The sequence below is a fragment of the Nicotiana tabacum genome, chromosome 4 (genome assembly GCF_000715075.1).
Source record: "Nicotiana tabacum cultivar K326 chromosome 4, ASM71507v2, whole genome shotgun sequence".
Lineage (NCBI taxonomy): Eukaryota > Viridiplantae > Streptophyta > Magnoliopsida > Solanales > Solanaceae > Nicotiana > Nicotiana tabacum.
Genome location: NC_134083.1, coordinates 91,276,766 through 91,348,854, shown reverse-complemented (window position 1 = coordinate 91,348,854; position 72,089 = coordinate 91,276,766). Strand labels below are relative to the sequence as shown.

Below are 72,089 nucleotides of genomic sequence, written 5' to 3'. Positions count from 1 at the left end.
GAAAATTAGTATTTTCATATGGAATTAATTCTAATAATTTGTAATGACTTAATCGAAATTATTATGACTAGATACGAGGCTTTCGGAGGCCAATTCACGAAGCAAAGGCATAGTGGAGTAAAGAATTTCACGGTTCAAGGTAAGTGACTTGTCTAACCTTGTGTGGGGAAAATTCTCCTTAAGATTGGTATTGATATGATAATGTGATGTGTTGAAAATCGTGTACGCAAGGTGACAAGTGTGTACACGGGCTAAATGTGGAAAACTCTATTTTTAAATTGTGTAGATCTCTGTTACACATTAATTAAATTATTTTATCCGGTTATATTCATCATCATTGATCTATTTTTATATTTTAAATTTGCCTGACATTTTTCCTACTAATTGCTTTACCTATTTAGTTGAAACTTTATTTCTTTTATTCGGTGTTCATTATTTGAAAATTGAATTTCTTAATTGAATTATTATTAAAATGAAGTATTTGACATTAAAAATTTGGTATTGAGGGAGGGTGTTAAATTTGTGACATATTATTTTTGTTGATTTATTCACTTTCGAATATTTTGTGAGATTTTGTATTCATTGTGATTGAGACGTGAACTATTTATTGTGGAAATAATGTTATTGTTGATTTATTTTGGCAAGTTGAAATATTTGGGCACTTGAGATACAAATTGTGATATATTGTGATATTGATACGCATGCGGTGGTATAAGGTCTGGTGTTGAAACGCATGCGGTGAGATAAGAGTGGCTTGATACGCGTGGCTAGTAGGGAAACTACTAGAAATCATGCAGTGTGATAAGGGTGGCTAAAACACAGGATGCTATTTCGGGAAAATATTCTCTTTAAAATTAAATGTGAAGGCTCCCGCGGTAATATAAGAAAATGAGATATTGTAAATTTATTTATGATTTGGAACTACGAAGCGGTACCTCGGGAGTGCCCTTGTTGATATTTCTTTATGGCTGCATTTGCCTTTGGTTAATTTATATTTTTCTTAAAGTTATAAATTTCTGTTTTCCTTCTATGAGGTATTATTTGCCCTTATTCTGTGTAGTTAAATTGTGACATACTACTTACTTGATTCAATCCTATTATCATTTTATTATTATTATATCGTTAAACTTTTTACCCTGTCTTTTATTATTTCCAGTAGGGCCTGGCTTGACCTCGTCACTACTCTACCGAGGTTAAGCTTGGCACTTACTGGATACGGTTGTGGTGTACTCATACTACGCTTCTACACATCGTTTTGTGCAGATCTAGGTACTTTATATCAGATCAGGTATCAGTGAACTAGTCGTACACGGAGACTTCAAGGTACATCTGCTAGCGTCCGCAGACCTCTAAGTCACCTTCTATCCTTATTATGTTGCTTTCCTTATTCTCTTTAGACTCTAATGTATAGAGAATAAATTCTAAGAAGATTGTGACTTATTTCTACACGGTTTTGGGAATTGAAATTATTTGAATTGCAGTATCATTTATTTTATATTTCTATTATGTTATTCCGCATTGGAAGAGTTCAGGTTGAAATCGGAATGCTTAGTTCCTTAGTTGGCCTATAAAAGGCTAAGTTTGACTTTGGTCAAAATTTAGAGTAAATGACCTCGGAACTGGGATTTGACAGTTCCAATAGGTTCATATGATAATTTTGGACTTGGGCATATGTTCGGATCGGGGTTTGGATGAACCGGGAGCATTTCGACGCTGAATATTTAAGACTTGCATGCAAAATTTGATGTTATTCCGAGTAGTGTAAATATGATTCGGCGCGTTCAAAGCAAATTGGAAATTTAAAGTTCATAAATTGATTCAATTTAGTTTGGGGTGCGATACTTAGTTTCGTTATTATTTTACGCGCTTCGAGATTTCGAGCATGTCCGTATTATATTTATGTACTTGTTGGTGTATTTGGACGGGGTTCCGAGTGGCTCGGGTGTGTTTTGGACCACCCGGAGCTAAGTTGAAAAAACCAGATTTTTCAGTTCTGGTTTCCTTCTTCGCGAACGCGGAAGAACACTAGCGTTTGCGGTGAAGGAATTGGGCTGGGGGGATTTTTGTGCTTCTCGTTTGCGTGATGGGGTCCACGCTCGTGAAAAGTATGGCGACCTGGGTGGGAGTGGCACCGTTGGTCTTCGCGTTCGCGTAGGGCAGGGCAGGGCAGGTAAGCCTCCGCGTTCGCGAGGCCCTGGCCGCGTTCGCGATGGCCAATTTTTCTAGGCCTGGGCCATTTGCTTTCGCTAATGCGGGCCCTTTCCGTGTTCACGTAGAAGGGGCAGCTGGGCAGAACATCTTTTAAAAACGAGAGTTAGGCTATTTTAAGTTCATTTATTATACACTTGGGCGATTTTGGAGCTTTAAAGAGGGGGATTTCAACCTAGCTATTGAAGGTAAATAATTCCTATCCAATGTAAGTTTAATACATAGATTATGGGTAGATTTTAACATGAAAAAATTATGAGTTTAGTTGAAAAAACTAGGTTTTGGTAAAATTGGAATTTAACCACGAAAATAGTTATGGAATTGAGTAAAAATTATATATTTTAGTTCGTGAGTTTATGGCTCACAACGTTTTTCGAAAATTTTCGGAATCCGGGCATGTGGGGCCAGAGGTAAATTTTAGGAATCTTCCAACTGGGATTGGGTAATCACTCTAATAGTTAGAATATGAACTTTTGAACATGTATTGATTAATTTATATAAAATTTGACTAGTTTTTATTGTTCGGCACCGAGTTGAGGCTTTAGAGCGAAATTGTGATCGGAAAGTGAGCCTTGAGACGAGGTAAGTCTCTTGTCTAACCTTGTAAGAGGGAATTTGCCCCATATGTGATTTAAGTTAATAATTGCTTCTAATTGTGGGGGCTACGTACGTACGAGGTGACGAGAGTCCGTGCGTAGTTACTATTTATGCTTATGTCCGGGTAGTTTAGGACTCAAATCATGAATTACTTATAATATTTGCACCATACTTGTCAATTTAAGTGCCTATATTATATTAGAACTAATTAGAAAAATTGTAAAAGACCGAATTTCACCTACTTGAATTTTTAGCGGATTACTTGACCGTTAATGAAAATTTTATTACATTGTGTATTAGCCTTGTTATAACGTTTAAATCAAATGCTTATAAAGTATCATCTCTTCTTGTGGTGGGACGAACGCCTCGGCAGTAGATAAATACATCTATAGATCGTGCCGCACGTCCCTCGGCAGTGTACACGTTACTCTGGATCGGGCCGTACGACCTCGGCATAAATCGTGCTTAATAATACTCGGAGCCTATTCATACTTTATATTATTTTGTGGCTTAGGAGGTTACATTTATTAAATGGCGGGAATTTATTTGGGATTTATTTAAAATGTGAATGAATTATTTGCTCCTGCTTGTTAATGAATTAGTATAATTATTTACATAACTCATGCTTATTTAGAATTTCGGTATTCATATTGTTAGCCCTTAGTAATTGTCGAAGTCAACCCCTCGTCACTACTTCTTCGAGGTTAATTTAGATACTTACTGGGTACATGTTGTTTATGTACTCATGCTACACTTCTGCACTAATCGTGCAGGATCTGAGGCAGGTACAACTTGCAGTCCTGCCGGCGCGCATCCCAGATATCCCGAGGCCTAGTGTTGAGTTGCTTCCTGAGCCATTCCGCAACACCTAGAGCCTCTCCTTTGCATTTATTTCCTTTCTATTTTCATTTCAGACAGTAGCTAGAGTTTTTTATAATCTATTAGTGCTCATACACTGGTGATACCAGGTCTTGGCACACACACTAACAGTCATCTGATTTTGGATTACCTATTGTTATGACTGCACTCAGCCATTTTTGTCTATTTATTTAAACTTGTTGTTTCTTAACCTTTTAATTAATGAAATTTAATTACTGAAAACTTATTAAAAGAGGCATAACATGGCTTAATTCACTATTGGCTTGCCTAGTGGTTATGTTGGGTGCCATCACGGCCTATAGGAGAATTGGGTCGTGACATTCCTCATATGTTTCTATGACCAGATGATATGGTCCAAGTTAGTAGGTCTCCTTAGACACTGAAAGTGTTATTCCTGATCGCCTGTGGTGCATTCTAAAGTCTTAAGTCATTAGAAAATTTTACGGGGTCTTACATACAGTAACTATAGTATACCAAAAAGTAGTATACTAAGAATAATGAGGATATCATGATTGTCGAATCATGGTATACTAATGTGTAACCAAGAATATTGGAAATATCATTTCAAAAACTCAAATAGTATATTATGATTCAACAATAATCATAGTATACCAAAAGTAGTATATCATAATTCAATAGTAATCATTAATCATAATTGTAAATACCATCTAACATACCACTAATCATAGTATACAATATTTGTTGCTAACTCAGGACAAGAAATATAGTAGCTCCATTATAGAAAAGTATGATGACAGTTGTTCAATTGCAGATTTAATACAATATCAATTATTAGGTATTATGAGTATTAACTTTCTATGCACAGAAGCAGTGACAAAAGATCTTCATTCAATATTTGGTTAAAGTGAACATAGCCACGAAATCCTTCTTAACGTGACAGGCTATTTTTAATTGTGCTCTATTCTGCTCCTTATGTAGTCATTGTGTTTAGGATCCTTTCTGATAATTGAAATTTTGGCAAGATATTCGAAGCATCTTACTTTTGCAGTTCTAATAATTCGAAGCATCTAATATTGCATGTTGGAATCCAACTCCAGAATAACTTTGATCCCTTAAGGAGTTGTATGTATGTGGCACGAGAACTCCTTCCACTGAACAGATTCAGCATATCACTGTTCAACTTAGACGTTGTGGGAAGATTGAAGGTAAGAATGTGTTTTACTGGTTTCAAAATCTCTGCTTTTCCTTCCCTAGTAAATCGAGCAAGAAAAAAGAATGTATATGATACAAATATACAACTTAGTTACAAGTTTCATACAAAATAGATACAATTTAATACATTTACAACAACATACGTCTTAAAAATAAATTTCATACAACTAATTATATAGCATACAACTTATTTATAATTTTTATACAATATTCGTGCAAATTCAATACAACTACAATAATATATAACTTAAATATAACTTTCATACTACTCAGCATATAACTATAATGCAACTTTAATATAATTTTGATACATCTTCAAACGTGTGGTCAATATGTCTTTTATGTATTTGTATGTGATTTATATATATTTTGCATGTGGTGTATTCTTCTTTCTCTTCAATTTTTATTCTGTAATTCAAACCAGAACCTACACTAATTTTCATCAAATGTAATGTCGAAGTAATACTGAATTAGAAAGAATCGATTAGCAAAACTGAGAAAATTTATAGATTGGAAACTTCAATTCGAACAACAATCGTGTAATAGAAAACAAATTGCTAAGCTGAATTTCCATAGCCAAAAGATCGAAATCTATTGTTGAATTCCGTGAAGAAGAAAAGAGAAAGAAGATGAGAAAAGAGAAGAAAAGCAAAGAAGATTGAAAGAAGAAGAATAGAGCCGATAAGAGAGAGAATAATGAATGTATTCATTATTACCTATTTAAGTGCCTATGATTACTGAGATACTCGTTTATCATTTATTTGTATATATAATTACCATTTGATCATAGATTTTACTAAAATAAATTTGAATTTTATTTGGCAAATACATGTTTGGCCATAGATTTTACCTATATTTTGACAAAATCCCAAATTCCAAATCTCAAATCTCAAACCCAGCTTAATAGCTGGTTTTGGGCCAAAATATCACTATTATATTTTTTAAAAATTGCCCCAAACTTTTATATTTTATAAAATAGCCCACAATTTATTATTTTGTAACAATGTTGCTTCGTCTTCTCAGTCACCTGATAGTGTATCATGTAGTTCATTATAAAAATAATAATTTTGTATCAAATTTATTTATGTTCAGAACTATGGTTTGCGATAATATAATGAATGTTATTGATAATGGTACTGTTGGGTATTTGTGATAGTTTTTATAACTTGTGGGTATAAGTCATGTTTCATGTTTTTCTAAAATAAATTTAGAAAATATATTTTGAAAACTGATGTTCAAACACATTTTCATCTTCAAACCAAACCTCACCCAAATTAGTTTTTTCAGAACAAATTTGGGAATATATGGCTAAACGCTAACTTAGTAATTTGTATATGAGAATGTAATTAGGTATCACCTTTCTACTAGGGATAAATAAGTTTGTAATTTAAGGGCCTATTTGGCCATAAGATATTTTTCATTTTTTTTCAAAAAAAAATACTTTTTTTTCGGACCAGTGTTTGTCCATGAAAATTTTAAATTTCACTTGAAATAGAATTTCGAAATTTTTCGAAAATTTAAAAAACTTCAAAAAAAATTACTTTTCAAAATTCACTTCAAATCACTCATAAAAATTTAAAACATGTCAAAATTATATTCATGTCCAGACACAACTCTAATTTTCAAATATCATTTTTACTTTTTTTTTAAAAGTTCACTTTTTTAAAAAAAAATTATAATTCTTATGATCAAACGCCCACTTATAGGATGTTTGAAAGAATAAAGTACTTTTCAATTTTATTTTTATATTTTACTTAAATAAAATAAAATAAAAACTTAATTATTATATTTAATAATAAATATTTGTAATAATTTATCTACTTATATAATATTAACTATTAAGTAAATTTGTTCAAGTCCTTATTTGTAATTTGACACATGAAAATATTTTTTGAAAAGTTTGGTCAAAGATAAATTAATATTCAAAAGTATTTTTTAAATTGATTAGCTAAACACAAATTGTTTTCTCCAAAAATACTTTCCAAAATAAGCTGATTTTTTCAGCTCGACCAAACAGGCTATTAGTATGGTAAAAGTTCCAATGGAAAATCAACAGCCCATAATTGTCACTCCACGTAAATTTGTTGTCATTAAATACCCATCAAATAATTCAAACTAGAAAGAAAATGTATCACTACAATCATAGGTCGAACCCCAAATCTCTTTTAATAGATCCGCAATTACCTTAAAAGAGGGTAATGATCATCGTTACACTTAAATATCGGATTAAAATTGGCCTACACTTCAAAGACATTAAGTGGGCGTTTGGACATAAGAATTGTAAAATTCCAAATAAAAAATAAAAAATAAAAAAAATAAGTAAAAATTGTATTTGAAAATTAGAATTGTGTTTGGACATGAATATAATTTAGATTGTTTTTGAAGTTTTGTGAGTGATATGAGTGAAAAACTTTTAAAAAATAACTTTTTGAAATTTCAAAATTCATATTCAAGCAAAAATTGAAAATTTTATGGCCAAACACTGATTTCGAAAAAAAATAAAAAAAAATTCGAAAAAAGATTGAAAAAATTCCTATGTCCAAACGCGCTCTAAACTACATCAACGCCAATGAAGATTTAATCCTCTAGAAATTTTGCATTCTAGTGACGCATACATGAAAATCTCATTATATTTCCAAAAGAATGCCTTGGCAAAATTCTAAAAAATGATTTGATACAATAAATACCATCTGTATAATGTATACTATACTGTTAACGAAGGTGAACATAAAATAAAATAAAATAAAATCTGTATTCCACCCAAGTTTGATTTTGTAATACTTCATTATCGTAGTAAATCCCCAGTGACTAATCAACTTTAGGCCTTGTTACTTCTCTCTGGACTATACTTCCCATGCTCATGACTCCATTGTTCTCCCAGAAAAGTTTTTGCAGCATCCAGACTCGGAAAATATGTTGGCTCAAGGAAGATCTGAGCCAATGCATCGCTTGTATCAACGGCCATAAATGTTGTGTTGCCTTTAGCTTCTAAACTCCCCATAACAATTACCAACAACTGCTTATACGAATAGTAGAACCTCTTCACTGCCATTTCAATTGCTTGTAAAGCTTGAAGTAAGTGAATCTTCTCGAAGCTTTCCTTTTTCCTGAACAACTCCATGGCTGCCTCTTGAATTCTCGGCCCACCCTGGGGATCTACCTCTACGTCTAGAATGTTCGGCACTTTGTGCTTTAGATCCTTGGATTGTTTGGTAATTTCTACGAGTCCTTTGGATCGGAAGCAAAATAGCTCCGATTCGGTAGTTGCTTTAATGGATAATTGGTTTTTTAGGCGCAGAAAATCGTCCGGATCCATTAGCAAGTGAAGGTCTTCGATTTCTGTTAGAAGTTTCCACGTTTTCTCCAGTAACCAGCAGTCGTTAACGGCTTTTTCCAAGTCCTTGCGATCGATTCTCTCGGCGATTCTCTTTAGAAGCATTTTTGACGCGTAGATCCATGTCTCGAGGATCTGGTGCGTCGTGTACAGCGTTCGGTTTTCGAAATTTTCCAAATTCATGCGATCGGAAGGGCTTTTCTTCAGAGCGTGAAGCTCCGATGGCTTGACTACTGCGTCATATTCAAGGCTTGGCTTGCCGCTCAGATTCGGCTCGCCTAATCCGAGTGTGTATGGACATCTCCTCATTTCGCATTCAATGGAATTCAAAATCTTCTGCGCTATGTCTTCGGACTTCTGCCAAGCCGCGAGACGAGGCAACAAGCTGGCTTCACTCGTTTGGCTAACCACCGTCGTCTCATCGGAAAGCTTCCACACTTCCGCCGAACTATTCTGACGAGCCAATACACTAGTTGACGACGTGAGGTCACCGACGGGAGCCGTGCCACGTGTCTCCGAATCCTCTTCTTCATCTTCGCACAACATAGCTATGATTTCAATCTGATCCATTGCCAATGATTCAAGCCTCCGCTTCCATTCTCTCCGGTTCATATACGGTCTAGGATCAGACAACACAATAGAAATGAACCGGAAAGTCGTTTCCAAACCTTGCAAAGCCGGTTTGAGCAACGATTCATTCTTCCAACTCGGAAATTCTACACAACTCCATATCTTCTTCAGCTCCGGTAGCCTTAGGTAGTGCTCGTAAGCTGAACAAGCTGAATCAGACGCCGCCGACAGCTCCGTCAACCGAATAGGTGCCGCAGCTGGTATTGAAATTTGAAGCTTATTTGAAATCTTCGGCGATTTGCTAGGCATATCAGAGGATATCATCTTTGTTGTCTTTCTATCGTAATCAACCATTTTTTAATAAAAGGGAAGAAATTGTAAATTTGCTGAGAAAAATGTTGTAAGATTTGCTTGGTTTTGGAAGGAAGAAGAGAGGGAGCTATTTATAGAAAGGTGTAATTGAAAACAGAAGAAAAGGCGTGTGGAAAGGAAGGAGTTTCAAAGACGCGGCTGTGTTGAATATTGTATAGTAATTATTTTGAAAGCCATAAACTAAAATATAAAAAAATAAAAAAAAACATGATGATTATCCATATACGGATATATTGATATTCCCATAAAACAGTGAGCGCAACTTCGTTTACTTGACCAAATGGCAAGCACCTACCGCTAGGAAATTGAAAGGTGTTAGTGATGGGACGCTTTTTCTTTCAATTAAGGCAGCCAGGGTGTCAATCAGCTACGACGTGGTTCACGAAACGTGCCAGTGAGGCCAATGGGCTTTGAAATTGAAGATAAGGCAACAGTGACTTTGACTTTGGTTGCACTTAAAGAATATATTAAACCTAGGACATTTGGTAACCGTTCGTCGCTAAGTCCAATTCGTTCAAAGGGCTGGAAACAGCATATATGCCCGTGATCTATGGGAAAGAGTTTTTGCGGCCAACAATTGAAAATTTTACCTTTGTGATTTTGGAGATCTTGAGATTGAAAATTTATTCCAATATTGCGGCTAACGTTTTAATCTATTCTGTTTAACGTAAAAGTAATGAATGATAAGTATGTTTTGGAAAACTACTGGAAATCCAAAAAATATTGTTTCCTGAAAAGAAGATTTTTTCTTTTATGTTGTCGTTAAGGCTGGCAAAAGGATAAGATCCACTTCATGCTGCTAACAACGCCCCCACTCCTCCCAAAAACTTTTTTTAAGTTGTAGTAAAAGGTAATTAGAATTCCTCATTTTCTTCTTCATAAACTTACCATGGGGACACAGTCATACCACCTACTAGAGCTTGATTTAAATTTTTGGAATATCAATTTCTAGACTGAGTCTAATTGTGCAATTTCTACAACCATCTGGAATATAAGATATAAACATTTATGGTAGGTAAATACTGCCCTAACAAACAAATATATGGCTCAAATGTTGGGTCAATATGGTCGTTCGAATCATTTTATAAATGGTAGCTTCTTGGAAGTCATTTAATTCTTATTATTAGTTGACTGAAACATTGTTCTAAAGCTGATGTTTCAAAGCCTTATCCGAATTCCACTATCATTAAATGAAACGGAAAATGGCCAAATATATCACTTTATTTTTGAAAATGGTCTAAGAATACCCCTCGTTATACTATTAGATTATCTATACTCATGCAGTCATACTTTGGATTTAAATATACTTCTCATTTAAACGGAGAGATACGTGTCATCGTCCTGTTGGTCAATTCTAAATATCTCCTAATTAATTAAAAAGACTCATTACCCATACCCGAAAAATAATTTTTTTTGTTTGTAAAAACTGAAAAAAATTGATATTATTTTTATTAAAAACTGAAAAAACGAAAATATTTTTTTTTCCAGTTATTATAAAAAAAACTGCTTTAGAAAAAACTGAAAAATATTTTCTAAAACGATATTTTTGTAAAAACTGGAAAAAAAAAAGAAGTTGAAAATCAATTTTCTAAAGAAATTTTTTTTGTAAAAACTGGAAAAAACTAAATTTTTTTTACTAAAAAATGAAAAAATATTTTTTTTCCAGTTTTTACAAAAAAAACTGCTTTAAAAAAGCTGAAAAATATTTTCTAAAACAAATATTTTATTTTTTTACAGTTTTTAGTTAAAAATATTTCAGTTTTTTTCAGATTTTAGTTGCTTTAGAAAATTATTTTTCAGTTTTTTTTTCAGTTTTTATAAAAATATTGTTTTACAAAATATATTTCAATTTTTTTAAAGCAGTTTTTTTGTAAAAACTGGAAAAAAAAATTCGTTGTTTTTCAGTTTTTAGTAAAAAAAAGAATTTATAGTTTTTTTCAGTTTTTACAAATAAAAAAATTTATTTTTTGAGTATGGGTAATGAGTCTTTTTAATTTATTAGGAGATATTTAGAATTGACTAACAGGACAATGATACGTGTCACTCCGTTTAGATTAGGGGTATATTTGAACTCAAAGTATGACTCCAGGGTTATAGATAACCCAATAGTATAACGAGTGGTATTTTTAGATCATTTTCGAAAGTAGATGGGTAAAAGTAAAATTATAATTGAACAATGGGTCAATTTCAGAATTCAAATAAAAGAGAAACATAGTTCCGTTGGTTATGGATAAGGCATAAGACTCCTAGAAAGCATTTTTCAAACATAAGCGGGCAAGGACGAGGAAAGCAGAAACAATTGGCCCATTTCACTCGCAAAGCTCCGTGTTTACCGCTTCAATCTTCAAAGGTTGATGAGTTTACTTTTCCCATTTCCCACCGCTGTTATTGCTATCCGACGTGGCCTAATTCCCATTGTCCAACTAAGCAAATTGGAGATTTCACTAACCAGCTAGATGTGACTTTGCTGTTGAGGAAAGGCTCAAATGGATGAGACGACAGGTGGAATAAGGGTCACATGTACCAAATACCCATTCTTATTCAAACCCAATTAAGGGTACGATCGAACTACTCTTTCGCCTACTCCACAACTGTATGTGGACACATACTGTTGGTTGGGCGGTTCCCATTATATTATAAGTATAACGTTAGTTAAAATGGCTTGCACGTTAGGATTAACAGGACATGTGTCGGATTACCCTTGGCCAGAATACAAGTGATCCAAACGCCAAGAAAGCGGCCCTAGTGTTATTCCAATTTACAGTTGTAATGACTAATGGTAGATGGTATTGTAGTTTAGGTTAATTAGCAAGGTTTCCTTATCCTTTTGAAATTAATTTGACCAACTTCACATCCAGAACCTGTCAGTAACGGGGACTAAGGGTGTGTTTGGCATCAAGAAAAATATTTTCCTTGGAAAATAAGTAGTTTTCTTACATATTTTTCGGTGTTTCGTTAGGTATAAAAAAATATTTTTAGAAAATATATAATTTAGGCAAACACTATATGAGACGAAACGGGTAAGTGCGAGGAAAGGTGGTAGGTCGGGGTCTAGGGGCCGGAGTTACGGTGGCAATGTTAGGGGAGGGGTGGCGGGATGGGGGAGTGTGCGCTGTGGTGGGAGGGAGGTGAGGCGCAGGGGTAGGGGTGGGGTGGGTTGAGGCATGGGGAGTAAGGGTGGGAGTAGTATGAGGCACGGGAGGGGGAAGGGGTGGGGGTTGAGGCGCGGGGTGGAGGTGGGAGGTAGGTGGGGTGGGGATGAGGGTGGGGTGGGGGAATAGGGTGGAAAATATTGAAAAAAGAGTTTCGAAAAATATTTTTGTTTACCCGTAAAACGGTACAGTTGAATTTGTTGCGTGGTTTATAGACAAGCGAACTGATTTGATCAAAAAATGATAAATAAATTAGATTAAAAATAAGAATTAGCGGTTAAAATCAAAGAAAATGACAAGTTTGGCTCCGAGAGCAGTGCCTCCGGGGACGGAAATAAGAATAATATAAAGAGCAAGTAAAGTTATTTTGTTTAGCTTGAGAATAGAATGTAGCATAAGTTTTGCCAAGAATTCATGTCTTACAATGGCTGTTGAGTCTACTATTTATATCTATACTTAGGGAAACAAGATCTTAGGATGAACCCCCTCTTAAATAACAATAAAGGGGCAATTGATGAATATGTAACGGCAGGCCATGAATGTAAATATTCTCTACAACGGCTGCCCATTTAATGTCAGGGAATATTTTTTATTGAATGCTATCTGATGGCAAGCATTTGATCTGCTCACGTTGATCATGTTCCCTCTGGGATCTATCCGATGTCAATTGCAGCTTGTGCTCCCGGTACTAGTTATTACACGATTTGCTTTCTACCTGACTTCGGTTCCACGTGTCACGCTACCATTCGATCATTTAATGTAAACTAATTTTACCTTATACATATAGTCCCCCTGCTTTCCAGTGGCATATCTTTGTGTCACCGGAAAGTTGGTGAAGATCCCTTTCTTGGAGGAAAATCTTCAGAAATCCTTCTGAACAGTCTCTGACGCTTGAAAGGACGCACCTCTTCTCGCATTTAATACCCCGAACACGTGTTGCCCCACGATTCAGCAATATTTTCGATGGTTCTCGAGGTAATCATGACCACAATTTTTGTCGTCTATATCTATACTTATACTCATCATTTTACCTCTTTCACTTACAAAACTTTCATAAGTTCATTATCTTCTTTGCACTTAATCTTCTTCTTTCATCCCTTTCCGATTTTCTTCAAAAAACTACATTATCTTTTTGCTATCATGGCTTCTTTTACTGAGTATTTCAAGAACTCTGGCCTTCTCTTCATTAGAGGCCCGAAGAGAATCAAAGATAAAGAGGTGGATGTTGATGCTGATCCTCAAGTTTCCCTCCATGAATCCACGGACTTAGGCTGTTAGCAGGTATCCTTCTTCTATTCGCCCTTCCAGTATTCCTACCGTGAAGAAGGACTATGACTGCCCAGACCTTAACATCATTGCTCCTGACCTGATAGAGTGGGTTACCTTTACCAAGGAAGGTTTTACGTATGTCTATACGTACCCCCTTCACCTTGGGTCCCTTTTCTTTGAGCGGAGGGCTCGACCCCGTGATCTTGGAGTTTTTTCATCTGTATCAGGTCTGCTTGGCATAAGTAGGCCCTTCTATATGGCGAACGGTAGCTTGCCTATGCCAGCTGTGCACGGAAACGGGAAAAACCCTAACCCTGGCAGATATGATAAACCTCTACTCGGGATTTTGAGAGGGAACTTTGGGGTAAGAAATTCTAACTCGTTTTTTATTAATTCACATGAATCTATTTATAATTTCATCATTTAATTAGTGTTTTGGAGTTGGAAATTGGAAAAACTTGGTAGAAACTCCTTAGACTAAATTTTTGAGTTTTGAAAGGCGAATTGAGGTCGGATTTGAATAATTCTTATATGGCTGGACTCGATATCGAATGAGTGTTTGGTTTTTATAATTTTTGTCGGGTTCCGAGACACGGGCCCGGGGTGACTTTTTGGGTCGATTTTTCAATTCTTTGCAAAGATCGTAATTTCATTATTTGAATTAGTTTTCTATAGTTATATTTATAGTATGAAATTATTTTGGCTAGATTCGAGTCGTTCGGAGTTGGAAAATCGAGGGAAAGGCCTTCTAGTTGATTGATTTAGCGTGGTTTGAGGTAAGTGACTTGTCTAACCTTGTGGGGGGAATTACCCCTTAGGATTTGGTATTGTTGTGATAATTGTGATATGTGAAAGCCGTGTACGCAAGTTGACGAGTGTGTACACGGGCTAAATATTGAGATTCCCAATTTTTAGCTATGTAGTTTCCTCACATGCTTTATTTGAGTTACTTTAACATGTTATAGTCATCATATTTAGTCTAATTTCACATGTCTACTTGTCTTAACTCTTATTTGCGAATTGTCCTACATGTTTAGTTGAAGTACTTGCTTCCTTTATTCCGTATTCATTATTTAACTGTTGAATTCTTTACTTGAAATTGCTATTCTTGGAATATCTTGTTGTTGAATTTGGTGTTGAGTTGTAAAGGTCGTGGTTCCTATTGAGGCAAAGTGTAAGTTGTAAAATATCATTTTATTGAGTTACTCTCCAGTTGTTATTGTTGAGATTTTGTGTACATTGTGGTTGAGTCGTGGGCTCCTTATTGTGAAATTTATTATTGTTTGGCTTTTTCTGGAAAGTTGTGACATTGGGGACTTGAGGTGCGAATTGTGATATTGATACGCATGCGGTGGTATAAGGTCTGAGTTTTGAAACTCATGCGGTGAGATAAGGTGGGCTTGATATGCGTGGCTAGTAGGGTAACTACTAAAATTCATGTGGTGTGATAAGGTGGGCTAAAATACGGGATGTTATTTCAGGAAAAATGATTTTCAAAACTAAATGTAAAGGCTCCCGCGGTGATATAAGTAAAGACTGTGAATTACTTTTATGATTTGGAACTACGAGGCGCTACCTCGGCAGTGGCCCTTGTTGATCTTTCTCTATTTGTTGTATTTGTCTTGGTTGTTTGTTTCCTTAACATGTGAATATTTGTTTCCTTCCGTGTTATATTAACTGCCTTAATTCTGTGTTGTTAACTTTCGGTAAATTCCCTATTGTTTCATTTCCATTGATATTCTTATGAGTAGCAAATAGAGTTGTTGGATGTGAAATAGTTCCTACATTCGCACTACCAAATGCAGAAATAGCTGTAGCTGATTTATTTCAATCAGTATTGTTGTATACGGTCTAAATCGGGTATACCCGATTTCGTTGGCAGGGGAGTTGCCTCGAGGGTAACCTCATAATAGATCGGGCTCCAGCTTGAAGATAGAACATCACGCCTGAGAGATCGAAGTGTTCATTGAGATCGAGGCCGGCAACAATCGAGATCAAACATGACTGACTTCGAGAAAGGCAATAACGGAATGGCGAGATATCAGTAACCGGTCGAAGATCCCGGCAGGAATCCTAGAACAGATCAAATCAAAGCGGTTATTAGTACCAATCATGGGATCTACTTCCGTTATTAGAGTTGTACCTTATTTAGGATTCCTCTATTATATAAAGAGAGATCCCATTCACTTGTAAAAATAAGAATGAGTATTCACTGATAAGAATATACATATAAGCTGCTTTCTTTGTTTTACTTACTGTTCATCATTGTGTGTTCCATCCTCCACTGTTCTTATTAACTAACCTCGATACTATCTCGAATCGAGGTCAAGGTATTGTTTGCGGACCGGTTTGATTTATTTTATTGTCCAATTTATCTATTTAATTTGTTGCTTATCAATTGGTGCTAGTTCAAATCATATATCCTTAAAACCACAATATAAGTTTAATTGTTACTCAATTTTTAGGGTAAACAGTTTGGCGCCCACCGTGGGGCTAAGGATAACAGTGATTGTTCAGTACTGATTCTGGTAAAACACACCATTTTACGCATGTTCTTGTCAAGTATCTTTGCTTTCAGGTTAAAACATGTCAAACTCACAAAACGCATCCACACACGGTGATAATGGCCTCGGATTCCACGGTGAAAACGAAAATGTGATTGCTCCAGGAGTCGAGGTGCCACAAGCTAATCTCGGGGGAGCACCGGTTGCCAACCCAGTCGATGTCAATTCGCACGTTGCTCTAAATGCGGACCTAGGTGCAGGTCTCGATGGAAGCGTACGCAGAGAAGGCCGATCTAGTGACCAAGAAACACAGAGCAGAGGAGACGAAGGAGTAAGTCTCCAAGTAATATTCGAGATGCTTCAGGCTCAGCAAGCCGCTATTGCTCAGTTACAAAATCAACATAGATCTCTGAATAGGGTCGAGCCAGAAATTACTCGTCGTACCGAGCCAGTACCGAAAAGGTCGAATGGTAACGAATCGGGGACTGATCCTGCAGTAATGAAAATGCACGAGGAGCTCACCAAAAGAATTGAATCAGGGGAGAAGAGAATCGAAGCCAACGATAAAAAAGTGTAGACATACAACTCTAGTGTTGACCAGATACCGGGGGCACCGCCAATCCTGAAAGGGATGGATTCGAAGAAGTTTGTACAAAAGCTGTTTCCTCCAAGTGCGGCTCCAAAGCCTATTCCAAAGAAATTTCGTATGCCAGACATACCCAAATATAATGGGACCACCGATCCCAACGAGCATGTTACTTCATATACATGCGCCATCAAGGGTAACGATTTGGAAAATGATGAAATAGAATCTGTGCTGTTGAAAATATTCGGAGAGACCCTTTCGAAGGGAGCAATGATTTGGTATCACAACCTGCCACCAAATTCCATTGACTCATTTGCCATGTTAGCATATTCTTTCATAAAGGCACACGTCGGCGCCATAATGGTCGCAACGAGGAAATCGGACCTTTTCAAGGTAAGACAAAGGGATAATGAAATGCTGAGGGAGTTCGTGTCCCGATTTCAAATGGAACGCATGGAGTTGCCACCAGTCACAGATGATTGGTTCGTTCAAACTTTCACCCAAGGGTTGAATGAGCGGAGTTCGATAGCATCACGTCAGTTGAAATAAAATTTGATCGAGTATCCAGCTGTAACTTGGGCAGATGTGCACAATCGATATCAATCGAAGATCACGGTCGAGGATGACCAATTAGGAGCCTCTTCCGATTCAGTACATCTAAATAGGTCGGCTGTTAAAAATCAAAGGGACGTTGATAGGGGGCCAAGATCGAACAGAGACTGATATCAACCATATACCGCAGATCGAATGAACAATGGTTCAAGACGCAATTCTGCCCGGAACGATCAAAGAAGTGATCAGGGATAGAATTCTCGGGGACTTATGAGCAAAAGTGATTTTGGCAAGTATGTCGATCCCACAGAGGCACCTCAGTTATTGGAATATAACTTTAGCATCGATGCATCGGGCATTGTATCGGCAATCGGAACGATCAAAAATACTAGGTGACCCAGACCCATACAAACAGATCATTCCCAAAGAAACCCAAATTTGATGTGCAAGTATTATGGCACGCATGGTCACAAGACTGAGGATTGCAGGAAATTAAGGGAGGAGGTAGCCCTTTTATTCAATGAGGGCCACCTTCGAGAGTTCCTCAGTGATCGAGCCAAGAATCATTTCAAAGAAAGGGGCGCCAATAGGAAAAATGAACAGGAGGAACCCTAACATGTCATTCATATGATCGTCGGTGGGGTCGACATCCCGCAGGGACCCATATTTAAACGCACTAAGGTATCAATCACTAGGGAAAAATGAACCCGAGATTATGTGCCCGAAAGCACTTTATCATTCAACGACAAAGAAACAGAAGGCATTTCTTAGCCCCACATCGACGCTCTGGTAATTTCTATCTTATTAAATAAAGTTCAAGTTAAACGTGTTTTAGTGGATCCAGGTAGCTCGGCAAATATCATCCGATCAAGGGTCATGGAGCAGCTCGGCCTACAAAATCAAATCGTTCCCGCAGCTCGGGTCTTAAACGGCTTCAATATGGCCAGTGAAATAACTAAAGGGGAGATTATTCTACCGGTGAACATGGCTGGAACCAATCAAGATACCAAGTTCCACGTAATCGAGGGCGACATGAGGTACAATGCCCTACTCGGAAGGCCTTGGATCCACAATATGAGGTCAGTCCCTTCGACTCTCCACCAAATGATGAATTTCCCGACGTTGGCCGGTGTAAAAACAGTATACGGGGAGCAGCATGCTGCAAAGGAAATGTTTGCGGTTGATGAGGTAACGATGATATTGACACTATCAACCTCGGAAAGGTCGAGCATCAAAGGTAAACAGGAAGTCAAATAGCAATCACAACCATCAGCCTCGACCGATTCAGGGAAGCAGAAGATAAAAGAAGAAGAGGAGGATTTTCTGACCCCTCGAACTTTTATTGTTCCCGAAGATTCTGACGCCACCAAATCAACCGTCAAAGAGCTGGAACAAGTTATATTGATTGAGTACCTGCCCGAGCGAAAGGTATACCTGGGAACGGGATTAACCCCCGAACTCAAGAAAAAGCTTATTCACTTTCTTATTGATAGCATAGATTGTTTTGCTTGGTCCCATTTAGACATGACAGAGATCCCACCAGAGATAACGATGCATCAACTAAGTCTGGACCCTAGTTTAAAACCGGTGAAGCAAAAGAGAAGATCCCAGTCCGAGGTAAAGCACGCATTCATAAAGGACGAGGTAACTAAACTTCTCAAAATAGGGTCCATTCGGGAAGTGAAATATCCCGAATGGTTAGCCAATATAGTTGTAGTCCCTAAAAAAGGGAACAAACTTAGAATATGTGTAGATTATGAGGATTTAAACAAGGCGTGCCCCAAATATTCTTTTCCACTGCCTAACATCGATCGCATGATCGAGGCCACGGTCGGCCACGAGATCCTTACTTTTCTTGATGTCTATTCCGGGTGCAATCAAATCCAAATGAACCCGGAGGACCGAGAAAAGACTTCATTTATCATCAAGTATGGAACATATTGTTATAATGTAATGCCCTTCGGGCTAAAAAATACAGGAGCTACTTACCAACGCCTAGTAAATAAAATGTTCGAAGAACAAATAGGTAAATCAATGGAAGTTTATATTGATCACATGCTAGTTAAGTCCCTGCGTGCAGGGGACCATTTGGCTCATTTGCAGGAAACGTTCGAGATTTTAAGGAATACTATTGGGATTATATTGCAAAAGAAATCTTTGATATAGATTTGTTTATTCTAATAAATATTGCCAAAGTTTTGTTAGTTATGCAAATGCATGCATTTTCTGAAGTTCGTTCTTCAAACAATCTATTTGTATGTGAGGGTACTGCCATATTACTATTTCACAAGGCAATCAATTGTTGATACTTATTCAAGTTATGTCAATATACTAGCAACTGATAAATCAAGTCACTCAACACACAACCGATGTGTGACTTTTCTTTGAAGAGAAGACTCCAATAATAGTGAAGACGATGATGTTTTCTTATCTCAATTGAAAGACGGATATACTGAAGGAGACAGAATAAATCATATATTTCATCAATGTTCTTTATCAGACACAATCTTCACCAAACAGTGAAATAGATATTCAATAAATTTGTTCGCTTGATAATTTGGTGATTCTATTCAACGAAGCATGATCAACCTCAACATTTAAGAAGTTGGTATACAGGATCGGAACACATTATCTCGGTGAAATAAATTGATATTTTCATCAGGGGGAGGTAAATACGAGTTGTACTCTTTTTCCCTTAGCTACGATTTTATTCCACTGAATTTTTCTGGAAAGGTTTTTAATGAGGCAGCAAGCAATACGTATTACATAATATGTGTACTCTTTTTCCTTCACTAGGATTTTTTTTCCATAAGATTTTTTTCTAGCAAGGTTTTAACGAGGCACATTATCTATGGACATCTAAAGGGAAGTGTTATAAAATTTTTAATTATGATGGATGTCCATAACCACCAAAGGAGTAATGCTCACTACTCGTCTCCATTATCTCTATAACCTCCCCCATGATCTTCCTCCATGATTTTTCTCTCAAATGCTTAATGATATATTTATGTAGTGATCATTCCACCCAATAGTGGCCATTTCTCTCAATAGTGGCAATTTCACTCACTATTTTACAATAGTGATTCTTCACTTTTCATGCCTATATAGATGCCTTGTAATAGATAGGAAAGATAACACAATTGAAGAAGAAATAAGAATCTCTCCTCTCTTTCTCTCTATATCTCTTAGCTTGTTTTTCCTTATTCTATATTGTTACTTTTGATATATATTTCATAACAATTATCAATTATTAGGTATTATGAGTATTAACATTCTATGCACAGAAGCAGTGACAAAAGATCTTTAATATTTGGTTAAAGTGAACATAGCCACGAAATCCTTATTAACGTGACAGGCTATTTTTAATTATCCTATATTCTGCTCCTTGTTATGTAGTCATTGTGTTTAGGATCTTTGCTGATAATTGAAATTAAGGAAATACAACATGAAGCTCAACCCCGAGAAATGTGCTTTCGGGGTCGGTTCGGGCAAGTTCCTTGGCTTCATAGTATCGAATCGGGGGATCAAGATCAACCCCGATAAAATCAAGGCCATCGAAGACATTACCGTCGTGGACAATGTAAAATCCATGCAGAGGCTAACTGGACGGATAGCTGCCTTAGGCCGATTCATTTCGAGGTCATCGGATCCAAGCCACAGATTTTTCTCTCTACTCAAAAAGAAGAACGATTTCTCCTGGACCCCGGAATGCTAACAAGCATTAGAGGAATTGAAGCGATACCTATCGAGCCCACCACTGCTTCACACTCCAAAGGCAGATGAGAAACGTTACTTGTACTTGGTAGTATCGGAAATTGCGGTAAGTGGTGTCCTAGTTCGAGAAGAGCAAGGTACGCAATTTCCCGTTTATTATGTAAGTCGAACCTTAGGAGAAGCAGAAACTAGATATCCACATTTAGAGAAATTGGCACTTGCACTGATAAGCGCCTCTAGAAAATTAAGACCATACTTTCAATGTCACCCCATATGCGTATTAACCACTTACCCACTTCGTAATATTTTGCACAAGCCCGAACTATCGGGCCGATTGGCCAAATAGGCCATCAAACTCAGTGGGTACGATATCGAATATCAACCTCGGACGGCCATCAAGTCTCAAATTTTAGCGGACTTCGTGGTCGATTTCACGCCGACCCTCGTACCCAAAGTCGAAAAGGAACTCTTGTTAAACTTGGGTACATCATCGGGGGTATGGACCCTTTTCATAGACGGTGCTTCGAATGTGAAGGGGTCCGGGCTAGGCATCGTTTTGAAGCCGCCCAAGGGTAGTACTATTAGGCAATCTATCAAAACTTTTAGGTTTACTAACAATGAGGTCGAGTACGAAGCCATGATTGCAGGTCTCGAGCTAGCTAAAAGCTTGGGAGCAGAAGTCATTGAAGCCAAGTGTGACTCTTTGCTAGTGGTGAACCAAGTAAACAAAACCTTTGAAGTTCGAGGGGATAGAATGCAAAGGTATTTGGACAAGCTGCAGGTAACCTTGCACCATTTTAAGGAATGGACTTTACAGCACGTACCTCGAGAACAAAACAGTGAGGCCGATGCACTTGCAAGTTTAGGGTCATCGGTTGAGGAAGATGAGATCAGCTCGGGGACTGTCGTTCAACTCTCGAGATCCGTGATCGAGGAAGGTCATGTCGAGATAAACTCTACAAGCTTAACCTGGGATTGGAGGAATAAATATATTGAATACTTGAAGAACAAAAAGCTCCCATCGGACCCTAAAGAGTCGAGAGCCCTACGAACCAAAGTTGCTCGATTCACATTGGCTGAAGATGGAATATTATACAGAAGGACATTCGATGGACCATTGGCAGTATGCTTAGGACCAGGAAACACCGATTATATTCTACGAGAGGTCCATGAAGGCACTTGTGGGAACCAATCCGGCGCCGAATTACGGATTCATAAAATCATTAAAGCAGGATACTACTGGGATAGCATGGAAAAAGACACTAAGGAGTTTGTTCGAAAATGTGAAAAATGTGAAAGTTTTGCACCGATGATCCATCATCCCGGAGAACAACTTCATTCAGTCCTATCCCCGTGGTCGTTCATGAAATAAGGAATGAATATCGTCGGCCCTCTGCCATTGGCCCCGGGTAAAGCTAAGTTCATTTTATTTATGACTGACTATTTTTCTAAATTGGTTGAAGCACAGGCATTCGAGAAAGTGAGAGAGAAAGAGGTTATAGACTTCATCTGGGATCATATCATATGTCGATTTGGGATACCCACTGGAATAGTGTGTGACAATGGAAAATAATTTATCGGCAGCAAAGTGACAAAATTCCTCGAAGACCACAAAATAAAAGGAGGTTATCAACACCGTATCACCCTAGTGGGAACGGACAGGCCGAATCGACGAATAAGACTATCATTTAAAACCGAAACAAAAGGTTGAACGACGCTAAGGGAAAATGGAGAGAAATTCTACCCGAAGTCCTTTGGGCGTATCGAACAATATCAAAGTCCAGTACGGGGGCAACCCCTTTCTCCTTAGTATATGGCTCTGAATCCTTGATTCCTGTCGAAGTCGCGGAACCCAGTGTCAGGTTCCGAAATACAACAGAAGAGTCAAATAACGAGGCTATGAATACTAGCCTCGAATTATTGGATAAAAAACGAGAAGCCACATTCGTTCGAATGGCTGCACAAAAGTAACGAATCGAAAGATTCTACAATAGGAGAACCAACCTTCGCCACTTTAGAGTCGGGGACTTAGTCCTGAGGAAAGTCACTATTAACACTCGAGATCCTAATTAAGCGAAGCTCGGCCCACCAAATTGAGAGGGACCCTACCAAGTCCTCGATATCGTAAGAAAGGGATCTTATAAGCTTGGCACGATGGACGGCGAACAACTGCCAAATAATTGTAACATATTGCTTCTCAAACGGTATTATTGCTAAGGTGTTCGATCGAAGACATCGAAACCTCGGGTATTAAAGCGCGCATTGCACTCTTTTTCTCTTAGATTAGTTTTTGTCCCAAATGGGTTTTTTCGGCGAGATTTTTAACGAGGCAACAATTATGTGCTACCTGAGGACAATTCAACAATATCCAAGTATTCTTTACAATCAACCTCGAATACTGGGGGACATCACCCTCGGATGTTACACTTTCGAGGAAAATACTTCGTGTCAAAGGGTCTCGATAGAGAAACTTTGTAATTGGCCAAACGGTCGAATGAACCGTGTCCGTATAGATTAGTCGAGCCCCGATGGCAAAACATGTACGCATGTATAAATTATACAAAGAAGCGTTCTTTCTATATCAATTATCTTGTGTCTCAAAGAAAATTTTCTAATATACAAGCTCTATACTTATGATTTTGTCAGAAATGGCTCAAGGGCCAAGTGCAAATATACCTCGTACACTCGGGGACTGCCATCGGCGATCGACATATTCGAGTAATCTAAACTCAAATTTATAAGACCTCAAAGAGGCACCCCTCGATCTATAGGCCAAGAACATCACTCTCGAGGACTAACACTTCGAACAAGTTCAAAGTGTTATTGGGAAATAAGCCCAAGAGGCATACCCAAAGGCTACGGCCAAATTAAGGCGGCTCAGAGACGTCCGAATCCCTCAATAAAAATAGGCCTTCGAATTCTTTGAAAAACCTATTAAAAAAGGCTACCCTCGGCAAGTAATCAAAAGGGTTTCGATGAAATCAGCCCTCAAAAAACCTTAATAGGTATCAAATTATCTTAACACAAACGTGCTAAGGCACAAAAAGCAAAGGGGTTTCAATCGACATCGAACCCTCAAAAAACCCAATGGGTAAAGAATACGTGTTAAGGCATAAAGAAATTTTTTACTAAGTCGAAAAAGAGAAAAAATAGCCATCTTTTAGAGGCCATTTCGACCAAATCTAAAGAGCCTAAGGGCCAATACACTTAGAGTTCGAGATTTTGTTCTCACTCAATTCGGACCTAAGGGTTCTACTATTCCAAGCTCAAATGAAACTGACTTGAATATAGCTCGAGGATTCATCATTATTTGATATAAAACCTTAAGGGGTATGTTACTGTGAGTTCAAAACTTACTCGAACTCGGCTATAAAAACAGTACAATTACGGCTTCGATCAAGCCATCCGAAATCAAAATCCCGAACATATTGTTGAGCCTGGGGACTCGCCTTCGCTTAACTAAGAAACTTAAGGGTTTTTTCTACTCTAAGTTCGAGCTATTGCTCACTCGATTATAGAGGATACATCAACCCGATTGTAACAAAGTCTTCACAAGGCAAAGGCAAAACAGAATTTATCATAAATCATAAATCGGAAGCTTCATCTTCATCTCCTCCGCTCTCGGATCTACTCGCAGAGTCTTCATCATCGGAAAGCAAAGCTCCGGCCTCGTCCACCAAAACCTTCGCACTCTCGATATCATCTATGAGGTCGAAGCAACGAGCATGTACCTCTTCAAAAGTCTCTCTTCGAGACTGGCGCCTAGTATGCTCGGTAACACGGGACAATCTAACCTCAGCAGCGTCAGAAATTTCCTTTGCCCGAGTATTAGCGACTTCAGCGTCGGCTCGGTAGGAGGCCACGAGCGCCTCTGCCTCAGATGTGGCCCTTGCAAGTTCAGCGGCCAACCGAGTCTCGAGCTCTTCAACCTTATGGGCTCGGGCCAAGTTCTCCACCTTCACACTTTGGAGTTGACGCTCAACCGAAGACAGTTGGTCCCGAACCGCATCTTTCTCCGAGGCGAGATGGTCCATGCTCTGCTTCCACCCTAAAGTCTCTGCCTCTTTCATCTTGGCCTCCTCACGAAGCTGCTTAACCAGTTCGGCCTTCTGCTAAACCTGCAGGATCAAAGTGTTAGTTGCCAATATCAAGTTAATACATAACAAACTCCCAAAAATCTCTTCTTTTTGCACATAGAGGAGTTTGAGGTGTCTCTCTCCTCCATAAGCTTTTTGAGATCAGCCTCACATCGGGCCAGCTCAGCCCAGTATTTGGAGGACGCTTCTCGATGGAGCGTCGTAGCCTGTGTAGAAAGAAAGGAAATCAGACTTAGAGAAATAAGAACAAACGCAAGCATGGTAACATCATCGACCATAAGTAAAGCTCACTTGGTTCAGAAGCCGCTGGGCCTCATCAAAAATGAGTGATGCATCTAGGTCGAAAGCATCATCGACCCCCGTGAAGCAGCCACAAAATATATCATCCCCTTAGGGGGTCGTCCCCATATTGGGTGTCCCCATGGACCGGGAATCCCGAAACGGCCCCTCAGAGAACGTGGGGCCGGGCGGCGAATCATCAATGTTAATTGCCCAAGTGAGTCACTTGGGGCATTCTCTTCTCTTTGAAGGGCCTCAGAACTAGACCCTTCGAGTACACCCACTGGTTGCTCATCACAGCAGGAGGCATCCACAACACCCGATGACTTGGGGACTTTGCTCGGACCTTCCTTCGAGATCACCTCGGTCTACGGCTGAACCTCTTCGACCGTCACCGGCTCAGCAGTTCTCGAAACTTCGATGCCCTCCCTCTTTTGAGCCACCAACATGCAGTCGACATCTTCTCCCTCCTCGTCTTCATCTCGTAGTGTTTGGACTACATCGGAAGGCAGAACGATGAGATCAGTCTTCGACTTTCGAGCCTGCTTTTCTTGGGCTTTGGGGTTTCTGGTGGCGAGGCCCTTCTCCTTTTATTGTCTTTGGTCGGCTTTGGGACCTCCTCTTCCCCGAGGGAGGCTTCCTCATAACGACATTATCTCCAAGACCTATATGAGAAAAAATCAAGTTAAAAGGAAGTATTTCACAGGAAAGCATCAAACACGGACAGGGAAACTTACCATAATTTTTGGCCTCCTATCGACCCTTGGCCGAATCACGCCACGAGCGCTCAGCATACGAAGAGGTTGAAACTAGTTGTCGAACCCAACCTGCAAGGTCCAGGACTGCACCAGGAAACCAGGGGGAAAGCTGCACCATAAAGAAGAATATAGATGATAAGAAGTAAAGGAAACATAACAAGTAATCAAACGTTATCGGTGAAGTTCTACTTACGCTTCATGTTCCATTCTTCGAGGAATGGCATCTTCTCAGCGGGGATTAAATCAGAGGTACTGAATCGGACAAATAGGCACATCCATCCTCGGTCTTTGTCCTCATCTATGCTCGAGAATAGCACCTTCGTGGCTCGGCGCTGAAGCATTATCAGTCTGCCCCGATAAAGATGGGGGTTGTATAGCCTAATGAGATGATCGAGGGTGAAAGACATCCCCTCGATCTTGCTCGAGAAGAATCTGAGCAAAATGACAATACGCCAAAAAGAGGGGTAGATCTGGCCTAAGGTTACCAGGTAGCGGCAGAAGTCGATTATGACAGGATCGACGGAACCCAGTGTGAAAGGGTATGTATACACACTTAAGAACCCTTTCACATGAGTACTAATGTCCTCTTCAGGGATAGGAATCACCGTCTCTTTATTCTACCAGTGGTAGTCCTTTTTCACCTGCTCGAGATCGCCTTCGGATATCGAATAGATGTATCTAGACATGGGCTCGCATCGGCCAGGAATCGAAGAGGGTTTTTCGACTTTATAGTCGGAAGTAAGTTCACATGGTCCGGGGATGCACTCTTCGATGCGTGGCTCCACCGGTGTTTTGTCACCGGCCGGCCGCGATGAAGAGGCCTTTTTCTTCTTGAGGAATGATCTTTGATGTTTTTTCCATTGCTATGTGAGGTTTAAGGAAGGAAAAGGCGGAATTTGCGTTTTAATAAGAGATTGGCAAACGGAAACCGACAAAGTTGATGGACTTGAAGAGAATAGAAAAGCTTTTGAAGATTAGAAGAAGTTTGAAAGTAAAGTTTGAAAAGATTATGAAGGTGGTCTATTTATAATATTCACTTTGACGGTTTGAAAGCACTGGTGGCCGACCATCAACTGGCGTTAATTAATGACCTTGGGAACTGCGCAGACGCGATGCTTCAATCGCTTCTGTCGCTTACGTCACGATGTTGATGTCATAATTGATCGAGGTATTAAATCAAAGTCTCAAATTCGTTTCTTCTCGTTACACTCCAAATAACAAGGGGACTATCTGTATACGGTCGAAATCGGGCATACCCGATTTCGTTGGCAGGGGAGTTGCCTCGAGGGTAACCTCATAATAGATCGGGCTCGAGCTTGAAAATAGAACATCACACCTGAGACATTGAAGTGTTCATTGAGATCGAGGCCGGCAACACTCGAGATCAAACATGACTGACTTCGAGTAAGGCAATAACGGAATTGCGAGATATCAGCAACCGGTTGAAGATCCCAGCGGAAATCCCGGAACATATCAAATCAAAGCGGTTATTAGTGCCAATCATGGGATCTACTTCCGTTATTAGAGTTGTACCTTATTTAGAATTTCTCTATTATATAAAGAGGGATACCATTCACTTGTAAAAAGAAGAATGAGTATTCACTGATAAGAATATACATATACGATACTTTCTTTGTTTTACTTACTGTTCATCGTTGTTTGTTCCATCCTCCACTATTCTTATTAACTGACCTCGAGACTATCTCGAATCGAGGTCAATGTATTATTTGCGGACCGGTTTGATTTATTTTATTGTCCAATTTGTCTATTTAATACGTTGTTTATCAATTGGTGTTGATTCAAATCATATATCCTTAAAACAACAATATAAGTTTAATTGTTACTCAATTTTTAGGGTAAACAATTGTACTGATAATGCACTAGTCCTTTAGGAAACACAAACTTTTAGAGTCTTAAGTATAGAGCTTGTTACTACTATCTAACAATCCAACTACTAGACTGCCCTGCACTACTAATTAAGAGAAAAACAAATGGAGGCAAAGAACTATATATTCACGGGGAAATAATTAACTAGTGCAACACATGAAAGTATGCATGACATAGCTTTTGGGTGGCATCCTTTTGAAAAAACATGTTCTAGATAGTTTTACATGTGGTCTTAGAGTCCTCCAGCAATAATCAGTTGCACAAAATGATTTCCTCTTCTAAAAAACTCTCTTTTGTGATTTAGAAGTACTTATTACATGCTAAACTAACACCATAAATTATACTTAAATATATATACACTCGCTAGCTTGTTACAGAAAATCACACAATCAGAATAATTACAACGATACTGCTGGCAGGAGAGAGTCGATAGAATCTCCCCTAAAATCTTTCGTGGGCGAGTAATAAATTTCAGTAAATGTGGCCACCACGCCCTTCTTATTCACATGGATGATGACAATGACCGTGGATGGATAGAGTGGCTTGTCATCATTACTAGTAGGGATATCATCCCGGCCACAACTCCATCCTTTCCTGAATCATGAAATCGTTCACGTAAGTTTGTAATTTATTCATCTCTTTTCTTTGTAAAAAGACTGCTTTCCGTCATTGTTGACCTCTTTGTTTCCGTTGTTTCAGCTGTTTGGTGACACCACCAAGTGTTCAAGTCCTGGGTCAATGGGTTCAGAAGATTCTGGATATTACAATGCTAGAAACCCGTCAGTGGAAGGAGATGGCCCCCAAATATACGTGGTAGGCCAAGAACTACAGTATACTGAGTCCTTCTACTTTCTGCCTCTGTATGTACATAAGTAAATTTTCTAACCATATCTTTTTGCTTGATTCAGGACTCCCACAGGGCTCTGTCACCTGCTCCGAGGTCGAGGTTTTGGCTGACCCCGTGGAGGCCGCGAGACTGTTATAAAGTGCTCTCGCTCGAAATGATGCCCTCTGGTCTACTTCCGGTGGGGGCACTTCCTCTTGGAGTCCCCATACAGAGAATAAGCAATCAAAAAGGCGACGTTCTTCCTCTGCTGGGAATACGAATAAGAGTGCCTCCGGGAACGGAAATAAGTAATGCCTCCGAGGGCAGTAAAGTGATTTTATTTATCTTGAGAATAGAATATAGCATAAGTTTTGCCAAGATTTCCTGTCTTACAATGGCTGTTGAGTCTACTATTTATAGCTATACCTAGAAAATAAGATCCTAGGATCAAGTCCCTCTTAAATGACAATAAATGGGTCATTGATGAATATGTAACGGCAGGCCATGAATACAAATATCCTCTGCAACGACTACCCATTTAATGCCGGAGAAATTCTTCATTGAATGTTATCCGATGGCAAGCATTCGATCTGCTCACATTGATCATGCTCCCTTCGGCGTCTATCCGATGTCAATTGCAGCTTTTGCTCTCGGTACTGATTATTACGCGATTTGCTTTCTACTTGTCTTCAGTTCCACATGTCACGCTACCATTCGATCATTTAATGTAAACCAACTTTACCCTATACAGTTTTTCCTCATTTTGGTAGGGAAATTATTTTCCTTCAATTGGTGAAAAATGATAAAAATATTTTCCAAAATATTTAAGCTAACCAAACATGAAAAAATTAAAAAATATTTTACAAAAAATAAAATAAAATTCCTTCGTACCAAACACACCCTAAAAGACGGAATTTCTTTGCCTTCAATAATTAATACAATGGCGGAGTAGAAAAGGAATTCAAGAACGGAGTTGCGAGTGAAAGCTCCAACTAAGGAGAATCTTGAAATTAAATGATCCGCCAAAATTAAGTCGTTCACTATTGTCACCAAAGAAAAGGAACTAAAATACGGAATGTCTTTGCCGTTCATGATTGCTACAAGGACGAGTAAACGGGGAAATATCAGAGATGGAGTGAAATCTAAAAGCTCCAACAAGAGAGAATTTTGAGAAGTAAATGTTGGACCAAATCTCGGGGGGGGGGGGGGGTGATCCCACCAAAAATAAGTTATTTTCACAAAAGAAATATTAGCCTAACATGAATCACGAATGCAATTTTTAGTCCACATCTCTAGGCATATCAAGGACAACGTAGAGGATTTAAGATTTTCAATTAGTAAGAGTAAATGTCTTTCCGCCCAATACTATTATGTGACAATTAGCCTTGTATACGGTCGAAATAGCTTTCGGCCTTCACATGTTTGCTCAAGTTCGAACGATAATCGATCGAAGTGAGACTTCGAGATGGTCTCCGAAGATGGAGCAAACAAGCCTCGAACCCGAGGGGCCGATCGACGTCGAGTTCGATATTGTTACTGAGCCCGAACCCAAATCGGACTATGATGCAGAATAGAGCTATTAAGCTTATGAGGCTCGAATCAATTCAAGGGTCCGAGTCAGGATCGAGCCTAAGCCAAAGATCGAGAGCTCGAGTTAGAATCGGGCTCAAGCCGAGATCAAAGCCCGAGTCAGATCGGACTCACAGACATAAGCTATTGCAATCCCATTAGATGAGAGAATCTTGGCAGGATTTGTGGAAAAGCTGATTTAACATGGATCTCCCACTGAGTATTTTTTAATTATATTTAAAGTAAGGTCCCTTTACTATAAAGGGGGTTTCTGGAGGATTATTAGGACACATTGTAATTGAAGTACCATATTCTCTTATATGGAAGAGTTATTCTTTTAAGTTTCATAAATTGATTCATTTTACTCAATCCCAAAAAAATCACTTTCGTTACAATTGTGTTTATTTTGTTTTCTCTGCGATCCACATTCGATATTTACTTCTATCTATGTAGTTCGTATTGAGCTATATCACATATCCTTAGAACTACGAATAAATTTAACTATATCCGTTTTTCCGATAAATAGTTTGGCGCCCACCGTGGGGCTAAGGATAACAGTGGTTATTTGATACGAATCTGAAAAAATACGCTATTGTGTTTTACGAAAATATCTTGAATTTCGAATTAGCTACGACTAACCGTCAATCAAATGGATTCACCTATCGATAACGGGGTCGGTCTTCAAGACGAAAATAACAACTTGACACCCAGTACTGAAAGACCACCTGTGAATACCGTTGGAGCTCGAATCGGAGCGCCAATTGATATCAATTTGCATGTAGCCATTGAGGCGAACCTACATGCCGAACCCGAGAATAGCATCCATGGTGGCACTCGGTCTGCGGCTCGAGATACCCATAACATCGAGGAAAACGGTGTTAGCTTGCGTATGATTTTCAAAATATTGCAAGCCCAACATGCAGCAATAGCTCAGTTGCAGAGCTAAACCCAGCTACAAAGCAGGCCGAAGCCCAATTCACCCCAAGAAATCACTCACAGAATGGAATCAGCCATAGTAAATTCAAATGAGCAAGAATTGGGGACTACTCCCGAAATTACTAAATTGCTCGAGGAACTCACAAAGCAAGTCGAAGCCAACGATAAAAAAGTAGAAACTTATAACTCTAGGGTCGATCAGATCCCGGGAGCTCCACCAATGATAAAAGGGTTAGATTCAAAATAATTCGTGCAAAAACCTTTTTCCTCGGGCGCAGCCCCGAAACAAATCCCCAAAAAATTCCGTAGGCCCGAAATTCCCAAATATAACGGGACGACCGATCCCAACGAGCACATCACTTCTTACACATGTGCCATCAAGGGAAATGATTTAGAAGACGATGAAATCGAATCTGTGTTGCTAAAAAAATTCTGAGACCCTCTCGAAGGGGGCAATGATTTGGTATCACAACCTACCGCCAAATTCCATCGACTCGTTCGCCATGTTAGCAGATTCTTTTGTGAAAGCACATGCCGGCGCCATAAAATTCGCAACAAGAAAATCGGACCTCTTCAAGGTAAGACAAAAGGATAACAAGGTGCTGAGGGAGTTCGTATCTCGTTTTCAAATGGAACGAATGGACTTGCCACCAATCACAGACGATTGGGCTAATCAGGATTTCACTCAAGGTTTGAACGAGCGAAGTTCGACGGCTTCACGACGATTAAAGCATAACTTGATCAAACACCCTGCCATCACATGGGCCGACATACACAATCGATACCAATCGAAAATTAGGGTTGAAGATGATCAATTGGGATCTGAACCCGTTGTTCGAAGGGATACTAATCGGGAACGAGGTCCGATTGGGGATCGATACCAACCGTACAACGGAAGCCACAGAGTCAGTGAATCGAGACATAACCTCAGGAAAAATAACAAAAGAAGTGATCGAGGTCAAGTGTCCCGAGGGATAAACATAAGTAGTTTCGATAGGCCTGCCGGATTTAAGGAAGCACCTCGGTTATCGGAATATAACTTCAGTGTTGATGCATCCGCCGTCGTATCGGCTATCGGGCACATAAAAGACACTAAATGGCCTCGACCCATGTAGACCAATCCTGCCCAGAGGAATCCCAATCAAATGTGCGAATACCATGGCACCCATGGCCACAGAATGGAAGATTGCAGGCAACTAAGAGAGGAAATGGCCTGGTTATTCAACAAAGGGCACCTTCGGGAATTTTTGAGCGATAGGGCGAAGAACCATTTTAAAAACAGGAATTTCGGCAAGCAAAATGAACAGGAAGAACCACAGCACATCATTCACATCATCATCGGCGGTGCCGATACCCCTCAGGGACTCGTGCTTAAATGCACTAAAACATCGATTGTGAGAGAAAAGCGATCTCGAACTCATGATTACACACCCAGAGGGACTTTGTCTTTCAATGATGAAGATGCAGAAGGAGTCATACAACCTCATAATGATGCACTAGTAATATCCGTACTCTTGAATAAAACTAAAGTTAAGCGTGTGCTGATTGATCCAGATAGCTCAGCCAACATCATCAGATTGAAGGTCGTAGAACAGCTCGGCCTGCAGGACCAGATCGTACCCGCAACCTTGGTTCTAAACGGATTCAATATGGCATGTGAAACCACCAAAGGCGAGATAATTCTACCAATAAACGTGGTCGGGACCATCCAGGAAATGAAGTTTCACGTGATCGAAGGTGACATAAGATACAACGCCGTTTTCGGAAGGCCATGGATCCACAACATAAGAGTTGTACCTTTGACCCTACACTAGGTCCTCAAATTCCCAACATCGAGAGGAGTCAAAACAGTGTACGGAGAATATCTAGCCGCAAAAGAAATGTTCGTCATCGAGGAAGCGAAACCAATATCCTCGCCTTTGCCAATAAAGGGATCGGGCTCAGAAGGAGAACGAGACACCAAATAGCAATCATAGACATCGGCTTCGACCCAACCAGATAACCAGAAGATCGAAGAAGATGATGATCAGGGGGTCCCTCAATCCTTCGTGATTCCCGATGACTCCGACGCCACCAAATCAACAATTGAGGAAGTGGAGCAACTCACACTAATCGAGCACTGGCCCGAACGAAAGGTATACCTGGGAACGGGGTTGAGCCCCGAACTCAGGAAGAAACTTGTTCAATTTCTTATCGATAACATTGATTGTTTTGCCTGGTCCCATTTAGATATAACAGGGATTCCACCGGACATAATGATGCATCGACTAAGCCTGGACCCTAAGTTCAGACCGGTGAAGCAAAAGAGAAGACCTCAGTCCGAGGTAAAACACGTATTCATAAAATACGAGGTAACCAAACTTCTCAAGATAGGGTCCATTCGGGAGGTGAAATATCCCGAATGGTTAGCCAATATAGTTGTAGTGCCTAAAAAAGGAAACAAACTTAAAATGTGTGTGGATTATAAGGATTTAAACAAAGCATGCCCCAAAGATTCTTTTTCGCTACCCAACATCGATCGCATGATCGATGCCACGGCCAGTCACGAGATCCTCACTTTTCTCGATGCCTATTCTGGGTATAATCAAACCCAGATGAACCTAGAGGACCAGGAAAAGACTTCGTTTGTCACCAAATATAGAACATATTGTTATAATGTGATGCTCTTCGGGCTAAAAAATGCAGGGGCTACTTACCAATGCATAGTAAATAAAATGTTCGAAGAACAAATAGGTAAATCAATGGAAGTTTATATTGATGACATGCTAGTTAAGTCCCTACGCGTAGAGGACCATCTGACCCATTTGCAGGAAATGTTCGAGATTTTGAGAAAATACAACATGAAGCTCAACCCCGAAAAATATGCTTTCGGGGTCGGTTCGGGCAAGTTCCTCGGCTTCATGGTGTCAAATCGGGGAATCGAGATTAACCTCGATAAAATCAAGGCCATCGAAGACATCACCATCGTGGACAGCGTGAAAGCTGTACAAAGGCTAACCGGACAAATTGCGGCCTTAGGCCGATTTATTTCGAGATCATCAGATCGAAGTCACAATTTTTTCTCCCTACTCAAAAAGAAGAACGACTTCGCTTGGACCCCGGAATGCCAACAGGCATTAAAGGAACTAAAACAATATATGTCGAGCCCGCCACTACTTCACACTCCAAAAACAAATGAAAAACTTTGCTTGTACTTGGAAGTATCAGAAATCGCAGTAACTGGTGTCCTAGTTCGAGATAAGCAAGGTACGCAATTTCTCATTTCTTATATAAGTCGAACCTTAGGAGAAGCAGAAGCTAGATATCCGCACCTAGAAAAATTGGCACTTGCACTGATAAGCGCCTCTAGAAAGTTACGACCGTACTTTCAATGCCACCACATATGCGTATAAACAACTTACCCACTTCGTAATATTTTGCACAAGCCCGAACTATCAGGCCGATTGTCCAAATGGGTCGTCGAATTCAGTGGGTATGATATCAAATATCAACCCCGTACGGCCATCAAGTCTCAAAATTTTAGCAGATTTTGTGGCCAATTTCACGCCAACCCTCGTACCCAAAGTCGAAAAAGAACTCATGCTGAAATTAGGTACGTCATCGAGGGTATGGACCCTTTTTACGGACAGGGCTTCGAACGTAAAGGGGTCCGGGATAGGCAAAGTTTTAAAGCCACCCACGGGTAACACTATTAGGCAATCTATTAAAACTACCAGGTTGACTAACAACGAGGCCGAGTATGAGGCCATGATTATAGGTCTCGAGCTAGCTAAAAACTTGGGAGCATAAACCATTGAAGCCAAATGTGACTCTTTGTTGGTGGTAAGTCAAGTAAATAAAACTTTCAAAGTTCGAGAAGATAGAATGCAAAGGTATTTAGACAAACTACATGTCATTTTGCGCCATTTCAAACAATGGACTTTACAGCATGTTCCACGAGAGCAAAACAATGAGGTTGATGCACTTGCGAATTTGGGATCATCGGTCGAGGAAGGTGACTTGATCTTGGGGAATGTTGTTCAACTCTCGAGATTCGTGATCGAAGAAGGTCATGTTGAGATAAATTCTACAAGATTAACATGGGATTGGAGAAATAAGTATATTGAATACTTAAAGAACAGAAAGATCCCATCAGACCCTAAAGACTCAAGGGCCTTACAGACTAAAGCTACTCGATTCACGTTGGCTTCAGATGGAACGCTATACCAAAGGACATTCGATGGACCATTGGCGGTATGCCTGGGTCCAGGAGATACCAATTACATATTACGCGAGGTGCACGAGGGCACTTATGGGAATCACTCCGGTGCCGATCCATTAGTCCGAAAAATAATTAGGGCAGGGTATTATTGGATCGATAAGGGCAAAGATGCGAAGGAATTTATTCGAAAATGTGACAAATGTCAAAGGTTTGCACCAATGATCCATCAACCCGGAGAGCAACTTCACTCGGTCCTATCCCCATGGTCATTCATGAAATGGGGAATGGATATCGTTGGCCCTCTGCCATCGACCCCAGGTAAAGCTAAATTCATCTTATTTATGACTGACTATTTCTCTAAATAGGTTGAAGCACAGGCGTTCGAGAAAGTAAGAGAGAGAGAGAAGTTATAGACTTTATCTGGGGTCATATCATATACCGATTCGGGATACCCGCCGAAATAGTATGTGACAATGGGAAATAATTTGTGGGCAGCAAAGTGACAAAATTCTTCGAAGATCACAAAATAAGAAGGATATTATCAACACCGTATCACCCCAGTGGGAATGGACAGGCCGAATCAACGAACAAAACTGCCATTCAGAACCTAAAGAAGAGGTTGAACGACGCTAAAAGAAAGTAGAAAGAAATCCTACCCGAAGTCCTTTGGGCATATAGAACGACGTCAGAATCCAGTACGGGGGCAACCCCGTTCTCCTTAGTATATGGGTCCGAAGTATTAATACCAGTCAAAGTCGGCGAACCCAGTATCAGATTTTGATACACAACAGAAGAATCAAATAACGAGGCTATGAACACTAGCCTCGAATTATCTGACGAAAAACAAGAAGTTGCTCTCGTCCAATTGGCCGCCCAAAAGTAACGAATCGAAAGATATTATAATCGAAGAACCAAGCTCCGCCATTTCAAGCCCGGGGACTTAGTTCTAAGGAAAGTCACCCTCAATACCCAAAATCCAAACGAAGGAAAAATAGGACCGAATTGGGAAGGACCATATCAGGTTCTCGAGAACATTGGAAAGGGATCATACATGCTCGGTATTATAAACAGCAAACAATTATCAAGCAATTGGAATGTGTCACATCTAAAATGATACTACTGCTAAGGTACGACCCTCCCATATTCATTTATATTTCAAAACTGACCCCTGCAGAAGTCCGATCAGGGGCTAAGATGGATCCTTCAATACGAAGCCTTAAGATCTGAAAGCACGCGTTGCACTCTTTTTCCCTTAGACCGGTTTTATCCCAAACGGGTTTTCGGCAAGGTTTTTAATGAGGCAACCAATGATCGTGTTGCGCTTACAACAATATCCGAGGCCCCCTTACAATCGACCTCGAATACTGGGGGAGCATTAGCCCTCGAATATATCAAATTCTGATGCAAGAAAGTTATTTCGCAAACAACGGGTTTCCAATAGGAAAAGTTGTAAGAGCCAAATGGTCAAAACGAACCATGCCCATGTAGTTGGCCCGAACCCAGACACGAAACACAAACACATGTATAGTGACTTACAAAGAAAGTTCTCCTCTTTGCCAACATCCTATATCCGAGAAAAATTCCTTTATTTGGAGATTTATTATGCAAACATAATTAAGATAAACTCAATCACTAAGCCTACGGGCTACTTTCATTTCGAGTTCGAGCAAGCTCTCACTCGACCATTATGCCTACGGGCTACATTACTTCGAGTTCGAATCATTCACTCGACTATTAAACCTACAGGCTACTTTTATTTCGAGTTCGAGCAAGCACTCACTCGACTATTATGCCTACGGGACACATTATTTCGAGTTCAAATCATTCACTCGAATGCTAAGCCCACGGGCTACTTTTATTTTGAGTTCGAGCAAGAACTCACTCGACCATTACGCCTACGGGCTACATTACTCCGAGTTCGAATCATTCACTCGACTACTAAGCCTACGGGCTAATTTTATTTCGAGTTCGAGCAAGCACTCACTCGACCATTACGCCTATGGGCCACATTATTCCGAGTTCGAATCATTCCCTCGACTACTAAGCCCACAGGCTACTTTTATTTCGAGTTCGAGCAAGCACTCACTCGACCATTACACCAACAGGCTACATTACTTTGAGTTCGAATCATTCACTCGACTACTAAGCCTACGGGCTACTTTTATTTCGAGTTCGAGCAAGCACTCACTCGACCATTACGCGTACGGGCCACATTAGTCTGAGTTCGAATCATTCACTCGACTACTAAACCTACAGGCTACTTTTATTTCGAGTTCGAGCAAGCACTCACTCGACCATTATGCCTACGGGCCATATTATTCCGAGTTTGAATCATTCACTCAACTACTAAGCCCACGGGCTACTTTTATTTTGAGTTCGAGCAAGCACTCACTCGACCATTACGCCTACCGGCTACATTACTCCGAGTTCGAATCATTCACTCAACTAACTAAGCCTACAGGCTACTATTATTTCGAGTTCGAGCAAGAACTCACTCGACCATTATGCCTATGGGCCACATTATTTCGAGTTCGAATCATTCACTCGACTACTAAACCCACAAGCTACTTTTATTTCGAGTTCGAGCAAGCACTCACTCGACCATTATGCCAATGGGCTACATTACTTCAAGTTCGAATCATTCACTCGACTACTAAGCCTACGGGCTACTTTTATTTCAAGTTCGAAAAAGCACTCACTTGACCATTACGCCTACGGGCCACATTATTCTGAGTTCGAATCATTCACTTGACTACTAAGCCCACTGGCTACTTTTATTTTGAGTTCGAGCAAGCACTCACTCGACCATTACACCTACGGGCTACATTACTCTGAGTTCGAATCATTCACTTGACCAACTAAGCCTACGGGCTACTATTATTTAGAGTTCGAGCAAGCACTCACTCGACCATTATGCCTACATGCTATATTTCTCCTAGCTCGAATCATTGGCTCGACTAATAAGCCTAAGGGCTACATAACTTCAAATTTGAATAAGCACTCGCTCGATTATAGAGGCTACAAAGTCCAAAATTTGATTAAGTTGTTTAAATCCTTGTGAAAACATTCATAAGGTATGTATAAAGTTTTCACAAAATAGAAGCAAGTCGACAAAATTATCTATATTATTGATTACAACGTAAAAATTAAGGACTAAGCTTCCTGGTCATCCTCAGGAGCGGTCTCTTCTCTATCGGGCTCCCCCCCGTTCTCGGATCCGCTCTTACTCCCATCATCATCATCATTACCATCATCACCGTCATCAGAAACCAGGGCCTCAGCATCGGCTTCGAGTTCTTTGGCCCTTTTTATCTCTTCAGCGAGATCGAAACCACGAGCATGGATCTCCTCGAGGGTTTCCCTCCGAGATCGGCACTTAGCAAGTTCGGCGACATAATGTACTCGAGTATCGGCGGTCTCGGCTGCCTCTCTTGCTTGGACCTGGGCAGCTTCAGCATCGGCCCGATAGACGGCCACGAGTGCATCCGCATCGTCCTTTGCCTTTTCGGCGTCAGATTCGGCCTTGGCAAGTATAGAGGCCAACCAAGTCTCGAGCTCATTTATTCTCCTTGCTTCACCATGCCTTTTTCCTTCATTCCCTGAAGTTGGGTTTCAGCCGATGATAATTGGGCTCGAGCAGTTTCTTTCTCTGTAGCAAAGCGGTCCATACCTTCTTTCCACTGCAAAAACTCCGCTTTTATCACGTCGACCTCCTAACAAAACTTTCCCGATCATCTCAATTTTTTGCTGCAACTGTGAGACCGAAAATTTAGCCATCGTTCTGGTATCAAGCCCATAGGCTTTTAAAAGTATCATTACCTGCTCAGACAAGTCGGTCTGGTCTCGATGAGCCTTGACCAACTCAGCTCTGAGGTCTTTTATTTCCTCTTCTCTCTGCCCTAAGAGAAGTGTTAGGGAGTTCCTCTCATTAGTAACCCGTTCAAGATCGGCCTCGTGTCGACGCAACTCGTTTTGGGATCGAGAACATGTTTCTCGATGAACTGTCGTTGCCTACAAAGAAACAAAAAAAGAAGTTAACGAAAATTAAACATAAATATGGTACCGACAAAACAATTTACCCAAAATACCTAATTCAATGCTTGCCGCACCCCGTGAAAAAGATCTGATTCATCACCAGTACTGGCAACGTCCTCGATACCGGTAAACAGGTCACGAAAGGGGTCCTCTCCATCGTGAGGCTTGTCTAGATCGAGGCCCCCCAGAGCTTGGGCTTCCCGAATCACCCCTGCAGAAAAAGCAGGAAAGGTAGGCGAATCTTCGATTGTTGCTGCCCCAAATGAATCACTTAGAGCATTCTCTTCGGTTCGAAGGGATTCGAGGGCCCTTTCAGACATATCCCCCATCCGCTGGCTCCGATGAGGTGCGTCTTCGATCTCCAATAATTTAGGGATTCCACCTGAATCTCTCTCCGGTATATCCTCAGTTCGAGGCGGAGCCTCATGAAGCATCATCGATCCAGCTGCTGATAGGGCATCGGTGGTTCTCTTCATTCGGGCCGCCAGCGCGGACTTATCGTTTTATTATTCTTCTTCATTTTCATCCCTTAGACGCAGAACTGATTCCACGGTCAAAGGAATGGCATTCTTGTTCGGCTTACGAGCCGTCCTCTTCTTTGGTTTCGGATCTTCGGGAACGGGGTTCTTTTCCTTTTATTTCCCTTCACCGGCTTTGGGACAAAAGCCAAAGTTTCTTCCTCGTTGGACAAGGGCCTCAAAACCGCATCTTTGCCCAAACCTGCATATGGGAAGTTTTATTAAAATATTTGGAAATCACCTCGTTCGAATTACCAAAGAGCGCAAGAAAGGGGATTACCATGATTTTTTGCCTCCCACCGACCCTTTGACAGATCGGGCCATGAGCGCTCGGCATATGTGGAGGTCGAAACAAGAGCTCATACGCAATTCTTGAGATCGGGAACTGCTCCGGACATCCAAGGAACCGCTACATCATAAAAAAAAAGGGTGTCGATGAGAAAAGAAATGAAAGAACAAAATAGAAGCAACAACAGGATCACACTTACGTTTCATATTCCACTCCTCGGGAAAGGGCATCTTTTTGGTCGGAATCAGGTCCCAAGTCCTCACTCGAACGAACCTACCCATCCAGCCCTGATCCCTGTCCTCGTTAATGCTCGAGAACAGAGCCTTGGTAGCCCGACGCTGAAGTTTTATTAACCCTCCTCGAAAAAGTCGAGGACAGTATAAACAGATAAGATGGTCGAGGGTGAACGGCATCCCCTCGATTTTGCTCACAAAATATCGGATCAAGATAATGATCCGCCAAAAAGAAGGATGGACCTGGCCTAGGGTTATTTGATATTGACGACAGAAGTCAATAATAACGGAATCGAGAGGACCTAACGTGAAAGGATAAGTATACACATTCAAAAACCCTTTCACGTAAGAAGTGATATCTTCGTCAGAAAAAGGAATCATTATTTCTTTTTCATCCCAATTGCAATCTTTCTTTAGCTGTTTGAGATGCTTCTCGGTTATCGAACATATGTACCTCGATACTGGCTCACATCGGCCAGGGATCGATGAGCCTTTATTGACCTTAAAATCAAAAGTAAGAACACACGCCCCTGGAACGCACTCCTCAAGCCGTGGTTCTGCCGGTGTCTCATCGACGGCACATTGTGAAGATGAAGCTTTCTCTTTCTGAGGAATGGTTTGTGATATTTTTGCCATTTTTGAATTCAAAGGTGAGGAATAGAAGAAAGTGACAAAGATTTGGTAGAATTGAAGAGGGGCTTTTGCAAAAGGAAATCACAGATTTACGGGTAAGTCAGAGAATAAGAAAAGGGACTTGGGAAATTTGGAAGATTAAAGATGTAAAAGTGGTAAATAATAAAAGGAAGGGTTATTTATAGGTTCAAGCGATGGCGGTTCAATATCAGCGGTGGCCGACCACCATCTGATATGCATTAAATGCCTTGAAAGACTAAAAGCTATCACATGCGTCATGATCGAGCCCGATGAAAACGTCAGGTTATAATCCGATCGAGCCGTTAAAAGATCATATCGTTTCTCACCATATTCTTTCTGAGAAATGAGGGGACTATCTGTATACGGTCGAAATAGCTTTCGGCCTTCGCACGTCTGCTCAAGTTCGAACGATAATCGATCGAAGTGAGACTTCGAGATGGTCTCCGAAGATGGAGCAAACAAGTCTCGAACCCGAGGGGCCGATCGACGTCGAGTTCGATATTGTTACTGAGCTCGAACCCAAATCTAACTATAATGCAGAATAGAGCTATCAAGCTTATGAGCCAGAGACCAACCAACATCGACCTCGAATCAATTCAAGGGTCCGAGTCAGAATCGAGCCTAAGCCAAAGATCGAGAGCTCGAGTTAAAATCGGGGTCAAGCCGAGATCAAAGCCCGAGTCAGATCGGACTCATAGACATAAGTCATTGCAATCCCACTAGATGAGAGAATCTTGGCAGGAATTGTGGAAAAGCTGATTTATCATGGATCTCCCACTGAGTATTTTTAAATTATATTTAAAGTAAGGTCCCTCTACTATAAAGGGGGTTTCTGGAGAATTATTAGGACACATTATAATTGAAGTACCATATTCTCTTATATGGAAGAGTTATTCTTGTAAGCCTCATAAATTGATTCATTTTACTCAATCCCAAAAAATCATTTTCGTTACAATTGTGTTTATTTTGTCTTCTCTGCGGTCCATATTCGATATTTCCTTCTATCCCTGCAGTTCGTATTGAGCTATATCACATATCCTTAGAACTACGAATAAATTTAACTATCCGTTTTTCGGGTAAACAAGTCTTACCGTAATAATCTTTCTTCTTCTTCTTTTTTCCTTGAAAATTTTCATCTATAAATGTATGTATTGAAGTAAAGGTGGTGAATATAACAACTACCAGATATGTGCATCTAATTGCGGTCCAATATTTTTCGCTTGCAAATAATAAAACCAAAGAAAAGGTGAAGGAGCCAAGAATTCTTTTTGGTTATTTATTAAAGGAACAGAAAGTGTCGCTAATTAGAGGTGCGCAATTAAGAAATACATTTATTTTCTTATTATATTTTTTGCCCTCTGGAGTTTGAGTTTTTGAGGTGTGAAGTTTTGTTCTTAATTCGGCTCTCTTCTAGAAATGCGAGGTTCAACTCTCCATCAGCCTTTCAATAAGATTTATAATAAGATTTTTAAATTGGTAAAACACTTAGCTAAAGATAAAATATATCTTATATAATATAATAAAAAAATTATATGCATAGAAGAGGAATTGAAAATATCAAGGGTAAAATAGATAATACATACAATAGGAGGAGCAGAATATCTATTGTTTTATGTTGGAGGAGCAGTTTGATTTTTAAGATAAAGTTATAAGATCAAAATGATTTTTACCGAAAAAAATTAGAGACTAAAATTAGAAAGGAAAAAAAAAAAGGAAAATGGTTTATCCGCGAGTCAGAGATATGAAAACCAGAAAAAGGGATATGAACATAATGATTATGTGATCTTTGTTGGGAAGATTGGAATATCCAGAAAATGTCATGCTGTGTTGACTTTGAAGAACATTGTCAATTGTCAAAGTGCAACGCGAGCGGTTTCCTAGCAAGGAAGCATGCTTAGTAGTGGTTACCTTATGGGCTAGCTTACTCATGTTACGTGCCTCTACCTATCCATAACTCTCCCCTACCCCCCCCCCAAAAAAAAAAAATCCCATGTTACTCATTTTTCAGTCTTGTCCAAATTGGATGGTCCACATTTACAAGGTTATTTGAATCACATATATGTAACTTTATCCTTTTTGTATGGGGTAGGGTTATCTAGGTTTTGAGATTACGAAGAAAATGGGAATCTTGTAATGGAATGCTAAAAGCGTTAAACAAATACCAACGAGAGTTGTGATGAAGTGGTAAATATACATTTATTCTTAATTAGAAGTTTCGAGTTCGAGTTATAAGTATAAGGTTGTCTTTATTATGGAGCGTTTTATTTCTCAATGTCGGACTTCAAACGCTAATTCGAATTCAGTCAAGCCCCAATGCGAATATCAAACGTTAAAAGAAAACTCAAAAATTAAAAAAGCGTCAAATAAATGAATTATCAAAAGCATTGCGGTCGGGTCACGGTCTATCAGGAAAGATCCCTTGCGTCAAGGATATTGCAAAATGAACAGATCAATTGAAGAAAGTAGTAGAAAAAAGAAAAGTTGGAATTAAATTGGAAGTGTTTTGCGGATTTGTTCATTTGTGGGACCCTACTGTATTATTCGTTCTCAATTTTTGGGAAAGAAGAGGTCCACCAATTTCATTTGTGTTTTGGTAACTACTCTAAATAATAGATCAACTATTCTATGAATACAGAGTGAATGGATAAGTGCCAACTCCCTTTGGTAGGATAAAGCTATGTTTATCCAATAGTTTTGGTGATAACTCAATAATAGAGACAATCGTGGAGAAGTGAGTGACAAAGGGTTAGGCCACCTGTGTGTACGTATTTGATATAAAAAAAATATGATTGTAGTTCTAGGATATTTACGTGGATTAATAAATAACAGTAATTGTTTCACTCTAATATACCTCTTTTGGTATTTAAAAGCAGACAGTTTTCCACGACTCTGTCAATTAAAGTAAGCCCTGTGAGGTTATCAAGAGTAAAGTAGTATTGTGGGCAATCATAAAATTATTAGTTGACCTGCATACATAAAAAATGTATTAGTATAAAGTATCTCCTGCCTAACAGTAAAGTAGTATGGAAAATAATATTCTGTTTTTGATATGTTGCATCCGGTTGATATTTTACCATTCTGAGCACATAATTTTTTTTCCGTGCATAAACTTACTCCTAAAATATATTCCAAATAGTCTATTAATTAGTTTGTAGAATTTTAGAGAATTTCTTTTTATTATATTTTGTTGCATTTCTAGATTACTTGCATTAGTGCATTCTTAGGAGCATTTTAAAATTATAAAAAAATCATCAAAAATATTTTAATCTTTATTTCATTGCATTTTAGGTTCTTTATTGAATTCTTAGGATTTAGTCGCACTTTAAATGCATTGTTCAAATACAAAAATCACAAAGTCATTTCTTGTATTTTTGCATTTTAGGTATAATTAATTAGTTCCTTTTGTTAATTTCCAATATTAATTAATTAATCAGTTAATTATTAGATGAAATAGGTATGTAGGTTAATTTAGGTGTTTTATTTAAAGAGGTTAGTTTTGAAAATTAAAACAAAAAAAAGGGTTGTTTGCTTTGCATCTGAACTGGGCGAAACCAGTTGGACGGACCAGTTACCCCTTAATCCACCCCAGCCCAATAACTCGGTCCAAAGCCTTGCCCATCAGACCACCCAAACGACGTAGTTTGACGCCGAAACTACGTCGTTTAGTCAATTACCCCTTTTTCATAAAATAAAACGCTAAAAATCCCATATTTACATTCCTCCCCTAATTCTCTCATTCCCTCCGCCACATTTTGGAATCCATGCGGCCGAAAATCGTTTCCGCCGCCCTCAGCCTTGCCACCACCTTTCACCACTGCCGAAAAATTTCAAACGGTCCCAAATTATCACCATATACTCCCCATCCTCTTCCCATGCCTCCCTTACTATTAGTTTCATCAAAACAAAAACCTAGAACTCTTCGGTTAGTAGATCGATAATTGGCCAAAAACCTAAATCATCCATGTAACGACCGGATCGGTCGTTTTGAGCTCTAGCACGTCATTCGACGGTTTGAGACTTTGAGTAGCTTTACTTCATTTTTTATGACTTGTACTCGGAATTGAATTTCAGGAAGTGCGGAGTTGATTCGAAAGGAAAATTCTCAATTTAGAAGATTTAAGTTGGAAGAGTCGACCAACATTTAACTTTTGAGTAAATGACCTCGGAATCGTGATTTTAAGATTTCAATAGGTTCGTATGATGATTTTGAATTTGGGCGTATGTTCGGGTTGAGTATCGGGTGGCCCGGGAGCATTTCGGCGCTTATTGTGAAAAGTTGGCATTTTGAAGGTTTTAGAAATTTCTAAGTTTGTTATGAAGTGGACTTTGGCATTATCAATGTCCGCTTGGGATACCGAGCCTTGAAATAGGTTCGTATCATGATTTATGACTTGTACGTAAAGTTTGGCGTCATTCCGGAATGTTTTGATATGATTCAGACGTGTTCGTCGAAGTTTGAATGTTTGAAATTTGAAAGAAGGATTTTGATCATAGATTTGTGATTTTGATATTATTTGTGGTGTTTTGAGCCTTTGGATAAGTTTGGATAAGGCATTGGTACTTGTTGGTGTGATTGGACGGGGTCCGGCAGGCCTCGTGATAGTTTCGGACCATTTCTCTAAGTATTGCAGCTATTGGTTTCTGGTGTGTTGGGTATGCATCGCGATCGCAGAAGAACAGTCGTGATCGCGAAGAGTAAAGTGGACTGGCAGAGTTTTTTTTCTACGAGATCGCGGAAATGGTCTCGCGATCGCCATGTTTGAGCCGGAGGTTCTTCGCGTTCGCGTGGGAGAAGTTGTGAAACCGTAGGGTTGTTGAGGCTGGGCTGTTATGGGTGAGTTGTTCTACGCGATCGCGGGAGGTGTGTCGCGATCGCGTATGAGGAAGTGTTGAGGCTAGGAGTTTATACCTTCGCGTTCGCGACGGCTCGCGAAGGTTTGGATAACTGTGAAGCGTGATCGCGTAGTAGAGCTCGCGTTCGCGTAGAAGGATTTCTAGGGCAAGTTGGTTTGGTCTTCGTGATCGTGAAGTCATTCCCGCTATCGCGAAGAGGGGGGGAATGGGCAGACTTCAATTTATTTCGGGTTTTGGCTCATTTCTTCCACTTCTCACATGGTTTGGGCGATTTTTGAAGCTCTTCAAGGGGAGATTTTCATCATCTATTGCAAGGTAAGTAATTCTCACATATTGTAAGTTAATTATATGGATTCTAAAAGGATTTAACATGAAAATTTATGGAAATTGTGGGATTTTTGAAGAAAAATCTAAAAATCATATTTTTTTACTTTGCCCACGAAATTAGACATGAAATTAGGAATAAATCATATATTTGAGTTCGTGGCGTTATGGGTAAAGTTTATCTTCAAAAAATTTCGAAATCCAGGCACGTGGGCCTGAGGGTTGACTTTGTTGACTTTTCGAGCGGAGTTGGAAATTGTTATAAATTGATTAATTAAGAGTATTAGAGTATATTTTGATTGGTTTGCATGTTGTTTGACTAGTTTAGGATCGATGGGCATCGATTGAGGTGTTAGAGAGGTGTTGGAGCCGGTTATGAAACTTCGGAGCGAGGTAAGTCTCATATCTAACCTTGTGAGAAAACTACCCCTGGTGATGTATTTGATATGTGTTACTTATTGTGGGGGCTACGTACGCATGAGGTGACGAGAGTCCGTACGTAGCTAGATTCATGTTTATGTCCAGGTAGACATAGGATTTTACCATGCAATAAATTATATTACTTGAATTTAATTGTTAGTGTAATTACTTGAAGTCTATAAGTGAAAGCTGATAGAGATCATGTTATATTGAATCTAAATTTTGTGAGTTATTTGGCGGGATAATCGACTGATGGTAAATATCATGTTTATGTTACGCCTATGACCCTGTATAGTAAATACGCGAGTCATAAGTCGATAAGTTTCTTCTCTTCCTGGGGATCGGGAATGCCTCAGCAGTATATGTATATATGAGATGCATCCATGGATCGGGTCGTACGACCTTGGCAGTGTATGTACATGACTATGGATCGGGCCGAACGACCTCGGCATAATTCGTGCGTAAAATCGCTAGGAGTGCGAATACCCACGAGATTACCCTCTTGATTTAACTTAAAATTTTCATGTTATTCTCTTTATGACCTGATATCGGATATTTAGTTGATAGTTCTTGATTGTGGATATGGCATGTGGCGCTTGGGGATTTGTAAACTGATGATATTTTGCTAACATATTTTGTTATTTATTGTTCCTTATTCTATTGATCCTTTCCTATTTCATGCCTGCTTATGATTCCTGCATTTTATTTATTGGACCACTAGTAAGTGTCGATGCTGACCCTCATCACTACTTCACTGGGGTTAGGCTAGATACTTACTGGGTAGGCATTGATTTACGTACTCATGCTACACTTCTGCATTAAACGTGCAGGCTCTGACAGGTTCATTTGATGGTCATCATGGCGCGTAGGCGCAACTGCTGAGGGGATTTTATGGTGAGTTGCTTTCTATGCTACGCACTGCAACCCTCAGAGTCACTATCTTATTTATTTACTTTATCCTGTCTATTTTACATTACAAACAGATGTTGTACTATTATTGCACTCTTAGCAGACGCTCATGCACTTGTGACACCGGATTTCGAGATATTTTAGTTGATATTTTACTGGATGGCACAACATTGTCACCTTTCATTTTTATATCTTACTAATTGTGTATCTATCATGATTTTATTGCGCAAATTTCTTTATTTAATAAAACTCATGATTTCAAAAGTAATGAAATGAACAATTAATTTGATAGTTCACCGTTGGCTTGCCTAACGGCGATGTTGGGCGTCATCACGACCTATAGCGAAAAATTGGGTCGTGACAATCCCCTATTCATTTCCTTATCGATTCTGGCACTTTTGATGTTGATACTTACATCAATCAACAACTCTTGGCATTAGTTGTCAATTGATGTTAGTTCTAGTTCGATTCCCATCCACCTGTCGCCGGTCAACTCACCGTTGACCGGTCAGAATCCTTCAAGTTTTGTTTAGTTCCCCCTTATTCTCTGCCTCTCCACATTATCTTAAGTCCCGTAGGTCTTTGTTCCAAGAAGACCCATCCGGTCGTCGAACCCATGATGGGTCTTCTAGGAGCAAAGACCTACGGTGGTAAGTAGCAAATTGAACGCCACATAGTGGCCATTACTTTTTCGAGTTATAGAGGTACATCTAAACCTTATTTTATTTCTCTTCTGCTTCTGTTTGCCTAACTACTTTAGAATATATTTCTGCTTTTTTTTTATGTTTAGTTGATTAATTCACATTAGGTTGCATGGTTAATTAAAATTAGGTCGTATGTTTATTTGTTAATTCAAATTAGATTGCATATTTAATTGTTAATTAAAAATAGGTCGCATGTTTATTTGTTAACTAAAATTAGTTTGCATGTTTAATTTGATAGGAGTTTCAGCATGATTAAAATAAGTTTAATTAAAGTTTTAATTGAGTGTACCTCCACTTCAATGTTTTGACAATTTGTTTAAGGTTTCAATTTTGATGAAATGGTCCAATTTGGTTTTGTGGTGTCTCAGGTCTATTTGGTAAATTTGATTGGGTCCTAGTTGTTAAAGATGGGTCTGTAGTGGTTAATTAGATAGGGAATTTTCGGGCTTAAGTAAGGATGACCCCATAAAAATAGAAATCTGAGCATTTTTCCGGGTTTTGGTTCAATTGTTGTTAAGTGTAAGGTGTTTCCTTATATTTTTGAGTAGTCTAAAGATGGAAATTATTTTAGAAATGAGGAAATTCAATTACTGTGGTCCAAACCCTCAACCTCTTCTAAAGAAGTAAGGCGCTTCGCCAGTGGTCCAGGAAGTCGTTACTGTCAAGCAGTGTCATTTATATTCATTTTATCAATATTTAGTCTTTCCATATTATATATATATATAAATATTTATTAGAGTTTTTCGATGAATTACTGTCGGGCGACACCGCTTTACATAATGGTGTGTCCGTCGCTGATCACACCCCAACGTTATAGCAAAGTCTTTAAAAGAACTATTTGTTATAAATAGAATTGTATTTAAGGTGAATGTCTATATTTTAGAAAGATTTTAGGGTTTGTAACTTGGTGGCTAAGTTACTTTTTCCCTATAAATAGAGGGGTTCTATACCATTGTAATTCATCCCAAATATAAGAAATATCTCTCTACTTTTCTTTGCAATACTCTTCTTCTCTTATTGTTTCATAACACGTTATCAACACGAAACTCTAATCAATTGAGTAGAGACTTTGGGATACGTGCATGCTGCCCAACTTGTACATAATATTGAGCATAATGATTGTCAATTGTTCCATGAACTGACTTCAGGAATAAATTCTGAATTTAAGGTAAGTATTTTACTTTATTTGTCTCTTTTAAATTCTTGAAATTCTATAATTTGATTTTAAATACAAGCAAAGACAATAAATTTTGATTATAACTCTAATGGAGTTTGTAGAAATTATAGCCACCCGAAGTGGTAAAATTTTTATGTCTTGCCATAATCAAATTCATATATGATTATGAGCACAAGAAGTGGAAACATGTCCCATTGACTTTGCTTCATTCTTATTCTCTTAAGAGAATGTGGTAGCAATATGTGATAAGTCTGAAAGAAGACAAAATTATTACCGTGAAGGTATCAATGGATGTGGGCGTGGCAAGAGACAAAATTATAATCATCACTATTGTGGAGAGAACAATAAGGATCCTCAAAATAATCATTCACTTTGTGAAAATAATATTTGTCATTGATTTGACATGAGATTTTGTAAAGCACATATAGATGATTATGGTTCATTCATGGTGTGAATGTGACAACATGTGATTTATGAATATATATTTACTAGAAAGAATATAAATGTGCTAGCGGTAGTGAATATACCATATTCATCTCTAGAAGGAGGTTGAGAGAAAATAAGAAAATAATGTCATTATTATGGCATGAATGATCATTGGTCACGTACCTATTGTACGCCAAAATATTTTGGCAATATGATTATTAAAGGACAACAGTAATGCAATAAACAAATCTTGCATATAATTTGACCTTAACCATAATGGTATAACTTTCTCTTTGAAAGAGATATTCACCATATGTATGTTGATAAATATGTGACAGTACAAAATTAATTGAGAACTCTAAAAGAGCCAATTGTACTATTTCGGAGAAATAAAATTGATTATCAATAAAGTATTGTGCTGTAGTAAGTCTCAAAGAAATTTATAGAGTTTCTAAAGTATCGGGAAAGTGATTGGTTATATTGAGACTATAAATAAAAGAAAAATTTAATATCTTCTATTACTATAACTTATAGCGGAGTAATATGTATGTGAAAAGCTACGTGCTTTATTCTCCGGTTTGTACTATATGAATAAAAGAATGCCATAATAAGGTAGAAGTTTATTGATATAAAACTCATATTAAAATAAACATGGAGTTTATTGATAATTGCACGCTCATGGTGTAAACTTGAAGTTTATCATATTGATAATTTATCTGGTTGGCATAATTAATTTAGCCATGTTACTTTAAGTATGATATGCAAAAATAAAAGAGAATTCATATGGGTAAATATTAAAGAACTACAAAGTTCTTTACGAATTCTCTTATGTTGCTTGTTCTCATTAATCAGTAGACCAATTAAAATTGGGATTGAATCCCATGAATGCTGGAAATATCAAAGGTGAATATGTGCCCATTCACCTGCCATGTATACCACATAAGATGCATCTATGAGATGGTTACATGTGCAATTATTATTAACCCGCAACCTGGTATTTGTGAGGTAACTTGCTCAATAATTTAATTTAGAGCATAATTTTTAAATTTTCTATTCAAGACAGTTCATCTTGATAAGTTAGTTTACATCACAGTTAATGTAGCAAAATAATTTATTGAGTGCCTCCATTTAATAGCTAAACTGTTGCTTATGAGGACAAAGTTATATATATCTGTTTGATATAGGCTATATATGAAAGTATATTATATTCTCCCCTCACAAGTGGTTCAGGGTCTGAAACCAAATAATTTTATCTTATTATTATTGATATGCGGTGTATATTTTGATTAATATTATAACGCACAAAGGTGGATTTCTAAAGTTGAGGAAGCAAGTTAGTTTTTCTAACATGAGAGGGAGACAAGATAAATAATTGAGAAAAAGTTACGTGGAATGAATTATCATTTCTTATACCTTGTCTGTGAAACCTCACTCTTTGTTTCTCTCTTTGTTGGTGTGTAGAAATGAGAGCCAAGGTTCTCCTTTTATAGCCAAAGCCTCACTCTCTAAAGCCTACTATATTTGACAATTTGCGCACAATTTTCCTTCTTTTTCTTCAATGTTAACAATTCATCAAAGTTAGCTATCAAACCAAAGAAATTCAACAAAGTTGGCTACCAAACAAAAAAAAATTCAACAAAGTTGGCTACCAAACCAAAGAAATTCTCAGCCAAATATTTTTCTTAGGCACATGCCTATTACTTTGGTTTTTGAATGAGATGGACCCCGTCAATCTCCCCCTCCAGTCTCATTCATCTAGAGGAGGTAGCACTGTCTTCTAGTTTGAGTGCATGCCGACAAGTTCTTTGCATAACTCCAACTTGTCTCGTGGTACCACATTGGTCAACATATCAGCAGGATTTTCACTCGTGTGAATCTTTTTGACCTGTAAAGATTCGCTCTCCACCTGCTCACGAATCCAATGATATCTCACATCTATATGCTTTGTTCTTGCATGGTACATGGAGTTCTTGCTCAAGTCTATTGCACTTTGACTGTCACAATAGACGACATACTCATTTTGATGCAATTCCAGCTTTTGAAGAAACCACTTGAGCCATACCATCTCCTTGACAGCTTCTGTAGCGGTAATGTACTCTGCCTCAGTTGTTGAAAGTGCAACACACTTCTGCAATTTAGACTGCCATGATATATCTCCCCCTGAAAAAGTAAATAGATACCTAGTAGTGGAATTTCTATTATCAGTATCACCGGCAATATCAGCATCTGTGTATCCCTTCAAGATTGGATCAAATCCTCCAAAACACAAGCAATCTCCTATAGTACCTCTTAGGTACCTGAGTATCCACTTGACTGCTTCCCAATGTTCCTTTCCAGGATTTTCAAGGAATCTGCTAACAATACCAACTGCATGAGCAATATCAGGTCTGGTGCATATCATTGCATACACCAAGCTTCCGACTGCTGAAGAATAAGGAACTCTAGCCATGTCCCCTTTCTCCTCTACTATAGTAGGACACATCTTCTTGCTCAACTTTAGATGAATAAAAAGAGGTGTGCTGACTGGCTTAGCATTCTTCATGTTGAAGCGTTCCAGTACACGTTCAATGTACTTCTCCTGAGACAACCACAACTTTCTGCTTGTTCGCTCTCGAACTATCTTCATACCCATAATTTGTTGTGCTGGGCCTAAGTCCTTCATATCAAATGACTTGGACAAATCTCCCTTCAACTTTGCGATCAGCCCCTTGTCTTGTCCTACAATTAACATGTCATCCACATACAACAACAATATAATAAAGTTATTCTCAAAAAATATTTTGAAGTATACACATGGATCAAAATAGGTCTTTATGTATGTTTGACTTTTCGTGAATGAGTCAAACTTCATGTACCAGTGCCTTGGTGCCTGCTTCAATCCATAAAGACTCTTATTCAATTTGCACACCATGTGTTTCTTTTCAGATACTTCAAATCCTTATGGCTGCTCCATATAAATCTCTTCTTCCAAATCTCCATGAAGAAATGTAGTTTTCACATCCAATTGCTCCACTTCAAGATCTAGGCTAGTTGTTAAGCTCAAAATTGTTCGAATAGAAGTCATTTTGACAATAGGTGAGAAAATTTCGTCAAAATCAATACCTTTTTTCTGTTCGAAGCCTTTAACCACCAATCGAGCTTTGTATCTGACCAGCTTGCCATTTTCATCTTTCTTGAGTTTAAAGACCCACTTACATTTGAGTGGTTTTTTGCCCTTTGGAAGTTCAACCAGCTTATACGTGCTATTTTTCTGTAGAGACTCCATCTCTTCTTGCATGGCTTTCATCTACTGGTTCTTTTCTGTATGGGACAACATCTCTTTAAGACTTTCTGGCTCCCCCTTATCACTGATGAGGACATACTCTGTGGCAAGGTACCTGCATGACTCTGCCCTTGGCCTTTCTGGTCTCCTCAGAGGTTGAGGTTGTTCTTCTCCCTGAGTGGGGTGCTCCACTTGCTCGACATCATCATCAAGTTTCTCCCCATGCTCAATAACCTCACCAGGTTGCTCTCTCTTCTCGGCAACCTCGTCGGTCCTACTTTCTGCACTTGTGGGATTGTTAGAAGTAGAAGGAATAGTAACAAGGTTAGGAATTATACCATTCTTGGCCTTCTCTGGCATATCATCAGCAGTTCCAACTTTACTTTCTCGGAAGACTACATCTCTGCTTCTGATGACCTTCTTCTTTACAGGATCCCACAATCTGTATCCGAACTCTTCATCTCCATATCCGATGAATATGCAGGGAATAGATTTATCATCCAGCTTTGTTCTCTGCTCCTTTAGTACATGTGCAAAAGCTCTGCGACCGAACACCTTCAGATGTGAGTAGGACATCTCCTTGTTGGTCCAAACTCTCTCTGGGATGTCAAACGCCAACGGAACTGATGGACTCCTATTGATTAGGTAACATGCTGTCTGAACTGCTTCACCCCAGAATGACTTAGGCAGTTTAGCCATTATGAGCATGCTTCTCACCTTCTCCACAATGGTGTGGTTCATCCTTTCGGCTACGTCATTGTGTTGTGGGGTTCTAGAAACTGTCTTTTCATGTCTGATCCCATGGCTCGAACAGTACTCTTTAAATTCTCTTGAAGTTTACTCACCTACATTGTCACTTCGGAGACGCTTTAGCTTTTGGGTAGTCTCCCCTTTCCACCATAGCATGAAACTTCTGGAAAATTTGAAATACTTGATCTTTGGTTTTTAAAATTTAAACCCATAATTTTCGTGAAGCATCAGCAATAAAAGTAACAAAATATTTGTTACCGCCCATCGATTCAATTTCTATTGGACCACAAACATCAGAATATACCAAATCAAGTATATTCAGTTTTCTTTTAGACGATGTCTAAAATGAGACTCTATGCTTCTTACCAAATAAACAGTAGTCACAAGGTTTTACTGTTGTACCTTTGGCATAAGAAATGAGTGATTTCCTGGAATGAATCATCAATCCTTCTCGCTCATATGACCCATCATTTTGTGCCACAAATCTGCAGAAATCTCATCTTGTGCCGCGTTCGATTTACCTTGGCATATTTCTGCATTTATCCTGTACAACGTGCCACGAGCAACTCCCTTTGCAATCACCAATGATCCCTTGGTGAGTCTCCACTTTTGATTTGCAAAATAGTTCTCATATCCATCTCGGTCTAAAGTAATTCCTGAGATCAAGTTCATCCGCAAATCAGGTACATGTCGCACGTCCTTTAGAACCAATGTGCATCCGACATTTGTCTTGATACAAATGTCACTGATCCCCGCAAACTTTGAGTAACTTGTGTTACCCATTCTCACAGTACCGAAATCACCTGCTACATATCTACAAAAAAGATCTCTTATCGGTGTGGCATGGTAAGATGTTGATGTATCAACCACCCATTCCGACTCTGGACCTGACAAGTGCATGCATTCCTCATCCTCATTTATAAAGAGGACAACATTATCATTATTTTGCACCATGGCGGTTGTGTTGTCATCATTCTTCTGGCCACTGCTTTCACCTTTGCCCTTCCTTGGATTTGGGCAATCTCTTTTGAAGTGACCTGGTTGATCACAATTGTAACAATTTTTGGCTCTTGATTTGGATCGGTTCTTAGACTTCCCACGAGCTCCGGATCTACCATAGTTGCATGAACTCCTTTGATAACTCCTGTGTCTACCTTCTGTGATGAGAGCTTGTCCTTGATTTTCAGGCTTTTTTCTTATCTTCTCATTGAGTAGAAGAGTTGATGTAGCATCTTTCAACTCAATGGTAGTCTTACCGTGCAGGATGGTTGTTGCCAAAATATCGTACGAAGATGGCAACGAGTTCAATAGCAAAATGGCTTTATCTTCTTCCTCGATTTTCACTCCGAGGTTGGAGAGCTCTGTGATTAGTCCGTTAAACAGATTTAAATGTGACAAAAAAATGTACCTTACTCTGGTACAATTTATTTGTTAGTATTTTGGACATGTATAGACTTTCCAACCTTATCCGAATGCCACGTGCAGTGCCTGCATCAATGACGTTATTTACCACATCATCTGATAAGTGCAACCTGATTGCACTAGCAGCCCTTTCATCCAAGTCAGCCCAATCCTTAGCTTTCATGGTATCAGGCTTTTTGGCATCAGCATCAAGTACCTTGTGTAATCCTTATTGAATGAGCAGATCCCTCATCCTTCTTTGTCATGTTGAGAAACTGTTATCTCCGTTGAATTTTGCTACCTCGTCCTTTACTACAGATATTTTTTTTTCACCAAGTATAGTACTACTAACAGTGAATAGTACTTCTGTGAACGAGCAGAACTTGTGCTCTGCTACCAGTTGTTGGGAATAAACCCCTACAAAAATAATATTCACAGTAATAAAAACAGAATAATAACGTAGTACCGAGATACGGTAATTAACAAGAATAAAAGAGTGACAATGACACCAAGATTGTTACGTGAAAAACCCTTTTGAATAAGGAAAAAATCACGGCTCCGAGACGAGCAACTGATATCACTATAGCAAGGAATTTTATACGTTGTAGATCCGAGTAAAATACTCCAAAGACCACTACAACACTCAAAAAAAATAACCCTCTTTTGATATTCTTACCTCACTACAATATCGCTCACTCTCTATTTTTCTCACAGACTATTTTCTTATACCTTGTCTGTGAAACCTCACTCTTTCTTTCTCTCTTTGTTGGTGTGTAGAAATGAGAGTCGAAGCTCTCCTTTTATAGCCGAAGTCTCACTCTCTAAAGGCTACTATATTTGACAATTTACACACACTTTTCCTTCTTTTTCTTCAATGTTGACAATTCAACAAAGTTGACTACCAAACCAAAGAAATTCTCAATCAAATATTTTTCTTAGGCACATGCCTATTACTTTGGATTTTGAATGAGATAAACCCGTCAAAGGAGGAGGGCACTTTGCTCATAGACCGCATCCATTTAGCAACTAGCAATTGTGGTGCATGTGCCAATTACGTAATTATGTTTTGTAAAAGTCTAATCTGGTATGTATTTGGCATTATTTTAGGAAACGCAAAACAGAAATTGAAATAGAAAATCTAAAGGTGTATGACAGAATGTGTGTCCTATACCTGGATTACAACGACAAATGACAATCAAATTATCTACGTAATAAATGTATTAAGTTGTACTAATCGACTCGTCAAAGGATAATTATAAGAACAATACTAATAATTAATCTTCCAAATTAATAGAATGATAGCTGAGCTGAGAATATAATTAAATAAATAAAAATATGTCCTCTCTAACTGCCACACATTATCAAAAAGAATTTTTACTTGCATGAAACAGAATCGAGCATGCATGTAAGGGGCGTGTTAAGAATATAATTAAATAAATAAAAATATATTCTCTCTAATATGTTAAGCTTTTAGATAAGATTGTCATATACTTCAATAAGCTATTTAAAAGGAAAAGAAAAAAGGCAACTCAGTCCAAAATATTACATGTTAGTTTTGTCGAGAGGCATGCATATCCTTGAAATAGCAAGATTTTGGGGGATAGTATGAGAGAGGCAACGCAATGGGCAATGGGCAATGGTGTGTCCAAAGGAGCAATCAGAAATTGAGATTGAAACAAAATCCATGCTACTGTACCTTCAGTTTCTAGGAAATACAACATATTATCAAGTCCATAGTCCGTACAGGGAAGGTTATAGCTTACCAATCAAATGTGCTCTGAAATACCAAGTCGTTCATCTATACAATCAAGATCAAGTTCAAGATTATAAGTGTGTGGCTACTAATAATCCATTCATAATATTTAACTGAATCTCAAATCCTTATTCATGATGGATAATACGAATTCAAAACCAAGTTTTCAGGCTAACTCCATCAAATTTAAGATCAAACTCAAAGTCCTTGAATCAAAATTTAACTAGGAGAATCGAAAGAGTCTCATCTGCGGAAGCTAAAATTCATCAATTAATTGAAAAGGGCACTCTCACAAGCTGTTGCAAATAAGTAGATCAATAATAAATAAGAAAAATCATCATAACAAAAATAAGAAAAGCAGTCAAGGAACTTATTTAGTGGAACGTCCCCAAATTTCATGGAGTATACTAACGCATCTAGCAAAAAAATGGAAGTGTAAAAGTCTAAGGAATTAATGTCAATTTTACTGCGAGTAATTTTCATAGTTAGTCATTCAACTTTGTGTTCATTACGCAAAAATTATTTTTTCTCTTTTTATTACGTAAAATTCATTCAACTTTGTGTTCATTACTAAAAATAAAAATTATATTGAATTAATGGGTATAGCTTGGTTGATAAATCAAGCTTTGATTTTATCATTTTTATTAAAAATATTTCATTAAGCATGATTGAGAACGCGAACTTCAGATTTGTCCACGGTAATGTTACCGATAAATTAATAATGCTACTTATATATCTTTAAAACTAATGTTAAGAAAAAATTAAATGTATGAATATATTATAAAATAATATTAAGTTATTTTAATTATAAGTAAATACTTGGGTAAAAGTATATTATATAGCATATAATATAGAAGGTGTTGCATAAATGGGATGATATATAATGTAAAGAGCATAATAGACTTTTCAGGTAAAAAGTTTGTAAAATCTGATTAAAGTAACTATTGTGATAACTAGAGCACAGTCAAATGTTTTTTGTGTAACAAAAGAAAGAAAAATGACTTTTGATTAATGAACACAAACTTGGGTAATAAAAATAGTTAAATGACCACCCATAAAAATTACTCTAAAATGGGACAGAGTGATTGCATAATCAATTGTCTTGCAGGAATTTGGTTTCGTTTCTAGAAACAGTATAAAAAATTTAGCAACATAGTATTCAAAAGCAACAAAAAATAAGTTAGATGTGCTACTAATATAAGAATCAACGAACCCATCAAGCAGCATACGGTCCAAAACTTAATTATAACAAACACTTAATAACTGAATCTAACATATTGTTCAAATACTTAAAACATAAAGGAGATAAGATCTTTTCAGGCATCAAACAAGTAAACATCACAAACAACAGACTTAATCAAACAAGCTGAAACCCATGTCATCATCAGACACTTCCGCAGGCTCCTCCTTCTCCTCCTCCTTGGCAGCAGCAGGAGCAGCACCAGACCCAGCAGCTGCAACAGGAGCAGCAACAACAGCGGCAAACTTGCTAGGATCCTGCAGCGGCAAACATAGTTGAGACAAAATAACTGCTAATACCTATATATATATTTTATATAATCATTAATAACATACCTCCAGGTATTCCTTCACTTTGTCAGCCAGAGGGAAAGAATAGTCTGTCTCAACAGCAATGGCCAAGACATTCTTGTAGGCATTGGTGAACATGTGTGGTGCAGCAGCCAAAGTTGGGTAAGAAATGGCCAATGACAAGGAGGTAACCATAGAAACTCCCATAGCAAACTTTTCAATGAGATCATCCTCAGTCAGGTCAAGAACCTCAGGACTGAAGACAGATCCATTGTCATAAACAGAGAGAACAACAAGACCATATGAGAAGGGCCTGATTCCAAGTTTGGCAAGCAGAGCAGCTTCAGAGGAACCCACTTTGTCACCCTTCTTGATGAGCTCCACAGGGGTGATAATTTCAACAGTACCCTTGTTAATCTTGGTGGGAATGTTGAGCACCTGTACAAGGATATGGTCATGTAAGGAAGAATAGCATACAGAGAACAAATGAGAAACAAGAAACTTGGTGGGAATGTTGAGCACCTGAAAGAAAGATGTCTGAGAGGGATCCAGACCAGTGTTGCCAGGAGGAACAACAACATCAACTGGTGCCACCAAACCAACACGAGCAGGTGCTCCAACCTATAAAATATAACAAGGATCAAACTTAATAACATACAAAAATATACCACGATTAAGGATGGATGACAACCTAGTAGAAATTAAAGTTAGAATCAGTCAAGAGACAATAGTCCTCAATACTTCAAAAAAGACTAACAATTTGACAAAGAAAACAGTCTCGAGTACCTTAAGTAAAAAATGTCTACTATGGTTCATCATCAATCTAGATGTTGTATAACTAGAATTAATTGACAAAAGTCAATACATAAAATATTAAGGGGACAGCATATAATACGGTAGAAATACATTGTTCCTTGACAAAGATCAAGAAATTAAAAATGAAAAGATGACCACCGTGTATAAACTCTGATTGTTACTGATAAGAAGCTGACACCAAACATGGATTACAAGTAATACTTGAAATGCATCATGTGTCCTATTTCTTGAACTTTAAAATGATTGTCAATATAACATAAAGATACAAGGACTTGAAGCAAATTTTATCATTTTAAATGTCAATGAAGTCAGATAAACCTGAATTACATGAAAAGCACAGGTATATAATTACTAGGATAAAGAGAGAATAGGCAAATTATTTCATTTACCTTGTACTTTGCAACTTCCTCGCTCACTTCCTTCAAGTCACCCTTCGTGAAGATCAATCCCACATTACCCTGTTACAAAATTGACAATAAGATTCAGTTCAGTTAATATCAGTTATTTGAGTACCATACTATACTCTGGAAAATAAAGTCATGACTAATATATCCATTGAACATATGAGAGGAATAGTTTCATGATCTTCATATGATCGATTATTTGACGCATTTCACCTAATTGGAATATTAAAAATATAGTATCTTAATATATTAACATGTTTAACTCAAACTACAATAAAAACATAAAATAGCAGGGATGCACTATTCCTTTTTACACAACAAAACAAATAAGATATCATTAATTTAGACTGTTCAAAAGATGAAAATACAAAAATAGACATGGTAAAACAGACTTACAACAAGGAGGGGAATGAGATTGAGGATGGTGTTGTTGCCGGTTTTTTCAGCGTGGACTCGAATAGTCCTCTTCATCATAGTGTTCTTTCCCATGAGAACAATGGAGTCACCTCTCAAACCCTTCCTAATGTTCTGAAGCTGTTTGGATCCAACGTTATCAGCCGCAGCCACGAGCACCTGAGTGTACTCATCCAAAAGTTGGCACATCTTTGAGTCATAAGCGATCTTCTTCTCGGCCTTAGTTGCTTTGGGTGCCATTGATAAAGTTTCAGATGTGATGCAACAAACTAACTGTATGTGAATGTACAGAAGAACTAACAAAACCCTAAAAAGTGAAAGGAAGAGATTTGGGGGTGTTACAACAAAATGAGGGCCAAGACTGGTTTCAGAGTTCAGCCAAGGCGGACAGCAACGGCGCCGTCACTTTAACCTCTTCTATTCAGATTTTGGGTTTGCTGGAAAATGAGAAGGAAAAACCCTAGTGCTGGTTTGCTATGCGGATTGATGGTTGACGCTGATCGAGAATTTATATAGTGGTCGAGGATTCGATGACCTAAATTGGACGGTTGAGATTGTTTGGATTAGAGGGGCGGTGATTTTCTTTGAAATGGGCTGGATATCTAGCTTGGGCTAATAAATATGGGGCCATCCTTCCACGATTTCCTTTTGGACATTTTTTCCTTCCTATATATTTGAAATGTATTTACTAAATTGTCCAATTTTATATATTATTCGCCCTAAATAAGTTTTTCTTATATTTTATATATAATCAATTATTAGTGCTTTGAAATTGGGGATTCTTTGCTTGGAAAATGACGTAATTGAAGGGAACGAAGTTCAAATTATCATCCCATCTAAGTAAGACTCCTTCTAGTTGTGACTTGTGTGTTACCTATTTTGCCATAATTAGCACAACTCTTTTCACTCTTTGCCATAATTACCTATTTTAAGAAAATAATAATGTATGACACAATATCATACAAATTAAAATAAATTTTATACAAAGTTAATACAAAATTTGATATATCTACACGAACATACATACTAAAAATAAATTCCATATAACTAATTATACATTATACAACTTATCTACAACTTTCATGCATGATTCTTGCCCAATTAAATATAGCTGCAATATCATACAATTTAAATACAATTTTCATATAAATTTTATACAATATGTCTTTTGTATATCCCTTCAGGGGCAGAGGTAAGGTTGCGTACATCTTACCCTCTCCAGACCCCACTTGTGAAAAATTATCGGACTTTTTGTTGTTGTTGTTGTTGTTGTATGTATTTTGTACATAATTTGTATATATTTTATATGTGGTGTGTTCTTCTACTTCTTCGAATTTCAATATGAAAATCCAGCCAAAGCTAATCTAATTTTCACCAAATACCGTCAAAATCGAGATATAAACTCCAAAGAATATTCTCAATCGTTGGCAATAACACCGAATCCAAAAAAAATTAAAATTCTGAATTTGAATTCAAAGTTACAAAATTTTTTAATGGTTGTCAACGGTGGAGAGTCAAACACCTTAAAATTTATTGATTGACAATTTCGATTCGAGCAATCCAACCAAATAATTAATATACATATACTGATAGCCCACCATCGGAACCAACAAGAAAAGGAGAAGCGCAAAAAAGCTCCAAACTCCGGCCACGGCAAAATTCAAATCGATAAAAAATTAATTCTTTTCTTCGTCATTGTTAGAGAAAATTATAGGCTTTAAAAAAAACTTGTAGAATTGGTGTAGTAAGAGGGTTGATTTCAACGAGAGGAAGAGGAAAATCCTTTTGAAATATTGGGTTTGTTTGGATAAGTAAGGAATTGTAGGAATTTTTCGGGATTTACTAAATTAAAAGGCTACAATCAAGAGATACTTATTTAAAACTAATTTGTATATAATTAGTAAATTGTATATGACCATGTAATTAAGTTAAAACTTAATTAAGGAGGGTAACTAAGTTTCATATATAGTATAGGTAGGTAAAAATTCCTTTCTTTTTTCTTTCAAACATTTACTAGGGATTCAATTCCAATAATAAATGAAAAAATTAAAACTCAAATAAATAAGGATTCTTTTTCTCCAAGAATGACATGCAAAGATCTTCTTCCATATTTTTAAGCGTGATCGGCAACATTAGATGTAAGACGGGAAGAAAATTTCATGAATGAGGTAGTAAACAAAGTGATGAATATAAATAAAATAAAATAAAATAAAATAACAAGATTTCAAAAATATAAGCAAAGATTGACCTTTTTCAATGGGTATGGTTGAAATTTATTGAAAACATATAGATGAGTTAATATACAAAGTTTAAGAAAGATTTGAGGTGATTTGGACTGATTGGTATCAAAATTCGTAGTTAAAATCGAGTTTAAAAATTTATTTTGCGACACATTTATCAAACATGCATCTCATACGTGTGTATACATGGATATATATGTGATACAAATTTAATACAATTATGATACATACGTGATATACAAATGATACATAATGTGATACACACATCATCTTTTCTATATTCATCTTATACTTCGAATATTCAACTTAACCACCTCAAAACTGTTCCAAATCGTTCCAAGACCGAGATTTAAACTCTTTAATATGTATTCAATCTATTTCAACAACACTCACTCAAAAAAAAAAAAAAATTAATATTTTTTGCTACAAATAATTAAGTAACTAATATTAGTAATATTTTATGGATTGACTAATTTTTGTACTAACGTAATTTTGGGCTGACATAACCGGTAATTTCTCATAATAAATTACATCATGCGTCCCACATTTCCCCAAATTTCACCAGGTTCTACTGCGCAAAGTTTTTTACCCTCTTTTAAAAATTGATTATATCCAATTCCAACTTTTATCCATCTAATTTAAAAAATCAGATTCCCATTAAATTAGGGAGTAGAAAGACATGTTGTTGCACATGCAACAATACACTTGTTAGTTCAAGTTGCCTTCAATTTCTTGCTCAACCTCATGTAAACGGATAGTCATTCAGGCCTTATATGAGCTTAATATTTCAACATGTTAAATAAAGAGAGTAAACAATAACTTCAACAATACAAAGTAATAACAAGAGAGTCGCTATAGTTACCACCCTAATAGCGATATCTATAACTTTATATCAAAATTCAAGATATATTTATTGCCCGACAACAAAAAAAGTTGCATAAATAAATGATATGAAAAGCAATTGTCTCAAATTCATTTGCCAAAAAAAAAAATGACAGAGATAACTAGCCAACAAAGATACACGAAAGAATCTAATGATAGAAGCATGACCAATCAATTTGATCGAGTGTACAGAGCGTATACGGGTAAAATCGGACTCATGACACTCACGTTCTCCGACAAAATAAACCAAGCTCGAGGCATGATGACAGGGGATCGAAATCGGGGCAAGAGTATCATCGAGTTATGGTTCGGAATCGGTCCTAACTTTGAACGACTTCGAAAATCATGGTCGGGCAATCAAGCACGACCGACGGAGGGCCGTTATATCTTGGACCGGCCGGATATACCTCTCGTGCTAAGGCCCGAACAGAGCTCTTACCACCGGATCCATCGAGACCACACCCTCCGGATTCGGTTCGAGCTCCAAGACCTCGGAAAAGCATTATCAAACGGTTGCACACGACAAACGAAGGCTCGTGATATCTGCGCCCGACCGGATATCACGGTACGGATCTCGGTCCGTATCGGCAATATATCAGTTTATGAATTGTAAATATTAATGAAAATCACGTAAATAATATTGAGAAAATATATTTGGGTTATAAAATAAATCATAAATTTATGAAAATGGTAAATATTAAATTGTTGATCCTATTTAGCTAACTTGGTGAAAGCAGAAATCATGTCTTATAGAATTATCCAATGTTTATGGATTGTAAATATTAATGAAAATGTGTAAAAACAAATCAAACTAAAAATATATTGGCACTTAAACCGACCACACCTTAAGAAAATAATAAACTAAATGCACGTATATTTTTGAAATTTTATTTGGAGTTATAATATAAAATTAAAGTTATATTATAGCTAGACATTTGAAGTTAGAATATATTGTGATTATCATACTTGATATTGAATTGGATTCATATGCAACGATGATAATAAAATAAAGTTAGTTCAATATGGATTTTTAATTTAAATATTATTACTTATTAAGTGTGCATATCTTATTAAGTTATACCACATATAAACGTCTTTATTTACAACTAACTTTTGAATAATCAAAAGGCACAAAGAAATTAGTAGCTTTTGATCTATTGACCACATGAATATAATAGAAAAGAATATAAACTTTTAATTAAAAGAAAGGGCTGAAACGGGAAAAGGAAAAAAGGGAGGGGGTTGTTAATGACGAATATAAACTCCAATAACAATTAGTTGTTTTGAAAAAAAGATTTTAAAATGTGAGAACTTAATTGGGAAAAAAAAATCAAATTAAGTAAAAACCAAAACCAAACTAACAAAGAAAAACCAAAACCAAACTCATTACCATTAAGTTTGTTTTGAAACAACACACACGAAATATAGTTTGGAATAGTCTTGTTATTTTACATGTTCAAATAAGGAAATAATTTATATAATGTTAGATTTTAATTGATTTAGAAACCCTAAATATTAGGATTTTCTATATGGCTCAAACAAGGTAAGATTTAATAAGTAAATTTCTTAGTTGAATTCAAAGTCTTAAATATTAGAAAAATAACTAAATGACTATTTTGTCTAATAAGAACTCTATTTTAAAAGGGTAAAAAAAGCGAACGATATTTCACTAATGGCATTCGTGCTTTTAATAAAGTAATAGATAATATAAATATAAATTTTATATTTTAAGATTAGTAATTTTGAGATTATATATTTTACAAGTATGGTATTATTTTTATACCACACTTAAAGTGAAATAACAGTCACTATATAAAAATAAAAGGGAAACTTACACAAATGTTCTAAATAAGTCTCAACTTACCAACCTCTAGCCATTAGTCATAGACTTATCAAAATTAACCAAACACATATAAAAATTAAAAAACCAAATAAATAAGGTTATTTCTCTCAAAGAACCACATGCAAAAATCACCTTTCATATTTTTAAGCATGATTAGCAACATTAGGTGCAAGACGGAAAGGAAATCTCATGGATGAGGTAGCAAATAAGGTGATGGAATACAAAAACAAAATACAATATTCCAAAAATCTAAGCAAAAAAAGAACGTTTCCAATGGGTATAATTGAAATTCATTGAAAACATATAGATAAGTCAATATACAAAATTTGAGTAAGATTAGAGGTGATTTGGACTGATTTTGCATCAAAATTCATAATTAAATCGAGTTCACATATGTGATACACAAATGATACACATTGTGATACACATATCATTTTTTTTCATGTTCAGTTTTTACTTCGAATTTTCAATTCAAACCAACTCAAAACTTCACCAAATCATCCCAAAACTGAGATTCAAGCTCCTTAAGATCTACCCAATCTATTCTAATAACACCCACTCAAAAGAAAGCAAAAATTAGACATTTTTTTGTTACAAATAGCTAATTGGCTAATATTAGTAATATTTTATGAATTGGCCAATTTTTATAATGAGCTACTTATAAATTGACATAATTGATAGTTTACCAAGATAAAAATGATAAAGTCAATTAACTAAACATCGGGAAAATGCGGAGATAGTCAATTTAAGGACCCCATTCAAGGCATAGCTGGAGCTGCTATATTTTTGCAAGTTAGCCCTTTTAAAACCTTCAAATTTACGGGTTTGAAGTTTAGACAATTGCTATATTTTTGCAAGTTAGCCGTCTTAAATCACCTTCAACTACAGCTAAATTTATGAAATATTTGATATTTTCGAATGAATTTTGGCATGTCCAAAACTTCCGAAATTTTCGAATGAAATTTGGCCAGACAGTCCAAAACTTTAGACATTTTTCGAATTATGTTTGGCTTGTGTATACGGTTAAAATCGGATTCGCCCTTCGTGTAACTAGTCGAGATTGGAACATGATGGACCGAGGGTCGTCACCGTAATATCGAGATGAGATCTGAAGCCAGGTTATCGAGCTCAAGATTCAGGGACCGATCATGTCACGACCCGAAATTTCTCACCGACGGGACCATGATGGCGCCTAACATTTCACATGCCAGGCAAGCCAACGTTAGAAAATCATTAAACCAATTCCTTATTTCCATTCAGTAAATAACAATAATTAACTAAAATAAAATATAATAAGTACGGAATATCATAAAACTGTATTAATTACTACCACCCGGATCTGGAATCACAATTCACGAGCATTCTAGAATTTACTACAAGTAATAGAAAGAAATACAACTGTCTGAATAAAAGAAAACAATAGGACATAAAAAGATAGACGGGGACTTCAAGTTCTGTGAACGCCGACAAATCTACCTTGAGTCTCCGGACATCGGACCAATAGAAAATCTTGAACAACCTGAGTCGGTATCAAAATCTGCACAGAAAGTGCATAGTGCAGCATCAGTACAACCGACCCCATGTACTGGTAAGTGTCGAGCCTAACTTCGACGAAGTAGTGACGAGGCTAAGGCAAGGCACCTACAATCAACTTGTACAATTTAACAGTGTATACGCAAATAACAGGAGTGAAGAACTAAACAGGAAATGTCGGGAAGGGAGACATACTGAGGGGAATACAAGATAAAGAACTACAACAGAATGATCACCGGAACAGTCAATATACCATGAATCAACAGGAATAGTGAATACAGTAAAGAAAAATGCACGACATCACCATTCGTGCTTTTACTCTCAATCTCACCATAAAATTAATAGAAACGGCACGACATCACCCTTCGTGCTTTTACTCTCATATCATGGTACGACATCACCCTTCGTGCATAACTCACAATATAGCATAACATCACCCTTCGTGCATTAACACTCACAATATGGCACGACATCACCCTTCGTGCATTAATACTCACAATATGGCATGGCATCCCCCTTCGTACATTAACACTCTCCCTTACCATAATGCAATGCATAAATAACAACAGGGAGATAGAATAACAAGTATAAACCTTACTTCAACATTTGGTTCCATAATATCAATCTCAACTTGAAATAAAAACTCAATTATCACAAGAAAATTTTGTAAACATGATAAGAATGATAATTTGAACAACACTAGTATAACACGTAGCAATTTGGCATAGGATTGAGACAATATCAGAAAAATAGAGAAACATGAAAAAACAGGTAAATTGGCGGCGCATAGGTACTCGTCACCTCACATATACGCCGCTCACATGAATTTCACTTACCAAATAATCTAAGGTTCCTAGTTCCCTCAAGTCAGGGTTAGACACAACACTTACCTCGCTTCGAATGCCACTTAATTCTCAATCACAACTTTTTCTTTGGAATTCACCTCCAAACCACTCGTATCTATTCAAAAATGACTCAATAATATCAAATATTGCTAAAGGAATCAATTATATTGCATAAATTAAATTTCCCAAATTTTCCTCCAAAAAGTAGAAAAATCGATCCCGGGTCCGCTTGGTCAAAATCCGAGATTCGGACCAAAATCCTTTTACCCATTCACCCCCAAGCCCGAATATGTAATTAATTTTGGAATCCGACCTCAAATTGAGGTCTAAATCCCCAAATTCCCAAAATTCCTATTTTATACCCTAACCCCTAATTCTACCATGAAAACTCTAGATTTTAGGTTGAAAATTTAAGAAATGTAATGGGTAATTGAAAGAAGATGGTTTAGAATCACTTACCAACAATTTGGGGAAGGAATGACTCTTGAAATATCGCCCCTTACCATTTGGGTTTTGAGAAAAATGAGTTTTTTTTGGGCAAAAATCTCGTTTTGGGTTCTGTTAAGTGCTGGGCGACAGTGTTCATCGCGTTCGCGAGAGCACTGTCGCGTTCGTAGAGCACTGTCGCATTCGCGAAGGGTACTGGCTGCCAAGCCTTCGCATTCGCGAGACACAGCTCGCGTTCGCGATGATCACTCCCCTCTGGCCTTCGCGTTCGCGAGGAATGGCTCGCGTTCGCGCTGAAGGAACGACCCCCCTCCCCCCAGGTTCCCACATGCTTTGCGTTCGCGTTGAGCCGGTCGCGTTCGCGAAGGGTAAATCCTCCATCACTTTGCATTCACGAAGAAGAAGTCTCAGCCTCATCAGATTACTCTTCGCGTTCGCGAGAGGACCTTCGCGAACGCGAAGAAGGATATGACAGACACCAGAATCTGCAGAAACTAGATTTTTCCCAAGTTCAAAACATCTTGTGGCCTATCCGAAACTCACCCGAGCCCTCGGGGCTCCAAACCAAACATGCATACAAGTCCAAAAATATCATACGAACTTGCTCGCACGATTAAATTGCCAAAATAACACCTAGAACTCTAAATTTAGTGCCAAATAAAATAAAATTCTCAAGAACACTTTAAAACTTCTAATTTCTCAACTGGACGTCTGAATCACGTCAAATCAACTCCATTTCTCACCAAATTTCACAGACATGTCTTAAATATCATAATGAACCTGTATCAGGTTCCGAAACCAAAATACGGACCCGATACTAACAATGCCAAATATCAATCAATTCTTAAAAATAAATAATTTCCAAACTTTTAATTTTCATCAAAAATTCATAACTCAAGCTAGGGACCTCCAAATTCGATTCCGGGCATACGCTCAGGTCCCATAATTCGATAAGGACCTGCCGGGATTGTAAAAGCACGGATCCGGGCCCGCTTACCCTCTTCCTACCTTCGGTTTTTTTTTACATGCGTGTTAAAGTTAAAAGCAGACAAGGGTAAACTCTCCATTAAAATTAGATCAAGCAAATCCTAACATTACAAGTTCCGACCCCACGCCATTGGCATCTCACCGGCAAGGTTCCTTCCCCGCCATATCATGACCAACATTTGCAATTAGATAGCATCGTTGTGCCCTTATCATATGTCAATGGCGTCTTCTGGAGCTTGGACGTACCGAGATCGAACTTCCGAGTTCGAATCTTTGTCCAAAACACTGAAGAAGATTGCAGGAAGCACCGCTCCTGATCAATCACAACCGAATTTTTCCTCTTCTACCTCAAAATCACCAGCTACTCCGGATCGATCCGAATTTAACAAGAAGGCTTCGAAAATTGGGTTAAGCATTCACCAAACCTCTCAGAAAATTGATAGGCTCGCTAAATGTATGTTTCCTTTTCTTCCGCATCTTGATCTCCGTGTTTTTAAATTTTTTTGTGTTACCTGGTTTTTATCAAATTATCTGTAGCTTGATTTGAAGCTGTGACTAAACTCTTTCATGTTAGCCATTGAAACTGATACATGAGCATTATAGGCTTCTATCTTGTAAATTTTGGGATTTAGTGAAATGTATGATTTAGTAGTTAGCACTTTTAGTGTAGTCCTATGCATTCTATGAGTTGGTTTAGCCTTAGTCTTTCATAGTTTAATACCTTTAGAAAATATACAGTACTTTTACTTTTTATTCATATTTGCATCATACTGGATGAGAAGAGTTTAAATGCAGTCAATGATGATTCATATAGCCAATTAGCCCTCATTGCGCAGAAATCATACCTTGTTGACTTGTTGTTGCTTAGTTCACCTATTATAATTTAACGTTCTGCCCTGGGGTGCAGTCGGGATACTACAATATGTCTTCAATCACATGGAATCGAAGGCAGAGCTGATGAAAATTCTTCAGATGTTCCTCAAAATGCTCCTTTAGTTAGGATTTTTAGATTCCTGAAATAAAGGAAATTAATTTGTTCAGCTTAATAGCGAATAATTTGATTTGGTTTAAAATATTTGTTACTTTATGAAGTGGCTGTAGACATACACTGATAACTTTGGTTTCATTAAGTCGTTAGTAAGTGTAGGACTGTAACCCAGTAGTATTTTGATTTATATATAAGAGACTAGTTTCCATATTGCTGAATTATTTTAGTAGAACATAGAAAAAAGCCTTGACGTTCACTTTAAGATAGAGAAATTTGTGTTCTCGATGCTTAGTGCTTTTGCATCAGTTTGTTCCTTTTTTTATTCAACTCAAACACTTTAAGTTTCAAGGTTCACTTGGGTGAGGAGTTTGGTGCTTTCATATAAAGCAAGTGAATCATCATTTTCTTTTGGTATGTTTGCTTTGTAGCATTTGCTTAAAGTTCCAATTGCCTAACTGACTTCAGATTTTATGTTTGAATCAAAATACAGTGGCAAAACGATCATCCATTTTTGACGATCCAAGCAAAGAAATCCAAGAATTAACAGCTTTGATAAAGAATGATATCACGACACTTAACGTAGAAGTTTCTGATTTACAAACCCTCCAAGACATGGAGGTAGCTGATGGAACTCATTCAAAAGATAGAGTTGTTCATTGTACTGCTGTTTGTGATGATTTGAAGACCAGACTAATGGCTGCTACAAAATATTTCCAGGACGCACTAACTACAAGGACAAAGGTTGATGCCAAGTGGGCTGTTACCATTTTTCATTTTAGCACCCTGAAGTAGACGACTCATTGCCTAACTCAAGAGTTTTATTTTTTTCACTGCAGAATATGAAAGCACATGAGGATCGGAAACAAATATTTTCTACAAATCTCGCAAGAGAAAACCCTTTGAGGCAACCTCAAAAGACTGTAGCAGAGCCACCCCCTTGGTCAACTCCTCCAACAGGAGGTGGTCCACATTCATCAGTGTAAGCGTACTTTTCTCTTCCTGGCTTAGGAGCGGAAGTGACTTTGATCACAATGATAAGTTTTAAGATGTGTAGATCCCATTAGTTACGTAAGTAAACTGTTGTTACAACTGAATGGCTGGTTGCAAAATGCTTATAATTTTGACAGATTTAATCAGTACATTTACTTATCAAAAAAGATTTAATCAGTAGGTTGCTAGTTGTTTGACATAGGGTGTAGAAGTTAGAATTTGAAATTAGATCTGCATGTTATAACATATGTAAATTTGACTTGATGATGTAGATATATTTTTGCTGTAGGATAGAAGTGAGTTTCAAATTATTGAACAAGTTATGGGTCTCTTGTCATTGGGGATTCTGATCTTAATGCTAGTTAACTCTTGATATATGTGCATTTGGTTTTCCAAATTTTTCTATTAACTGACTTGTTTATATACATATACACACACATATGTACATATATGTGTGTGTATTTTTATTTTTTTATTTTTTTTATTTTTAAAGTTTATCTCTAGGACATGCATTTTGATCTTGTTTGGTAGATAATGAATCTCTGTGCCAGCCAGTGCCAGCTCTTTGTAATTTTCTTTTCTCCTTTTGTTCCTTGCAAATCAGGTTACCTGCAAATGGGGTTCAGGCCAGCAATCAATTAAGGTAAGTTCCAAAGACCGCTCTATGTCCTATTTTACAATCTTATATATTTGCTTCTCCCTATGTCCCCATTCATGTGACAAAATTCTCTTTTAGGACCACGCATTTCTACTTCTACAAAATAACGAATTGAATGTGAAAACTGCAAATTCATTGCAGAAGCAAGTCTAAACCGTAACTTAATCTTTTCTGAATCGTACTAAATTATCAATTATGATATGCTTCAATCATTACGCATGTCATGGACCCGTCAATTGTATTTATTAAGCTTCATTTCATGCCAAACTGGGTTACATAAAGTGGGGAGAAAATATTCCTGTAGTGCTTGGTTTGACTTTGCATCGAGCATGTAGAAAAT

At 38.0% G+C, this 72,089-nt stretch overlaps 3 protein-coding genes across 3 annotated transcripts in view; 1 reads left to right on the top strand and 2 right to left on the bottom strand.

The window, feature by feature from the left end:
* Window positions 1-7,469: 7,469 nt before the first annotated feature.
* On the bottom strand, window positions 7,470-9,406 carry LOC107799559 (nematode resistance protein-like HSPRO2). Its single transcript, XM_016622683.2, has one exon. The coding sequence runs from the start codon at window positions 9,113-9,115 to the stop codon at window positions 7,676-7,678; it is 1,440 nt and encodes a 479-aa protein (XP_016478169.1). The 5' UTR covers window positions 9,116-9,406; the 3' UTR covers window positions 7,470-7,675.
* Window positions 9,407-58,411: 49,005 nt separating this feature from the next.
* LOC107772468 (large ribosomal subunit protein uL10) lies at window positions 58,412-60,912 on the bottom strand. Its single transcript, XM_016591974.2, has 5 exons — window positions 60,319-60,912; window positions 59,908-59,976; window positions 59,225-59,323; window positions 58,748-59,140; window positions 58,412-58,669 (listed from the first exon to the last, which is right to left on the bottom strand). The coding sequence occupies exons 1-5, from the start codon at window positions 60,574-60,576 to the stop codon at window positions 58,526-58,528; spliced, it is 963 nt and encodes a 320-aa protein (XP_016447460.1). The 5' UTR covers window positions 60,577-60,912; the 3' UTR covers window positions 58,412-58,525.
* An 8,284-nt stretch (window positions 60,913-69,196) lies between these two features.
* LOC107772469 (syntaxin-31-like) overlaps window positions 69,197-72,089 on the top strand; it is a 6,667-nt gene continuing 3,774 nt past the window's right edge. The window contains exons 1-4 of the mRNA XM_016591975.2: window positions 69,197-69,567; window positions 70,592-70,842; window positions 70,938-71,080; window positions 71,696-71,734. Coding sequence (XP_016447461.1) covers window positions 69,327-69,567; window positions 70,592-70,842; window positions 70,938-71,080; window positions 71,696-71,734 — 674 coding nt within the window. The 5' untranslated portion in view covers window positions 69,197-69,326. The remainder of the gene's footprint in view (window positions 69,568-70,591; window positions 70,843-70,937; window positions 71,081-71,695; window positions 71,735-72,089) is intronic.

What these genes read in the sequence shown, in the direction of transcription:
- LOC107799559 (XM_016622683.2), bottom strand. Translation starts at nt 9,115, where the DNA reads ATGGTTGATTACGATAGAAAGACAACAAAGATGATATCCTCTGATATG.
- LOC107772468 (XM_016591974.2), bottom strand. Translation starts at nt 60,576, where the DNA reads ATGGCACCCAAAGCAACTAAGGCCGAGAAGAAGATCGCTTATGACTCA. An exon ending in AGGAAGTTGCAAAGTACAAG is followed by an intron (nt 59,324 to 59,907) that starts GTAAATGAAATA and finishes TATATTTTATAG; the next exon opens with GTTGGAGCACCTGCTCGTGT. An exon ending in AAGTGAAGGAATACCTGGAG is followed by an intron (nt 58,670 to 58,747) that starts GTATGTTATTAA and finishes TTGCCGCTGCAG; the next exon opens with GATCCTAGCAAGTTTGCCGC.